The sequence below is a fragment of the Eucalyptus grandis genome, chromosome 3 (genome assembly GCF_016545825.1).
Source record: "Eucalyptus grandis isolate ANBG69807.140 chromosome 3, ASM1654582v1, whole genome shotgun sequence".
Taxonomy (NCBI): Eukaryota; Viridiplantae; Streptophyta; class Magnoliopsida; order Myrtales; family Myrtaceae; genus Eucalyptus; species Eucalyptus grandis.
In genome coordinates this window covers 57,320,117-57,392,205 of record NC_052614.1, presented here as the reverse complement: position 1 = coordinate 57,392,205, position 72,089 = coordinate 57,320,117, and the positions used below count along the sequence as shown (strand labels likewise).

Below are 72,089 nucleotides of genomic sequence, written 5' to 3'. Positions count from 1 at the left end.
CCTTGATTTTACTTGAAGAAACTGCCCTCTACTTCCCGACTCTTCTCATGGCATGCTGGTGCCGCATCTCATGAATATACAGCTATAGATCCAATTAAACCAAGACAAGAGAAAGGAATGACACCATATCAGAGAACAAGCAAAGCAAAGATATCAGTTAAGTTTATCCCCAGTCAATTAAATGCCGAGGTAACCGCAAAAGCTGTAACGAAGATGAAGTGTGCAGTTGGACTATTTCCCAAAAAATAGAATGTCCTAAAAATGGCATCTAATGACAGGATAGCACGTGGCTAAGGAAGCAAACACGAGCGGAATCTTCAAATTGGGAAAAAAGGAGAGCTTTATAATTAATTTTTATAACTGGTAAAGGCCAGAAGGAACTTCCAAAATCAACAAGTATGAAAAGGGCAATTCACCCTTCTAACTTTGATCAGCTGCTTTTCAAGCTTAGCACGTGCTTATCTTCATCCCAAAATCCCGTGGTACTGCTAAGTATTTACATAAACAGGCCCATCTGCCCCTGCCAGGTCAAGGGCAGAGGCATCCCAGCATGAGGAATACCGACAAGAGGATAAGCCTGCCCAATCCAAGCTCTCTCAGATGGCATAATCCAGGATTCAGATATGTCATCTATTGCATGACAGAGCCAAGTACCTCATACAAACATAAACAAGGGGTGAACAAGAGAGGCCTTTGGCACAAATAACAGCAATTTTCAGTGCTCTTTACTAATCGCAAAAGAAACACTCATATGTTCTCTTTTCTTCTCACCCTCTAGTAGCACCAAGCACCAAGCACCAAACATAACTTGACAAATACAAGAAACAAGCACCGTAGAGATCCTAGAAGACCTAAAGTCAAGATATATGATTGGAAGCATCACAACGCCCTATGCGTGAGAAGCAACGCTGAGCGTCAATCTTTGATTTCTTTTTCCAAATTGACATTTCAAGCTTACCTGCACAATTACCCATATACCTGAGTCCTAGGAAGTGTCTACTGTTGACATATGCATATAACGTTAAGGAGATTCGTGGAAAGACATCACTACTTCAGCAGTAGATATTATACCTACCCAACAAGCTACGTTATCTCACCAGCACCCCATCACCAATGGCGCAGCCAGCTAGTTAGCTCCATGTCATCTAGTCTTAGCATCTACGTACCTGAATGTCACGTTTATAATATTATACGATTGATGAAGCAACCTGCAATTTACGGCCGCTTCAATGGAAAAGGAGGAAGCGGTCAAAAGCTAAAAGAAAAACTATATTAAAAGAGAAAGCATAAAGGCCGGACTTACTACTACCTCACATATTTCTCCTTGCAATCTACCAGAAGGAAGGGTCCTTTCGGATTCTTTTACCCAGGTATGTACATAGATAGGAATGAAGGTGCTCTTAGCTCATCATACTTTGTTCCAACATGGCTTAGATAGTTTAATTATTAGATTAATTTACTAATTTTATTTCTTTAAAATTTATCGTCATTTGCTCTAGCTATTCCATACCATACCAAGTAAAGCAAACAAAAAAAAAAGAAAAAAAAAAGGAGTCTTACTAGTCTTATTCCATATAAAGTTCCGTTTCTCTTTCTTCTTTTTATATGTTTTTATTTTAGTGAACTTTCATTCTCCATCTTGTTTCTAATTTGATTTCATTAATCTATTCTTTTTGGATAATTTTATCATACTTCATGGACTACTATCTTTTAATGTTAGTTTTTATTATTATTATAACGTTAATATAAAATCTATTATTTTGCATTTTGGAAATGAAAAAGAGTTCTATTTTCTACTTTTCAAATAAAAAATCCATAACCATCGGACACATTGTCTATATGTGGTTGTATTTTTTTAATCTAAAGTAATATGCTTCAAAATTGATTAGTGTTTCTTTTTGTCATAAATTGCACTTTTTAGTGAAATAATAAGTTTACTCATATAAAAGTTACATCCTATATGATATATGACCATTCGTCAAGTAAAATGTGCTTTGATTTACTTTAAAAAAATCATGTACCATGAAAAGACGTGAATCCCACGTTGATATAGTACTAACATCACTTGATGGATAAGTACTGTATGACTATTTGTCCTTCACACGTTTTGGGGCCAACTCTCTTCTCAACTAGTGATATCCAGCTATACTGACATAGACACGTGATTCATACTTGTCTTCGCGCAAATAATGACGGAATGGGCCACATATATTCATTGAGTTTTGGAAAAGTTGGAGTGAATTGACAAGTCCACTATGTACGAAATGATAAAGATGAACTATAAATTCCATCCAGCACCAACATCACGCGATGGATAAAACCGACATAGACATGTGATTGGTACTTGTCTCTGTGCAAAAGTGGAGGAGATACACAAATAATGAAGGAAGGGGCCACATATATTCGTTGGGTTTTGAAAATGTTGGAGTGAATTGACAAGTCTATTATATACGAAATGATAATGATGAACTATAAATTCTATCCAGTACAAACATCACGTGATGGATAAATAATTGAATTCCAAGGACGTTAAATAAATGTAACACGACCATTCACGAGCAGGTATTTCGAGTAGCTAGCATGTTCACTAAGTTCAATTAAGCTATTAGGTCCAGTGGAGCAAAATTTAAGTGGAACTCATCACATTAATTCTGTACCAAAATTCAGTTTAGTGCATATACTACACTCATGTATCATAATTTCTCATTAAGAACTGTAATCCATGAGCCAAAGGATGCTAGAAAAAATCAGCACATATATCGCTTTTAAGTATATATATTTTTAGGGGAAAAATTATTTTTAGTGGTAGCCATGTGCTTGGAGACTAAAATGCATAGAATTTTATCCACATAGAATATACCCCACTCAAAACTACGTTCATTTGCACTAATATACAAACTAATCGCATCTTATTATTATTGTTGTTATTATTTTGGGCTTATGACTCTGGTCAACAATGTAGAAAACTTTCCAATGTCAACAGGACGATGCTTCTTGTTAAGGATGTTAATATTCGATTTAGAAGGAATTGGCTTTCGCAGCCATCTTAAAGCCTAATGCGACCTGTAAAATGCAGCTACGAAGGCCGATTCCTTCTAAGCTTAAGAAGCGAAAATGAAGAGGAGGCTGTACAAAGCAGAAATCGAAGGAGATGCGACTTCAATTACTGCAACTTGTAGTCGAACACGGAGGGAATTCTTTGGTTGACCATATCGAGGGGGCCTACATTCTCTGCGACACCATTATGAACTCCAACTCTTTTAACAGTATTGTTCTCTTCTCACGGGTTCAAAATTCACATGCAGGCCCGATACTCGGAGAGCATGGACATGTCTGTTACGCCTGTCAAGCCGCCAAGCCAATCCTTTGACCCAATAATAATCCATAATAAGTAACTTTGTTTTGGCCCACGGGCGAAGCATGCAAGTAGACGAAATAAGGTCAATTTATCTCCTTGGAAACCTTATAAAATTAGTTCACATGTTGGTATCGTTACCAATGAAGGAGCATGCTAATAAGCCAAAAGATGTATTTTATTGAATGTAGAAGCTTATCCATCCATACCAAGCCACAAGTAGTGTATGAATCTAACATATACGTAATTTTTATACTTTTATCAGTCACAATATATTTATGAACTACAGTGCATAAGCTTTTATCTATTCATGATATACACCAATCAAAACTACATTAATTTGTGCTGATATATTGGCGAATAATGTCATTGTTTCTGTGGGCTAATGAAGTGGTCAATAAATTTAAAGAATTTCCATTGCCGACAAAACGATGGTTCTAAGTGAAATAGAGAGGTGGCTTTACAAAGCAACGGCTGAAAAAGATGCAACTTCTTTGCTCGATTTGACGTCATCTTGACTACATCATGTTAGGAATGAAACTCAAAAGAATTGACTAGTCCACCAGTAAAAGCAACTTAGCAAATCAGATAATATAAATGATAGTTTTGTTCTACTTGAAGGCCATTGGATGATGCGATCCATGAAAGATAATTGGTTTTGTTCACTTTAGGTAGGCATCGAGTGCCACGTTGGACAACAAGCTAACATTTCAACAGCATTCATCAACTAACCAAGATATACAATCATCAATTATATATATGTTTATGTATATATAGCCATTATTGTGTAATTGCTAATTTGGTGATAAGGTCTACAGTTCATGTAGAGAACGTAAATTTATTACATTGCACCAATGCCAAAACAAGAACTGAGGCAACTAATAAAAAGAGGAAATGTTTCATGAGCAAAATGGTGGCAAAACCTAGCTAGCTCAATTAATTGTTCCCCAATTGAGGAATAGATGAACAAGGAACATTTCTGGGAATCAAATTAGTCTATGATCTGTTGATAAGGATTAATGAGGAATACATGTCGACAGCCCATAACTAGTAATATTCACATATTGGGAATCAAATTAGTTAATGATCTATTGATAAGCTTAATGAGGAATACACGTCAACATCGCATAATTAGTAATATATATAGACACACGCAGGTACTTACTCAAAGGTCACTTCTCAAGAATCAGTAGAGACAAATTGCCAGACATACTTATTATAAAAAGCTTTTGGGTTTTCTTCAAATCAGGAAAAAATAGCAAGCAGCTCTGATACATACGCAAGCAAGCTATATTTATGAATCCGTATCCCGTTGTCTTCACCTATTAAGGTCAAATAAACAAATAAATAAACAAGTGGATTAATTTAATCGATTACCAACAATAAAATATTTACGGCCGCTGAAGGTTGCTGCAAGTTTGTTTCTTTAGGGCAAATACGATATATACGTCGTAATTTGTTAGGGAGTATTATGATTCTTTCCACATAACCTACTCATGGACTTCGCAAGTTTTTTTTCTCCTATTTATGGTAAATTACCTCATTGATCCTAATTTCCTTTTGTACATCTTAACGTTCTTCCAATTATGGTAATTTTTTTTATAAAGTTCTAGACTCATCGTAATTATCCCCAAGTGATGGTAAATTTCCTCATTTTCTCGTAAAATTTGTGTTCCTGTCATTCTTAACTTTCCCCTAAACATAGTCAACTTCCTCCACGGTAAGTTTCCCTCCCCTGTTCGGTAGCAAATTACTTCGTTCATCGTAACTTTCCTTTAACTTTCGTTGTTGTCCTCATTATTAGTAATTTACTAGTTAAATATCCTTTCGTAACTTTTCCTTAAAGGACATAAAAAGAGATATAATTGAAAAGCGCCTTGAAATGCAACTTTGGGGAAATGTTGTTTGGTAAACACTTATATTTGTAAAGTCCTTTAGCGAAATCAATTTAAGTTTTTAATTTTATTTTTAAATTGAAAACAAAAATAATGACTTTTTTTTTTTTTTTGCATTGAGATGTATATATAAAGAGATATATTAACAAATTCAATGACTTTTTTTTTTTATATATATTTGCACTAAGATGTATATATAAAAGAGATATATTAACAAATTCAATGATTTTTTTAATATATATTTGCACTAAGATGTATATATAAAAGAGATATATATATATATATATATATGTATATATATATTTGCCTTTGAGATGTATATATAAAGAGATATATTAATAAATTCATAAGTTAAAAAATACATCAAAGTGGACTTTTCTCAATTAAAAAGAAAAGAGTAATTTCATTATAATAAACATGATTACATATGCATTGAAGAAAGAAATAGGTTTATATTGAAAATTACAAACATCCTTAAGTATTTACTAAACTCATTGCTATTTGATCACGTAAACGAGCCATATCATAAGATAAATTGTCATTTGAAGTATCGGCCCCCTCATTTGTATCATTAAGGTCAGCGAATATCCATAATTGGGATCCAAATTTGCTCTTGCAAAATGTCTATCATTGGCAAGCGTTTTTGTCGTATATAATTATGCAAAGTCATTGCTGCTATAACAATTTTTACTTGCTTCTCAAATGGAAAATTTGGCATATGCTTTAGAATTTTCCACTTCTTCTTCAAGACACCAAAGCTCGCTCAATTTCCGATCGCAGCGAGGAATGAGCATGGTTGAATACCTCTCGATAGCCTGTAGGGGCAGGACCTTGTTGAAATTCTAGCAAATGATATCTAACTTCTTTATACGGTCCCAAATAACCCGTCGGATTTGGATATCCAGCATCTACTAAATAATATTTACCTGCACAAATATAATATAAATTTAATCAACATAGACTACATTTATACATATTAATGTACAAAAATCATTAATCAACAAACCGGAGGAGGATGAAATTGCACATCACGTCTCCCTAAAGCTTCATAGAAAATACGAGTATCATGAGCTTGGCCCTCCCAACCAGCCCAAACATAGGTGAATTCCATATTAAAATTACACACCACTAAGATATTTTGAGTCGGTGTACCTTTTCGACCAATAAAACGAATCTGATTCGGTGTACCTTCTCGACCAATAAAACGAATCTGATCTTGTACAGGTATCATCGCTCGGATATGAGTGCCATCAATAGCTCCAATACAACCCTAAAACAAAAACGCAAATATTATTATATAATCAAAATTTGCTTTTAATTCCTTCTTCACATTGTATAATAAAAACATACCTTAAAATATGGAAAAAAATCTTCGATTATTTTTTATCTTCTTGAACATCCCTAAATTGCCAATCAGCTGGTTGGATCAAATCTTTCCCATTTCACATACTTGATCTAATACTAAGCCAAAATATCTGCTTATGGTTTCCCCAGAACGCTGAAAACGCTCTTGTGTTAACCTATTACCTATACCATGTCCTAAAATATGAAGAAATATTCCAAGCATTTCTGTAACATCAATATTCCTAGTTCCTTTAAGATCATAACGTGTTACTAAATCATGCATTAAATTATTAAATACAATCTTATCCATTCTAAACATTTGATAACATCTTATCGGATTAGCATCTTCGTCCATCAACTCTCCAACCCATGCATTTCCTATATATGATGATGTCCTACAAGGTTTTTCTCATTGTATATTGCTTGATAAGCGATTGCGGCTTGAGTAATTTCCACAAGTTGCCAATATTCCTCGTCCTCTTTTTCATGAAATTCTCTTTCAGGAGAGTCATCCATATCTGTTTAAAATAACAAAACAATAAGAAAAGTGATGGGTAATCATCAATCAATGAAACAATTATCATCCATAATATATATATGCAAACTCCATCCATTCAAAAGAACACAAACTAAAAACACAAGACTAAAAAACATAATTAAAAAGAGAGTTCACAAGTAGTGCAAATCACAAATCCAAAATAAGTTTCACGTTACAACATAGATTCATATAAAAAGCTCAAACAAGTAATTAGTATCCTAGCGACGACTATTATGCTCCTCCAACTTATACTTCAGCCACTCGACTTTCTCTTCATCTTCATCCAAGTTCATAAAAATTTGCCTATTGTCTTTCTTTTCAGAAAGATGAGAGAGTAAAAAGAAGAACAACTTTTTGTCTTCCTTAATCTCAGGAATGGCTTTCAATGTTTGCATAATCTCTTTGTAAGGATCAAATTCCCTTGCAACCGATGTTGCATTGCTCCTACTTTCAACTACTGAGCAAAGTCTGTCAATTTGCGATGCTAACTTAACAGGCCCGGTCAATTTTTTCTCTCTCTTTCCTTAAGCTTCCTTTGTGGAACTTTGTACCGTTCTTTTATGGCTCTTACTTTGACTTGGTTGGATATTCGTTTCACCTACATTACACTCTAAAGTATCATCAGTAGATCCTGCACAATCACCAATATCAACTTGTGTGGCCTCAGGATTCTCAGTATTGCATAAACCTTGTGCAGGATTCCAAGTAACACTTCCAGTGGCAACCGTACCCTGGAACATTCTGTCCAACATAACTTCCATATCTGGATGTATGCCTTTCGTTCGAAAGACTTTAAGCTTAGGATTTGCCTGTTATAATAAGATATTTTCATGAGTTATATCAAAAAAGAACTTATAAAAAATGTGGCAAAAAAAAAAAAGATAAACACCGAATATTTCCCTCTCACCATTCATCACTCGCATCAATCATTTTTTTCCTTGGATCCCATCCTAGCCCTGTTCCTTTTGAATCAATTGTTTCCATCTTTTCCATTCTTCCTTTAGATTATCCCACTTACTCTTCATTTGATTTTTATCATATTTTTTGCCCCTCAGCTCTTTAAACTTGGTAATTATAGCTGTCCATCCATCTCTTTTGTTGCTCGCAGGGCGATTGCCTTTTTCAATTTGTTCAATGCACAATCGACAAAATGTTTCTACATCTTCCGGACTCCAATGAGCCTTTTCTTTTGATGAACTCGCCATCTTCCAATAGAATAAACACAAACACATTTGAAAAATGAAAACAAATGAGATTAACTACGACCCAATTCCCTATAGATGAATGAAAACATATATAGATAGAACTATGCATAGCACAAAAGGTTGAGTTCAGGACGTTCATTCTCCATTTTTAGCTAATTTCCTCTTTTAGATGGAAAGGATCCTTACAACTATGGATGCATTTAGTTTATCATAAGATTTCGCAAATTCACGATCTATTGAGCACATACCTAAAAACCATATGGGTGACAGGAAAAACATTGCAAACAAGGGGCAAAATCAAGGTTGTTAATTGCATTAAACAAAAAAGAAGCAAAAAAGCTTCACAACGAGGGATAAACAACATAGATACCAAACCGAGGCGTTAACAAGAGAATTCTGATTACAATATCTAGTGCTAAGCATGCCTTGCTCTGTCCTTTGCAGCAATCTCAATGATCTCAAACACAAGTGTTCTATAAGATTCAGACTTTACAAGCAAAAACAAAGACTCCCTTAGACTAACCGAACAAACGACACATCAGTCGAACCCAAACAGCCCAAGAAAATGAACTCAGAGAGCAATTCTACAACTGAAAAAACTCTATGCTGCAATCTCACGCCAATTGCTAGACATCATCATATCATTGAATTCACGAGTTACAGCTACATATTCACATGGAACAAAAGAAAGCGAAAGAGTAAAAAGGACCGACCCGCCTCAAACAAAAGAACAGAGGAGCTGCGAAAAGATGGGAACTTTGGAGAGACCCGGAAGAAAAAAGATCCTGATTTGCCCAAAGAGCAGCACCAGAGTTTTCCTAGAGACGTTCTCGATCACGCCGTCCAATCTTTCTTCCACCTGATTTGCCCACAAGGTACCCTACAAAGAAACCAGTCCCACGACAAAAGTTCTGACTCAAAATTGTTGTTACATACTGAAAATAGAAACATGACAAGAAAGTCAATATGAAAAGCTCAACAATGTGAACAATCGAGATGGAATATCGAGATGAGGAAAATACACCAAGAGCAAGGTAACGATCGATTTCAGATTTTCTTTCCTTTACGAAGAATCATGGTAAACCCGATTCTTGGAAAATTGCTTAGTAGGAGAACCACACCCCCACCCGGGGTTGAGCACTTTCGGATAAGTCAATAACACAAGAAGAGTTTTCAAAACCACTATAATAACTATGTTCAAGTAGCATCATCATTCTATCACATTGTAAATATTACTTCCAGTCCCAAAAGACAAAAAATTGCAGCTACTGTTCGAGGAAAATCCAATTACATGTGTTCACTCCTATGTAAATACCTCCAAGCAGAGAAATGTACATTATTGAAAATGCATGTAAAAGGATTATCTTGAATAAGAAAGGTTCAAATGAGTGATTTGCACACCAAACAGATGGAAAGATGCACCAAAACAGATGCATGTAGACATCTTGTATAATGCATCAATGAGAGTTTAACAAGAAGAAACTGAAGCATGCACTCTTCTACACGACATGAATTATAGGCATATTGATATGATGTTATAAACTTCACTTCCCCAATTTGTTTTGTAGCGCTCTCTCTCTCTATCTCTCTCTCTCTCTTCTCGACGAGGCGTCTTATTGTCAACGAACTTTCAAGAGCGTGCGAGAAAGTTAGCTGCTAGGGAGATCAGAAAGTAGCCATGCACGAACAAGAAAGGCAGGTGAAATATGCAATCTTTTAATCTCATTGAGCTTTCGTTAATGGGTATTCTCTGTAAGTCAGAATATATAATGCCCGTAATATAATTCCTGCAGATGAAGTGAAGATTTAGGCATGCCATGCGTACAGCTTTAACCTAATCATTTTGTTAAATAGATTTTAACTGCACGCACAAAGTCGAATCTTAATCCCGCTCATGCGCACATTTCTCGCTCGCAAAAGACGGCAGCTGGAAAGGAAAGCGCGAGAAACTTGTTGTGGGTTCTTTTCGTCGGACCATAAATGGGAAGTGTTCACGCATGTTTGGGGGAGAATCAATAATCGCAGAGAGCAAGTCCCCAAGATGATAATCAAAGGGAGGAACAGAAACATGCAGGTGTGGAAAGAAAACGAGGGAGAGTGCTTGAATTAGACGCCCAGTTAAAAATAAAAAAAACAGAGTGGTCCAAACCCAAAATCCTTCCCTAGTTTTCTCTGCATTTTCCCACAACACCCAAACAGAGAGCTTGCAAGCGAGCTAAAAAACACATCCGAGAAAGAAACCCAAATCAATGAAAACATGAACAAGGAAAAGGGAACATGCTCGGGCACTACAAGATGAAATTCCCAACTCACCTAAAGACCAGACCTCCTGAAGTTTAGCTCCGAATGACGATTCTTGGTGCGTGCTCGTGGATTTGAGAGAGAAGAAGAAGACGTCGGTCGGGCTTGTGGATTTGAGAGAAGAAGAAAAGACTTGTGGGTGGGTAAGGAATGGAAGAGGAAAGCGTGTGCGTAGATCTAGGGTTTTGGAAGGGTTAAACTTGAAATTTCGTTTAAGTTGTGAGGGCAACCATGGCAAACGAATAAAAATTCATTAACCCTCCACCAGCTTGCGAGAAAGCTGAAATGCCAGGCAGGGTACCTGCCTTGGGCTTTCAGCCTTCGAAATGCAGGTTTTCAGTTAAAGACACTTGCGAATGTTTTTGCCAAACACCCATTTTTAGCCCAAAGGGCTTTAGGAGCCTAAAGTGCCTTACAAAGGCCAAATCCAAACGCACCTAATCTCCAGTTCGTCTTCGTGATATAGGTCCTATAGCTTGTAATATTCCATAGAAAATAGTAATCTACCTCCATTAACAGTAAATTTTCTATTTGTTTGTGATCTACCCAATCAATTATAACTTTCATCTGGCATTCCTAATTATCCTTTTGCATTTGAGATGAGTTCCTTCTTTGCAAGAATTTGGACGCCTTTCTCCCTCATATGATTGAGTCTCTTGTGCCATAGATCAGGCGTTACTGCTTCCCCCACGTCATGAATATGGTCCTTGCAGACCTTAGCTCTTGTGCGGTAAAGAGCACGACTCTTCCTCCTCATTGCTACATTGGGCAACAACTCGACAAGCTTTTAAGTCCCATTCAAAAACCGACTATCCAATTCGTCATTGTCTAATTTTCTGGTACAATTCGAGTTCACCCGAAGGTTTACAGTATGCCCTCCCATGCTCGAGCATTAGTTTCTAGCCCAAGCTAATTTGAACACAAACATCACCAATCCGCACAATTTTCGCAACATCATATTAATCCATCTTCGCAGAGAAATCAACACAAATATTATCTCAGGTAGACAAACCAAACAAGTCTTCTTGGGAACTTACCTCGGTTGTGTCATTCTCCTCATCCTTGGCATTTACTTTCACTTTCTTCTTTTTGAGGATCGATACTCTTTCTTCATGTGGCCAGGCTTACCATAGTTTCCACAATTATGCCTTTTCTTGACTTGGTTCTATCACGGTCGTAGAAGTCTCGAGATCTAATCCTTTCTCTAAGTTTTAAGACAAGAAGTTGTGGTTGTATGGAGTCCCACGCCTTTCTTCCGAGTCTCATATTCGAGCAAGCCAGGTTTCGGAGCATCCAACTTTTTCTTTTCATCTAGATGCTGATGGGATGAGAGTTGTCACCACCATCCCATAACTATCTGGAAGCAAACCAAGGAAGAACAATGCTTGTCGATCTGTGTAATCAGGCTTAGCCTCGTCACTTGCTATGGGACCGTGCATTTCCTTGCGATAAAAGCAAATCAAGCATCTTGCCTTTCCATGTTCTGTAGTGGGCAGTATTTAGGATGACCATTAAACTGGTATTCACGTCAATACTTCCCCGAAGACTTTTCAAAAACACCAAGTGTTCACCGAACCTCGTCACTCTCTCCGTAATGCAAAACTACGGAGCATTATGATTTATCCAATTCTACACCATTAGTGATATTTTGTTTTGTGCCATAACCTAAAAGTAATCTCCTGTTGTTTTAACGATATATCCCCCGTACTAATTTCGTTGCGAATTCGCAACTGTAAGTCCGTTGTACAATTGTCTGGCAAACGCTAACACAGCTAACGTCAGTCTTGCAAGGGTAGCCATCCATCAGTTGGTAAACAAATAAAATTTTGCTGAGCTCTTGGATCTCTGCTGACACATGAGATAGACAATTCTCCATTCTTTCTAAGTAAATAGACCTTTAGAAAATGACCAATTCAGAAAAGGATCGCGACATGACCAAAAAAAAGAGAGTAAAGGATCGCGTCACTAACAGTGGCGGTGCTTACTGCTTAGGGATTCGACAGTTTTTTTTTTTTGTCCTCCCTCAAGAAATGGAGTGAGGTTATTAGTATTGTTTATGCATATTTTATCAAATCAAGCAAATATAAATTGAGATGTCATCAGGTTCACTTCCAGCGATAAAAAAAGTGAGATCATCGCAATATTTAATTTTATTTTCGTCATATATCCTCATTTACAAATGAACTTAGTTAATAATTGTTTTTCCTAATTATTGATGGGAGAGGACATGTGTCGGTTAGATGGAAAGCTTGGGCGGGATTTTCTAGTTTTGGGTAATAAAAAGGAAAATTCCGTTTTAAAAGCTAATGTAATGTGAAATGGCCGAAGTGGGAAATAAATTCAAACAATCAAGCGAGAAATAAAAGCAGAAAATAAACTTGACATAAATGTTTTATGTAGTTCGGCCGACCGTGTCTAATCCATGAAGAGAAATTGACGAGTTGCTTTTTCATAATCAACAAGAGGAAATTGCAATAGCTCAGAGCAAACAATTCTCAAGTGTAAAAAAAGACTCCAATTACACTCAAAAGATCTCACAAACTTAAATGATCTCCTTTGAAACACAATCCAAGTCTATTGTCCCTAACTTGCACTTTCTATAAGTTTTAGAATTCAATTAAACTTTCATGATAAATTTTAAAACTTTCAGTGAATATATCCTATCAAACATTTACAATTGTTTAAGCTGCTAAATATTTTTTCACTTTGAACATTATAAGATCTTATAAATGTCTATATAAAGGAAAAATTGATAGCTCAATTAACTAGAACCTACTCTATAAGAATCTTCCATTGATGAGGTAATTCGGTAATTTTGAGGAAACGGTAGTTAGGCAAGTATAGAAAAGGGCAATCATACATTTGCGGGAGATAAAAGTCTCAATAGCCTATTTGCATAAAATATTACAAAAATAGCCGGCTTTCTCACTTAAAAATTGATTTCATTCTAGTTTTCAGGAATGAGAATTTATTTCCCTCTACATTCAATGTAAATATGGAAATCTATTTATTAATTCCAACTCACCAATAACAAAGGGCTAATTCAGCACGACCCGTTTGAAAGAAAACGGCATACTAAAACCACATCCGCGTCCGAGAGAATCCCGAACGCTCGTCCAATCCACGGACATGGATCAGCTGACACGTGTCCGATGAAAGCTTCGAGAGAGGGAACTTGCTGGGGCGGTGAAAAATATGCGAGCTCCGTATTTGGGCTTTAATGAATTTCGTAGGCCTTATGTGTTAACCTTTCTCTAGTGGCCCCAGTATCTTAATAGAAGCGGAAGGGTTTCGGACGTCGTCTTCTTCTCTAACCCGCCAATACTTGTACTCTGGCGAGTTTCCAATTTCGTGTTTCCTTTTGAATTTCTATTCATTTGTACGAGTATGTAGGAGCATAAATTCTTGACTCGTCTCTCATTTTTCGTTGTGCATTTTTAAAATGTGATTCAACTCGGCTTATTTTGACCATTGTTAAATTTATAGGAAATGATGTACGTATTGACAGTAGGCATGGTGTTCTAGAGTTAGCAAGATGCCCGAAACAAGTAGGGTGTGTTGGAATTTGTTCACGTGGTGCTTATCCTTTTATAGAGAATGTTATGCACAGGATTCTCTAAATGTTTCAGTTAATGAACCTTAATTTTTAGCGCAAGTTGGATCATTAACGGAAGAGATTATGCTTTAACGTAATATACTAAAATAAGAAATTAAATTTGATTCAATGTGATCAAGAAATGAAATTCAAGAGCAGGTAATGGTCCACTATTTTTCAAGACACCAGTAAATGAAAGAGATTATGCATTCACGTCAAATGCCGAAATAAGAAATTAAATTTGATTGAATTGATCGCGAAATGAAATTCAAGAGCAGGTGTGGTCCACTAGTGTTTTTCTTTTTTCTTTTTTTGATCGAATGGTCCACTATTGTTGAAATCACCGGTGCATGTCCTTTCGCTAAAAGAAATATAGGAATAGAAGGATTAAAGAAATTAGAATGAAAAGTTAGTAAAAGAATTAATGGACAAAATTTTCAGTCCAGGCCCACCGCAGAAGAGGTCACCATTTGTATTTCAAAATGAAGGAGCGCACGTCCTAAACAAGACATTAAAAGGCGGGATTCCATAGATATTAAACAAGTAAAGAGTATTACCAGGTGCAGAGTAAAAAATAAATATTATATTAATTTGGGATGCAAAGCGTACATATATCATACGTTAAAATAAGCAACACGTCCTAGCAACTCTCTCCCCTAAAATAGGTCATCACTTGTATTTCGAAATCAAGGGGCGCACATAGAAAATCTGGAGACATGTGTGAATGTCCCCTTCCCAGTAGACAGCAGATTGGCCCGCGGAAGGGAAGGAGTTTGTTTCTATATGCGCGCTTCAGCCATGTCGCGCCTTTGCACTAGTTGGAATCGCGATTTACCTATTGGGCCAAAGAGATTGTTTTTGCCCGGCCATCCCGAATTAAAATTGTCTATCAAATGGACCCGGCCCCGACGGTTCAAAATTCATGTGCAGGCCCGACCTCGGAGAGCATGCACATATATTTTGGGCCTGCCGATCCGCCAAGCCAATTCTCTTGATCCAGTATTCTATAATAAGTGCCGGTGGCTCTCTTTACCTTTTAGCCACAAACGAAGCATGCCAGTAGACGCAATAGCATCAATTCATCTACTCCAAGACCTTATCAAATCAATTGTCATGCTCATAAGCACACACAATCAGTGTCAGATCCGGAAACTGAGCTGCAAACCGTGTAGGAATTGGCATAGACATAACTTTTAAACACACTTGGTATTGTTAATGATAATGCAGCCCCGCATTAAACTAAAAGACGAGTTCCATGCATCATAGGAGCTTATACATCCCGTACCAAGAGACAAGCAAATGTACAAATCAGTATATACATTACTTTTGAAAGTATATGTTTTCTTTGGTAATAGCATGCCGGTATGCATGATGTACAACAATCAAAACCACATTCATTTGTGCCTGCGTATGAATAAATCAGGTACTGCTGTTTTTTATTGGGCTGATGACTTGGTCAACAATCTTTTTTTTTTTTTTTAATATTTGAAATGTCAACAAAAAGATGGTTTATTGATGTTCGATTCACAAGGGGTTGACTTTCGCAGCCATCAGCCAAATGCTAAAAGCAAAACGGAATTGTGAAAGCTCGGATTCGTTTCGGAGTGAAAATGGAGAGGGGGCTCTATGGAGTGGCAGCCGAAGGAAATGCGACTTCTTTGCTCGATTTGCTCAAAGACTATCCACTAATTCTTGATAGCATTTATGTTGTGGTTTTATAGTGAGACTCCATTACATACAACAGCATTGTGTTGGACACGTGAATGTTTTTTTTTTTTTTTTTGCCAGTCCTATTTTACTTCAATTCTAACTCTCATTTTTAAACTTTTGTTCCACTTCCTTGCAGAGCGTGGAAGTCAAAACCCACACTTGAAACTAAATCGTCCCCACCTTAACATTCTCTAAGAATGTGGGGATTTGAAACCCCCACCTCTCCCTTTCATATTGGAAGAGTGACCACTGGAGCAAACCTCAGTGATTTTGGACACGTGAAAGTTGTGGACAAGATTCTGGAATGAGAATTCGAGGTTGTAGGAGAGTCAAATTCTTAGAAATTATCAACCCTACATCTCGTGATAGCCAAAATTTATCACGGAGTAGTAAAGAGATTGTCAAGCGTTCATGTCGACATATATTATGCTCATGCTTCAATGAAATTTTTAGGCACTATGTTTTAACCTTTCTCTAGTGGCCCAAAATCTTGCTAACCAAGGAAGTAAGTCAATGAACAGAAGTAGATTTCCATTCATTTGTATGAGTATGATGTATGAGTAGAAGTTCTTGATTCGTCTCTCATTTTTCATTGATATATACTAGAAATGTGATTCAGTTGGGCTGATTTGATCCTTTTAAATTTCTAGGTAATGTGAAATGCGGTTGCTGTGGCTTTTAACATGAGCAAGATACCTACGACTTTTACAATAAGTATGTTGATGAAGTAGGATTCGATGAGATTTACTTATATAATGCTTGCCCTTTTACTAAGTTTCTAGTGCACTTATCATTTTGGTAATAATATTACTTAATATAACTTTTTTTTCGTTAGTTTTTTTATACTGGGTTTGGTGTTCCATTTAATAAACCTTAATTTTTGTGCATGTTGGATCGTAAATCGAAGTAATTATGTTCTTAACATTCATTTGATGAAACAAGAAACTAAATTTGATTGAGGTGACCAAGAAATGAATTCGAGAGCAGGTGACGGTCCTCTGTTTTTAAAGTAACCAGTACATGCGTTTTCATTGAAAAAAAAATAAAGTAATGGAAGAAATAATGAAATTAGAACGAACAGTTAGTAAAAGAATTCATGCTCAAATTTGTCCACAACGTTAGGTTCATCCCTTTTATTTCAGAATGAAAACACGCCATGGAAAACTCTGAAGACATGTGTCAGCTTCCCCTTTCTTGAAGACATGTATATTGGCCCATGGAAGGAGGCAACTGATCCGGGTCCTGATAACCACTTGTTATTTTCGAGTCTCCTTGAGAGAAAAAAAAATGTAAGAAACATCTAGGAAAATAGAAGTTTACCTTGACAAATTGGTCTTGAGACTCCTCTGAAAAGCAGAGTATGTAACTTTGCATTGCCTGTGGCTTGGGCACCCATAAACAATGAAGGTTAGTTGGACGCTGAAGAACGTAGCTTAGATCTTCTGCTTGCTTCAGTGCTTGTTCGAGTTTGCATTATTGTTCTCATCATGACCTTGATGGTTGTCCCTGATCTTGAACTTGCGCCCATTTTAGTTGTTCCCCTTTCCTAAAGTCGAACCTCTACCCGCCTTCCCGAACTCAAAGTTGTGCTGCTTCGTGAACTCGAAGTAATGCCCCTTCCTGAATTTGATGGCTCGCCTTTCCTGAAGTTGAAGCTGCATCCCTAAACCGACCTTGAAGCTTTGCTGTTTCTTGAACTTTAAGTTGTACCCCCTGCTCTGCCTCTTCCTGCAGGATCCCTTCTCGGATTTCAAGCACATCTGGTCTCGCTTCCTCTGCTTGTTCTTGCAAGTAATCGTCAGAGTTCTATCCTGCTTCACCTAGACCACGTTGCAATTCCACATAAAGCTTTAAGGACTGCACAATTAAGACGATGCAAATCTTCAGTACTTGCAGAAGAAAGGTCATTTTGATCCTCAACTTCACTTGTAGCTTTGCAGGATCTCTCATCATGTTCCACTCCTTAGCACCTTTGGCAACTCGACTAGACGACAACATTTTGGTTGGCAAATTCCCCAATCTCATCCCTGTCCTTCTTCTGACTTTCCATACTCGTCATTTTCCTTCCATGGACACTGCTGTAGAGCCCAATCCCCAATGGTTAAGATGGCATGAGATGGACGTACACTAAACCAAAATTGACGGATGACAACCAAGAACACGGATTGTTGTTCTTTCATATTAAATCGGTTGTCAATTTCTATTAAATAGTCAAATCAATGGTTGTGGAATTTAATATTGCACAAACTCTCTCTCTCTCTCTCTCTCTCTCTCTCTCTCTCTCTCTCTGTGTGCTGGGGCTATGCCAGCACTCGAGAGCTTCGAATTTCGACTGGCCAAAAAAGCTCGAGAGAGGGTAAACGCACAGATGGAGGAAGAAGATGAACCAAAGAGGAAGAGCAGTTGATAAGAAATTATGCAGTGGAGACGGAAAGAGATAGGAGTCGCGAATGCTATAGAAAACCATCCATACATATTATGAGCAATTTGTCGTGTACCACATTATTAGTTACGCCAGGAGGATTTGCCATAATCAAAGAATGATGATAAATCAGGCATGATATCCTCCGGGATCAGACGCAGCGGAGAGCACTAACCTGGGCTATTACTAAGCTCACTTTACCTTCAATTCCACACACAAAAGAAAAAGGGTTTCAAATGAATAAAACGGTAGGCAGAAATTTTCTGTACCTTTGCCATAGAAAACTAGGCTAGTCAGAATACAGAAAAATAAGCTCATGTCTACTAAGGTAGGCTCAAAGAGTACGATTCAATACAAGAAATTTCTCATTGAAAAGACATGGCATACACCGTGATTACTTTTATGCCCACGTCTTATCCGCCCATAGAACCCATTCCTCGACATGCTATAAGCCATAAGTCCATGCACCGAGAACCAACACCAGCTTTGAATTTTACCGAGACCGTGACAGATTCATCAGCATCACAGGAGTAAAGAAGAAGAAACGATAGGCCTTCAAAACCAGATCATTTTCTTGACGACATTATGTATGGAAGGAGAAAGTGCCAAGCAACAACTTCCTTTCAAATAGGACATATCAGTCCCATTAAAATTCTTTCAGGTCTGCCACTTCAGAAAAGCTAGATATAACTTAATTGTCTTCCTTGGAAAAGAGTTGGCAACTTTAATATCCTACACGGTCTCAAGTAGAAATCCATGAACTATGCATGAAGCAATTAAAATGACTGATCACTCTGTTTATCTGAAAATAAAACGATAGCAATCACCCAATACGGCACCAATGGAGGCCACGGACCATGAATTTGTCCAAAATTGGGAAAGGCAACTTTCCAATGAAGTAATTCACCGAAATATCACTAGTGTAACCGTTGAAAAAACTTCATAATGGTGGCGTAACTTTGGATCCATATTTTTGTACCTAATTTAAGAGAATATCACAATTAAACACTAATCCCTAGCAAAGGCACCCTAAAAAAGCAAATAAAAGATGACCACCTCTTCTAGAACTCCTGGTAAGAAGGTACAAGAAATCTTTTCTGGCCCTTACGATGGTCTTGGTAACTGAACACACGAACCTGAGGATGACCCTAAGCAAACTTTATTGCTTCCCCTTGCCTTGGGAATGTGGTCCATATATTCTTTATACGGTTGAAAGAAAAAGGAAACAGGTTATTCGACTATCAAAATGCAAACGCGGTGCAGGTGTTAAAGTGGGATCTTGAAGGTATGAGCACTTCAATTACAATAGAAGAAGAAGAAAGCAAAAGCAGGACATAAAACGTTCCACCTCAGATGCAGGTTGTCCAGGAGAATCGTAACGTTTCTAATGGAAAAGCAAGGAAGATACAAAGCCAGATATCTTTAAGGAAAAGTCACTGAAGTGGAAGCAAAGTGCATGTGCAGGGAATACGATAAAACATACGAGGACCTTAGCTTTTATGAACATTGTGCAGCGTGATCAACCCATGTCTCATTCAGCAATCGCAGCAAACTAGATGGTCTTTTGGGAGGCACCGGGAGACCCGTAGAACACCAATGGAGAAATATGCATCCCTCGCCGTTGGCTGGACTTGCGTGCTCTAATTGTTGTTGAGCCAATTTGAGAAGTTACAAATGGAAACTCAATCAGCATTCGCCAGGACAAGCACTAAATATGGAGCTTGAGTCTTATAGCAATGGAAAGCTGGTTATAACTCAATAAACTGGCCTTCCTCAACAGCAGCCTTAGTTGATTCTTTGATGATCCTGGCGTGAGAGCCCTCAATGTAGAGTCTGCCATGTACGGAGCTTCCCTCCTGCCATTTCCTTCTAAATCTCTTCCTCTCTCCCTCCCGTGGCCCATCCTGATCAAATCCACAACAAGTGTCACAAAGGGAGCACGGAATAGCCAAAACAGAATAAACCGCAGCATTAATTGCATTCCCCATAATATCCGTCAGTCGATCAATTCGCCAGCATTCCCCATTAAAGCAATATACCACCTTTGACGCAGTAACAGACATTTCAGTCCTAATCCGCCATGTGCAGTTCGAAAGTTCACTCGAATTTTCCATTGATCGGGAATGAGATTAGCAAATCTAACCGGGAAAACAAGAACAAAGGAAGCAAAGGCTCCGAGCATGCGAATGCCTTTGGGAGGAGAGACGCGCCTGAAGCACTTGAACAATCGGGGTTGGCTTGTACGTACTACAATATGCGACTTGCAGCGCATGTTAGGGACTACGACACGTTATGTGCATTCAGGCATTTATTGAATCGCGTTTGATTTTTGCCAACCCAAGTCATGTTTTTATAGAAACTAAATCTATATCCAAAATTTTTCATGAAAATCAAACTGAGGGTTAAAATCCTTTAGAGAAAGTTCATATTCCTAGATAAGTGTGGGATATGATGGGACTATTGATAACTATCTTAGAAACTTAAATTGATAGGCCAAAATATGATTTAATATTTAAATATTCTATCAACAAAAAATGACAATACATTCTGTTTCACCAAAAATGCGAATTTACTTAGAAAGTGAGATATCTTCCATCCAAAGTTTGATTTTGGTTTTTTTGTGAAATGAGTTTTGCGTTGATTTGACAAGAAATTAATAGGCTCAAAATTTGAAGTAAATGAAAGATGAATACTAGAATTTAAGGTGCTGAAAAAGCAAATGCATGAAGAACAAACGAAATTACAGTGAGCAAACGAATAACGTCATTCACTTGATATTAGGGGATTAGGTGGAGACTTTATAAAATGTACAATTGTCCAGTTTGTGATTTAATAGCTGCAGGGCCTAATTAGACCGTAACTAGGTGTTTGGTTAGCCCGAGGCAAATGAATTAGCAAGTATAAACCTCCGCACACAAATTGACGAAAGTGAATTGAAATGGGGGAAAAAAAGAAATGTCAAGAACATTGAAAAATCGCATGATTGGAGCATTAGAGTGAGAGGGGGGCGTTCACTGTAAATAAAATTTACTCATGAATAATGCTAATTTTGAATGTAATCGCCTCTCTTTTATGAGATTCTTCGGAGCATGCCAACTTTATCTTTGATTGTCCATCAGTACAATGGCTCGTAGCATTGTCCCATGTTCGCACTAGTCATCCAATTTCTCAAATAATAATTTCAGCTAAAAAGATAAAATAAATGATAAAAATAATATATATTTTTATTATCAATAATATATTTTCATGAAAGATGAAAATATTCTTGGTTCATTCATTTTATAAGTGATATAAAATTATCTTTAAAATATTTTTAAATTATTCATTTTCTCAAAATAAATAAAATCTAAAATCTAAAATTAAAAAGAAGACAAATTTCACTACCAACCCAATATGAGACGTGTCAAACACCTGCTCGAATGACCAGTGAGATTCCCTTTCGTCAGCTTCTTGGCATCGTGGGCAACCCCAAATCCAAAGCTCCATTGCTCGCATTCAAGAATTCGATGATCTCATCCAGTGACTCCAACCTGTGGCTAAGCTCACCCGCCTGGGCTCTCAGCACAGAGTTCTCAACCTAAATGCTCAAGTAATGCTGTGCCTGTGCGGTGATGTTGATGTTGGTCCCTGTTGGGAATAACGGATCCCCAAAAACCGGATTCGACACTAAATCGAACCCCTAAAATGATTGCGGAAGACATGCCTGGGAAAATCACGTATCACCGATCCTAAAGCACACCACGTATTCGAGCGTACTTTGTTAGCCACAGATTAAGCACCGACGCCGATAAGAGGAAGAGAATTTGGCCCTGTTCGATCCAATGACAGCAATTCGTCTTGAAGGGAAGAACTGCTTTTCTTTTGGGGGAGAGAGAGAGAGAGAGAGCGGAAGAGACGTACGTACACTTATTTCCAAAAGGTGCGTCCTCTCTCTCTCTCATCCCTTTTATACGTTCCCCCATCCATGGGTCCTTATCTTGTGGGCCGGGCTTTTAGGCCCAACATGGGCGGACGGGCCTTAAGCCCATCATTAATAAAACCATCATCTCCCACTCGCACATCGTGGGCTGAACAAGATTCTCTTTACCTCTCTACAACATTCATACCGGTGAATAATCCATGTGACCAGCATACTTTGAGAGCTCGTTGCTATACATCTGTTAGGAATATATAGCAGCTCATAATGGGCGTCTCACTCTGAGTAGATTTAGTATGCAATACCCTAGATCGATCGATCACATTTATATCTCTCTTGATCTCTTTTAAACAATGATACATATATTGTATTCACAATTATAATTATCACAAAAACTGTCATAATTGGTCGACCAGTGAATACAAAACTATAATGTGATTCTTCAAAATCGATCTTCCTCTTTCCTTCAAACTCTCAATTTCAGTTCAGCTTGCTTTTCTAGAAATGTCTCATTAGATCGAATCAACTCATGACCATTGGCAACATCCTAAGATAGCAAACACTAAATAGAAATCTTGAGAATAAGTAAGAGTCATGAGGGGACTAAAATTGAGGAACTCTTCTCCTCAAGAGTCTCACACGTCATAAAAGTTGAGATCAAACTTTTTGCCACTCTTATTGGTCATCTCATGCATACGTAGTATGAAATATATATTACGGTATTAACTCCTTTCCCATGAGCGTATGTCTACACTTTCAATACCGTATAGATGATAGTTCAGACATACCCAATGTCTAACTTGAGTCCACGTATCTATTCATTCACAAAATTCATCAGAACTCACATCTGGCATCTTAGACAGATAAAGTAAAATATGTGGGGTATTTTACTTTCGGACACATTAAATATTATGTCATCATCTTAATACTTAGTTAAAGCGACATACGTATTTTAAGCTTGAGCTCTCGATTATCACCTAGATAATAAGCTTAAAACAATCTCATCTCTATTTATCACACAGTAAATAGAGGCGATTACCCATGTGAGTGGGCTAATCTTTCATCTGTCCGACATACTTCCTTAACTTAAAATAATGCACTGAGCATTAGGATGCATAAAGATCACACAAAGATTCATAGGCATTAATAATGAAACAACACTAGTTCATAAATGTGAACAACTCAGGGAAATTACAATACAGTACATCAGACTCTACGCAATCCTAGAGATTTTACATGACCACAAAACACATCTCTAGGTATTGGCTTTGTCATAGGATCTTCTACCATTCTATGCATAGATATGTACTGTAAGTTCATATCCTTTCATGCAACCATATCTTTGACAAAGTTATACTTGGTATCTATATGTTTGGTCTTGCCATGATATTTTGGATCTTTGGTGTACGTTATAGCCGCTTGGCTATCACAGTTAACCAATAATGGATTTGTAGCTTTCTCAATAACACCTAAATAATCCAAAAATCTCTTAAGCCAAACTCCTTCTTGTATTGCTGCTAATAATGCCACGAACTCAGCTTCCATCGTGGATAAGGCTATACGTTTGCTTCTTGTTTGCTCACGATATGGCGCCATTGTTCAGAAGAAAGCAAATCCAGAGGTAGATTTTCTTTCATCTAAATCTCTTCCCCAATCAGCATTTGAATAGCCTTCAAGTCGCAGATCCTTTCCTTGGTAATTCAACTTGTAATCAGCAGTTCCCTTCAGATACCTCAGTATTCTCTTAACGAATTTCCAATGTGCTGGACCTGGGTTGGATTGGTATCTACTCACCATTCCAACTGCAAAACATATGTCGGGTCTTGTACACATCATAGCGTACATCAAGCTCCCAACAGCACTAACATAAGGAACATGTTTCATTTGTTCATTCTCTTGTGGAGTCCCTGGACACAGTCTATGGCTCAATCATTCACCTTTTGCAATAGGAGTGTCTATGGGTTTACAATCTTGCATACGAAATCGTTCAAGAACCTTATTTATATATGTTTCTTGTGAAAGAGACAACGATCTCTTCAAACGATCTCTTGAAATCTTAACTCCAAGAATGTATGCAGCCTCACCCATGTCCTTCATCTCAAAGTTGGAAGACAACCAACTCTTGACAGTATTAACAAACTCCATATTGCTTCCGGCAATCAGTATATCATCAACATATAATGATATGATCGCAAATTGATCCTTGGATCTTTTGATATATACACAATGATCCTCATCAATCATTGTAAAATCATATGCCATTATGGCATTATGAAAATGTATATACCATTATCTCAATGACTGCTTGAGGCCATATATCGATCTCAAAAGTTGACATACCTTTTCTTCTTGGCCTTTCACTATAAAACCAACAGGTTGTTCCATATATATTTCTTCCTCTAATCTTCATTGAGGAAAGCAGTCTTTACATCCATCTGATGTAACTCAAGATCCATACTAGCTACTATTGCCAAAATAATGCGAATTGAGGTAAATCTCACTACAGAAGAAAATGTATCTTCATAATCAATTCCTTCATGTTGATTATACCCCTTCGCCACAAGGCGAGCCTTATGCCTTTCTATCGAGCCATCAGCCTTTCGCTTTATTTTGAGAACCCACTTGTTTCCAATAGCTCTGCGTCCTTTTGGAAGATCAACCAGTTCCCAGACTTAGTTTGATTTCATTGACTCCATTTCCTCTTTCATTGCATGAATCCATTTTTCCTTACTAGGGCAATTCAGAGCCTCATTAATATTTCTGGGCTCATCCTCATCTTGTGGAGCAACCATAAAAGTTTCCTCTACAATGTCAAAACGTCGACGGGGAATACTTTGGCGACTTGTTCGTCGTATGGGAGATTGTACACTTTGCACATCATTCCCCATTATGCTCCCACTTGGATTAGATAATGATGATGTCGTCTCATCATGTGGGTGCAATTGAGAATGAGTTGAATTCAATTCATCACTTCTCATATTACTCCCACTTGGACGAACTCCACTAATATCATTATCTTGATCCAAGGTTTCAAATATGGAGTAATCTTCCCATATTTTGCCCTTCTTAGGAAATTCATCCTCTAAGAATGTGACATCTCGTGATTCAAATTCAGTTATACTCCCACTTTCCTGCTCACCCATGAACACATACCCTTTCGAGTGTTACGAGTATCTTATGAAAATACTCTTCTTTCCTCGGGACCCAATTTCCCAAACTTGTGAGAGGACTCATGTGTATAGGCAGCACAACCCCATGGCTTAAGAAAACTTAAGTCCGGTTTTCTACCTATCCATAATTCATATGGAGTGGAAGTAACTGATTTGGAATGCACCCGATTAAGTATATAGGCAGTAGTTAACAATGCATCACTCCAAAAAGTAATAGGTAAGTTAGCATGCACCATCACGGACCTAACCATTTCCAGTAGGGTTCTGTTTCTTCTCTCTACAACACCATTTTGTTGATGAGTATATGGAATGGACAACTGTCTTTCTATTCCTTTTTCATCACATAATTTTCTAAACTCATCAGATAAATATTCTTGACCTCGATCGGATCTCTATGCTTTTATTTTCTTATCTAATTGATTTTCTACTAGGTTCATAAACCTTTTGAAACAACTTATTGCTTCAGATTTATGAGAAATCAAATAGACATCCGAATCGAGTATAATCATCTATAAAAGTGATGAAATAAACAGCCCCATGCCTTCCTCTCACATTCATTGGACCACAGACATCAGAATGGATTAAATGTAAAGGAAATTCAGCTTTTTTACCTTTTCCAAATGATTTCCTTGTCGTTTTCCCTTCTAGGCAATGCTTACATATGGGCAAATCGACTTTTTCAATGTTGCCCAACAAGCCCTCTTTGGCTAGTCTATTCATACGTTGTTGGCCAATGTGACCAAGTCTAGCATGCCACACATTCACATCATTATCATATGTATTAGGAGACGTGAGAAGGGAATAACAAACATTTGCATTAACATAATCAATATCTAATACAATGAAACCATTCAGAAAATAACCACAACCATAGTAATTTGTATCCAAAAACAAATCAACACCTCCATTATGGAAGTTCATATTAAAACCTAGTATAACCAACACTAAAACAGACACTAAATTCCGACGAATCTCCGGAGCATACATTACATCATGTAGGAACAAAGTGCGTCCACCACGCATTTTCAGTTGGCAGGTGTCAATTCCTTTCACTTCAGCTCTGGAGTTGTTTCCCACATAGATCCACTTAGTTCCAGTTAGTACTCGTCGAAATTCCATGAAGGATCCTCTATCCTTCGTTACATGGTCTGTCGATCCTGAATCCACAGTCCACAAAGGATTAGACTCAGTTAAGAACACATAACTCAACACAAAAGTAAAGTTTTGATAAGTGCAAGGGGTGTTTACCTTCTTTGGCTTACGACAGTCGCGAGCATAGTGACCCTTCTGGTCACAGTTGAAACACTTCACCCTTGCAAGCTTCTTCATTCGAGGATTCTTTCCTCATCCATGTTGGTTAAGCTTGGGTTTCTTCCCTAAAGGACCTGCTTCCTTGCCTTTCCCTTTATCAAACCAGTTAGGGCATTTGCGCTTGGAGCTCGAAGCTCCATGTGAGTTAGAACTAGCATGATAGAGTTCAGCATTCGGCTTAGCCGCCAAGAGGTGGTCCTCTTGCAGCTTAAGATGGCGCACTGCATCCTCAAAGGTTTTGATATTTTCATTATAAGTCAAGTGCACCTTCATATGCTCCCAACTCTGAGGCAAGGAACGAATCACTGCTTGCACTTGCTGCTCATCAGTGAGGACATGGCCAGCATCTTTCAGCTCATTTATCATGTTTGACATCTTTCTAAGATGTTGCTTCATAGTCTAACCATGAGGCTTCTTATAAGAGTCAAACCTAATAGTGAGCTGCCTCAGTCTGGTCACCGAAGTATGACTAAATCTTGCCGCCAATGCCTCCCACATTTCTTTGGCATTGTTAAAACGCATAAACTCTCGCATGACGTCATTTTCCATGCTGCTCGGCAACGTGATGCGAGCAAAGAGAGTTTTTTCTTTTCCATGCAGCAAAAGCTTCTTTATCTCTCTTGTCTTGTGCAGTGTTTCCTTCTTCGGGTTCTACCATGGTCGGGTTAAGAGCTTCAAGTGTCTCTTGCTCTTCCAGTACATATTGGATTTTCATGTGCCATATTTCATAGTTGTCACCATTGAGCTTTTTACCTTTGTTCAGCTCGGCAACTATGCTCTTTGTGGCTGAAGCCATTGATCTGAACACATCAAACATATATGCACGAATTATTAATGCCTATCACTTATGCATCCCTTTTGCATAGACCCATCATATTAATAAATGATTTCAAGTAAGGTTTCAGAATCAAAAGGTCACTATGTTTCTAATCATCCTCTAAAAATCCTAACTTAAAACTATCATTAATATAATTGTCTTATGCAAAATAAATTCTATGAAGCTACAAAAGCTTCTATAACTACCATGACAACCAGCAATAACAGAAAGCAAATAGTAATTGACATCCAATAAAACAATAATGCTTTCAACTAATACAACCAAGATATCGGTTGTTACATCAACAACAATCAGGTAGTAAACATTACATAATATATCCACAAAACACACTTAACAAAGATCAGCCAATACAACTAACACCAAGTCAGCACACGAGGCGGGAAAGATCATCTTTTGTTCAATTTCTTGATCTTTTCCCTTGTAATAATCCAGTAATATTCATTTACAAAGTCTATCACAATATTCTTATAAGAAGCAACTCTGTTGACATCCCATATGCGATTCAACACTCATTGCCATTCAGGTGGAAGGGTGTTCATGAAAAATCGCACCATCTCTGACTGTGGCATAAGACGACCATTCCATATGACCTTTTGAATTTTCCCGTTGACTTCAAGGACGTAATCAATTAAGTCACCACTCTCCCATCGATGATCAGTCAGCTCAGCTATCAACTTAGACAGCATTTCCTTTTGTTCATTGGTAATTGCGAGAATAGGTGTGCGCAACCTCAGGGGAGGCATTGTTCCTGCAACAAATGCAGAACAAATAAGGGATCACATATAATCCATATAAAATTAATTGAAAAAGAAACACATTCATTTCCTTTTTTTTTTGGTCAACGGTCAACGGTCGTCACGGGTCGCCGGTCGTCGGACCGATCGGACCGGACGGGCCGGTCGGGCCGATCGGGTCGAACGAACCGACCGCACGTGCGCGCGCGTGCCGGGCGTCCACGAGTCGGGTCGGGTCGGGTCGCCGGTCGGGTCGCCGGCCGGTGACCGCCCGGCCAACCGTCGTCGGCGACGTCATCGATGACGTCATCCCCAGGATGCCGACCGTTGGGTGACGTCATGCTGAAGTCAGCACGCATCGGTCGCCGATCGGCGCGTGCCGGTTCGCCCGGTCGCCGCGCGCACGCGCTGGCCAATGCCAGCGCTTCGGGCGCGTCGCGCCCACGCGCAGCGTCTTCTAGCCGCGCGTGTGGGCGCGTGCGGCGTCGCCCGGCGGCGCACGACATGTCGCCGGACTCGCCTCGATGAGCGCTTTCACCTTATGCCATCAGAATTTGATTTCGACTTACAAAAACTCGAAAAAACGGACGAACAGTGCTCGGGTGTCGAGATTTTGCGCCCCGATCCGTGTCAGCCGAATACTTTCATGAAAAATCAATCAAAAAACATGAAAGGGGTCGGGAAAACATGAACTAGGGCTCTGATACCAATGTTGGGAATAACGGATCCCCAAAAACCGGATTTGACACTAAATCGAACCCCTAAAACGATTGCGGAAGACATGCCCGGAAAATCACGTATCACCGATCCTAAAGCACACCACGGATTCGAGCGTACCTTGTTAGCCACAGATTAAACACCGACATTGATAAGAGGAAGAGAATTTGGCCCTGTTCGATCCGATGACAGCAATTCGTCTTGAAGGGAAGAACTGCTTTTCTTTTTGGGAGGGAGAGAGAGAGAGAGCGGGAGAGACGTACGTACGCTTATTTCCAAAAGGTGCGTCATCTCTCTCTCTCATCCCTTTTATACGTTCCCCCATCCACGAGCCCTTATCTGTGGGCCGGGCTTTTAGGCCCAACATGGGCGGATGGGCCTTAAGCCCATCATTAATAAAACCATCAGTCCCGATCCGGTGTTTTCTCCTTGTTCAGCTGGGCGACCTGATCCTGTCAGAAAAATAGAAAACTTGAAGATTTGGAGAATTGTATACTGTTTTTCTCTATTCCTTTCAGTATGTAATTACAATCTATTTATAATACAAAGTGTCTAAATAACAAAGGAATAAAAATATACACAATATCCCAAAGATGTACATAAAATATTCCCTATAATCAAAAATCAATTAAGATCAATCGGCATCGGCAATAGTATCTTCAACACTCCCCCTCAAGCTCGGCGGTCTATACACATCGAAGACGCCTAGCTTGTTTAATAGATACGAATGTTACCTTTGACATAAGGCCTTGGTAAAGATGTCCGCAGGTTGCTCTGCCGTTCTTATCCCTCTTGTTTTGATCACCCCACTTTGGATCTTGTCTCGAATGAAGTGACAATCAACCTCTATATGCTTTGTCCTTTCATGGAATACTGGGTTCATTGCAAGCTTAAGTGCAGCATCATTATCACAAAATAGGACAATGGGCTCCTTTATTTGTACACCAAGGTCTTGAAGAAGGCCTCTTATCCAGACTATCTCACAACTAGTCTTGGCCATTGCTCGGTATTCTGCCTCAGCGGATGATAAAGACACGGTTGACTGTTTCTTTGTCTTCCATGAAATTAGAGAATCCCCTAATTTTATACAGAATCATGTGACTAATCTTCTACTCATGGGGCAAGTAGCATAATCTGTGTCACAATATGCTGTCATTTCCATATTGTTGTCTCGAGACAGCAATATTCCCAATCTAGGACACCCTTTCAAGTATTTTATGACTTTCAGTGCCGCATTCATGTGAGACTATTTCGGAGCATGCATAAACTGACTAAGAATCTGAACTGCATAAGAAATGTCTGGCTTGGTCATGGTCAATTAAATAAGCTTTCCAACAAGTCTTTGATAAGCAGAAGGATCTTTAAGCAAAGGATCCTTGTTTATAGGTGACAACCCTTTGTTATATTCAGCTGTTGTTAACTTGATATTCTGATCGATTGGAATAACAGTCGGCCTAGATCCCGATAAACCTGCTTCTGACACAATTTCTAAGACAAATTTCCGTTGGCTAAGGCAGATGTCCTTTTTTGACCGTGCAATTTCTATCCCAAGAAAGTATTTGGGAGATCCCAAATCCTTAATATAAAACGTAGAATGCAGATACTCCTTGAATCTCTCAATAGTAGACGCATCATTTCATAATGAGTATATCGTCAACATATATAAGTAAATAGATTGACGACATACCTTGTTTCCATGTGAATAAAGCATAGTCATGCTTAGATTGCTTGAATTTTGCAGTTGTAAGTGCACTGGTAAACTTGGCATACCATTGACGAGAAGCCTGTTTGAGCCTATATAGGGATTTTCAAAGACGGCACACACTCCCCTCCCCCTGTCTGCGAAATCCTGGTGGAATATCTATATAAATCTTTTCTTCAAGATCTCCATGTAAAAAAGCATTGTGGATGTCCATTTAATGAAGAGGCCAGTCACGAATGGTGGCAATGGAAAGAATGGACCATACGGTGACTTCTTTGGCAACTGGAGAGAAAGTTTCCGTATAATCAAAGCCTTCTTTCTGTGTAAATCCCTTTGCAACCAATCATGCCTTGTAACGTTCAATGGATCTGTCTGCTTTATGTTTGATCTCGTATACCCATTTGCATCCTATGGGTCGACGATGGGAAGGTAAGCAAATAATATCCCAAGTCTCATTCTCGATGAGAGCTTATAATTCATCTTTCATAGCTTGTTGCCAACGAGGATCCGTGGCAGCCTCATCATAAGAGAAAGGTTCCTACTGTGCAGAAATTCTACTAACACAGCATCTATGTTCAGGAGAGAGATTAGGAAAACTGACACAGGAGGAAATAGGATATTGTGTACCACACCTTTTTAACGACGAACAAACGTAATCCGCTATCCATGTTGGTGGTCAAACTGTGCGTCTTGATTGCCGAAGATTAGTTGGTTCAGATGAAACATCAACTTGTGAGTTTGCAGAGGTGTCATCCGCCAGAATATTGGCTTGCAAAGATTCAGGTTCTTCGGAAATATTTGATGAAGGAAGGCTAGATATTTCATTATCCCCATCCGATGCAACATGTGCATCGACTTCTGAAGATGCTATAGGATATTTGTGGAAGCATCATCATTGATCCTTGTGAAGGATCGTCTTCATGCAAAAAGGGACGAGAAGACACCAAGGGATCTTTATGCTGTAGTGATGATAGCCTATCCTTGAATGGGAAAACATCTTCACGAAAGATAACATCTCTGCTGACAAAGAATCTTCCGGTAGATGGATCTAGAACCAAATATCATTTTTGAAGGGTAGGATATCCCATAAATATGCAAGAGAGGGCACGAGGACCCAATTTGTCCCGAGGGCCTGTGGTAGATACATAGCATAAACATCCAAAAACACGAAGATGACGAATGTCGGGACGTTTTCCAAACAATGACTCGAATGGAGTTTTCCCACTCAAAACTCGAGATGGCATTCTATTGATCAGGTATGCCGCCATGACCACGCAGTCTCCCCAAAAAATTTCAAGAATTGAAGCTTGATACTTAAGAGCTCGAGCAACTTCTAACAAATGACAATGTTTCCTTTCTTCAATCCCATTTTGTTGAGGAGTATAAACACCGGAGCTTTCATGAAGAATACCATTGGAAATGAACAATGAAGAACATTCATGATTAAAGAATTCTCATGCATTGTCAGTACGAACCCGTTGAACAGATTTGTTAAACTGGTTTTTGATCTGGACAATAAAATTTTTGAGATGTGAAAGGACTTGGGCTTTAGATTGCATAAGAAAAATCCAAGTTGCTCGAGTATGATCATCTACGATAGTTAGAAAGAAGCGTGACCCATCACGATGAGGGGTGTGATATGGGCCCCAAATATCCATGTGTAATAGAGAGAAGGCTCGAGCAGCACGTGATGTGCTTTGTGGAAAAGACATTCTAGACTGTTTAGCCAATGGGCATATAGGACACTTGGGATGAGGAAAAGCGGCACTATGGCCTAGACGCTGATGGGATAAAGAGACATTTTTATTATGATTGGCATTACATAAGATGCTCTCATTGAAGGAAAAATTCTTTGGAAATGTCGTCTAGAAATAAAATCCCTCGAAATTCGTACCCGAGCCCATCGGTGTCCCAGTCAAAGGGACCTGGAAGAGACAAATGTCAGAATAAAAAATGACCTGACAGAGATTGTCTTGACAGATCTTAGATACAGAAATGAGATTGAACTGAAAATTTGGAATGAAGAGGGCATTTTTTAGTATGATGGAAGGACTCAACTCAACATCCCCAATTTTATCTACCGAAATATCATTGCCATTTGGGAGGCGAACGGAAGTATGATTCGAGGATTTTTCTAATTTAGAAAAGAACCGTTCATCACAGACTATATGGTCACTAACACCTGAATCAATAATCCATGCATTGCTTGAAATATTGCTCATCAAACAATAAGAAATACCTGCATAACTAGGCATCTTTTCCTGAGTTCCCATCTAACTTTGGGTCCTCATGATTTGTTGCAGTTGGTCATTGCTGATGGGTTGATTCACCTTAGCATTTGCTGCTATAGAAAATTCTCGTTCCTTCTTCTCCCTGGTCTTCCATGCAATTTCCAACAATTTTCTTTGGTATGATAAGGTTTTTGCAATAATCACAAAATTTACCTTTCCATTTGTTGGAATTATTTCTGTTTGAGGATGTGGCCAAATTTTGGCAGTTGGATCGCCTTAAAACGAACGCTGATGCACCGTCAGATCGGGCCGCTGCAAGGGCGAAAGGTGGGCCGTTCGATCGCGCAAGGGAGCCGTCCGATTGCGTGAAGGAACCTCCGCCGTCAGATCCAAAGATTGAATCTCGCCCGTTGATTCCTCGCGAGCTGCCCGAACCGTCCAATTTTGTGAAATAATCTGGCCGTCCATTTGAGAGGGATAAAAAGCCTCTTCTTCCTCCCGTAACCCTAGTGTCCCCATTTTTTTCGAGAAACCTCCATGGCCCGAGAAACATCCATGGCCGGATCTTCCGGAGCTGAGTCGTTGCTCCAATGAGGCCTTGGCAGCGAGAACAACGCGGTCCTCAGTCTTCACGTACTCGGATGACGCCAGCCTCTGGGATTCTTCTTGAACCGCAAGCTGCTATATGCGGCCGAGCGGGGGAACCAGATCCATGGCCAAGATCTAGCAACGAAACGGTAAGTAGCTCTCATTCAACACGAGCAGGAAGCGGGTAACCTTCTCCCGATCTTTCATGGCCCGGTATTGGGCCAAAGTCGCCTCAGGTCCCTCTAATTTCTCTTCTGTCATCTCGATTTCGTTCCATAGGGCAGAGAGTTTATTGTATATTGCCGAGATCAATAAATTTCCCTGCTTGAGATATGATAAAGTTTGTGTTAGCGTGAAAATTTTCACTCTATCTAGCTTACCATACATTTCCCGTAAATTGTCCCAAAATTTCTTTGCATCTTCGGTCGGTGGTACTCCGGCGGCAACCTCCGCCGTGAGGCAATTTCCTATCCAGGTTCGAACAAGCTGGTTGCACTTGCGTCATTGTCGTGCAAGCCACTCGTCGGACAGCATCGGGACGGTGCCGTCCAAAAATCCATCTTTGTCTTTGGTCACGAGCGCTCGCCAGAGTTCGCGAGACCATAGGAAGTAATTCTCCGGTCCCGACAGCTGCTAGGAGATCAAACGCAGCTCCGGTCCGTCGGCGATCGCGGTGTACAGCGAGTCTCCAGGTTCTGGCCGGCCGCCGAGACCTGCAAACGGAAAAAATCTGGGTCCGTAGGCCGGGTAGGGACTGCTCGCCCCGTAGCCAGGACCCAAACCACTCTGACCCGGGAAGGTCTAGTTCGCCCCGTATCCAGGACCCGCTCTGGGTATGTGCAATGGATTTTCTTCCATCCCACCAATCCTTCCGGGCTCGATTTGAGGTAAATTTCTTAGTCGAACCTCCTTGATTTGGCTAAATTGATACAGGTACCCACCGAATGTATGGTCCTGTGAAGGGATTTACAAGATTAAATCCTGTGTTGGGTTGTACATGCTGCACGAGACCTGTTTGATTTTCTGATGGATTCGTCTGTTGTTCTGCAGGGATGATGTCTCCTCTCTGATTGTTGAGGGACTCTAGATTTCCCTCAGAAACACTGGAAGTTGAATCATCAATCTTCGACATGATTCCTCCCTAAAGAAAAGAAGTGTTGCGGAAGCTAGGCCAAGGTGGGAGGCTCTGATACCATGTCAGAAAAATAGAAAACTTGAAGATTTAGAGAATTGTATACTATTTTTCTCTATTCCTTTCAGTATGTAATTACAATCTATTTATAATACAAAGTTTCTAAATAACAAAGGAATAAAAATATACACAATATCCCAAAGATGTACATAAAATATTCCCTATAATAAAAAATCAATTAAGATCAATCGGCATCGCAACGGTATCTTCAACAGATCAACACCTAATGTACGGATACTAATTCAGTTATAAATTTTTCAATTTGACTCGTGTAGTCTTGAATCTTTTAACGATTTTCTAATGTTATTTATTTAGCCCATTCAGATTGGAAAAACTTGACGTGGAGTTTTAGTCAATGCAGGCCATCTTATGTCAAGACCATCAATATGACGTGTAGGATTCTACTCAAAATGATGTAAATGTGAGAAATTTTATAAATTATCTTGATTTTTTCTTCTTTCTTTCTTTTTTTCTTTTCTCTCGGTTAATGTTCCCCACACTCGACATGCACTAGATGTTGGGGAAAAAATGATTGGGAAAGAAGAATGGAATCAAACTTTGAGGCGTGATAACACTTTTTTTATGGAATTATTTGCCCGACAACTAAGGGTGAGCATGGTCTAGGTGGGCGGTTCCTACCTTAGAACTAGGAGCCGCCTATTAAGGACCGGATTTGCAAATTTGAAATTAAGAATTGCTTGTTGGTTCCATGGATCCACCTAAAAATTGGACTGTCGATCCAGTCTAGTTTGATTCCTGAGTAGGTCCATGGAACTAGTTCACGATCCCTACAAAATTGCATTCATCAATTAATATCATGACGAAACTAGTGTTCACGTAGAGCACTAAAGTTTGTCTAGCCTTAAATTTGGGTTGAATTGCGAGGTATGGATTTTAATTCAGGATTGAAAACTATAGGGCGGAATAAATCAACAATACTCATTAGTTAGGAATTTAATTTCTTTGAAAGTCACGGTGTAGTCCACTTAAGGTTTCCCAACACTAGGAACAAATTGAGAATTAGACTCTAAGTAGAAGTACTAACTCCATAGAATTCACAACATTAATCGCTTGATCCATCTTTTTTTCACGTCAACATAATTTAATCATGGGGATAGCTACAGAGAGACCTAATTATATTTTTAAAACGAGCCATTGACTCTTAATTTTATATCATGAGGACAAAGCACCACAACATTCATGGATATTTCCAATTAGTATCATCCATAGTCTTTGTTTCTTTATTTTATTTTGACTGAGAAAGTAAGTAAATGGATCATTAGAATAAACAAAAAGTTGATAGAGAAACTACAGACACCAGTCCGGTCCGAATAGGCAACCTGGAACCGGAAACCAAATTGGTACTCATCGATTCTAGTAAATTGGAACCGAAAACCATATTAGTCCCCATGGAAAAAGTCGATTTTGGGCTAGCCTAGTCTTGTTCTAGGCAGTTCCTAGTTCTCTTACACACCTCTACCTACAATGTTGCTAATGGTTATTGGCAAAAATCTTCCAAAATACAACAAAGCCTCTAATAAGAATACTATAAAGCAATTCAGGTATTTTTCAAGGAACTCCCAAAGGGAAACAATTGAAAAAAGTGACTATATATCCTAAACGGGGAGAATCGAAAGTTATGAAAAGTATACAATAATAATGTTCAATAAATATATTTGAACGGATCCAATCTTTCAAAGATGAAGAAGTTATGTTTGAATAGACATAACCTTCCAAAGGGTAAGAAGCTATGTTGAATACACTCAACCTTTCAAAAATTGTAAGAGCACCTAATAACCATTAGGCAAAATAATAAATTTGAAATTAAATAATAATAAAATAATCACAACTATAGGCTGTTTCAATAAGACATAATGATTATTTTATAATTATATATTCGACATTAATAAACAAAAATAATAATAGCCAAGAATTAATGCCAAATCTAATCCATGCGTACACTGACATATTTTCAATATGGTACAAGTCATCTGTTAGTTTATTTTACTGACGCTGAGTGCCCTTCCCTCAGTTACCGTCCTTTTTAGTGCCTCCATGCACAGGACCAGCGATGTATCACACGAGGAACAACAGCCAGGTGGGGACACTGACGGCGGGGGGGCAGCAGGGGGATGTGGAGGGACTGAGAAGGGTGCTGTCGTCGGACAAGGTCGTAGAGCTGAGGAGGGTGCCACTCGAGGGTGAGATACACTCGAACTCAAATGTAGACACCTCTTCTTTAAATAGTATGATTGAATCGACACATGTATCTAATTTTTCAATAGCAATTTAGATTATGTTTGCTTTTGGATAGTATGTTTACCACGTGATCTGCATTTTTTCTTCTTTTAAAATTAAACATATTGCGCTACCACATTAAATTTATTGGACTCTACTCCATGTATAAGATAAAAATTCCATCAAGATTGTTTTTCTTTATATTTGAATCCTACTATTATCATTGAACAACCAACGAACTACCTCAAATATATCGTTCTACAAATCATCCAAGCCTTAATTGATCAATCAATTATGAAGATTTTGCACTTATTTCTTTGTTTTATTTATGTTGATATTCTTTTTAATTTATTTGCTATTATTACCACTCTCTAACGAGTTTTTCTTTTTTCAGGTTGAGAAAAGCCAATGATTTGACGAAGAACTTGGTAGACAACTGATTGTCGTACTTTATCCAAGCTCATTCAAGTCTCATCTATTAATTGCACCTATGTGGGCAAGGTCAACACCCCTTGACTTCTTAGAGAAATCACGGCATTGTGTTTCAAGAATCACATTAAATAAATTTAAAGTTTAAGGATCGTATTTCATATTAAGACTAAGTTTATAAACCATTTATGTAATTATCCGTAATTTTTGTAATAGCATGATAGCATTTAGTATTTTTTTAGAGAATTGATATAAAATGTTGATGCACCAGATTAGCTAAGCTTAGGTAGACTACGAGCTGCAGTCCAGTTTCACGCCAATAACAAGCTGAAAGTCCCCTCAGGGCACCCTGCCATGGCCACTTTAGTGCGAGAATCTTTCTTGAAAGAGCAATATTTTGAGTCTGATTTCATTGAAGAAACAAAGTTTCAAAGCCTCATTGAACTTTGAGAATACGATTGGAGTTTATCTCTATGCGCTTTGAGTACGTTGTACTTTTGTGCATGTTGGTGAGTTTTACTCGTTTTGTGAATTGCGATTCTCGTTATACTCATTTTTCTACGGTGCCACTCATCTTACCACTTCTATTATTGTTCCTCGTTGGATTAGGGTATGATGTCTTGACTGAGTTATTAACTGCTCCTCATATTTGTGAACACCTGTTCTTAGGCCATAATTTATGTTGTCCAGTGTCTCGTTTCACTATTGGGCCCTATGTACTAGGAACACCTAAGTCACAATTAATGGTATATGTACAAAGTAATTAGGTCATAGTTTGATACATGTTGCTTCAATTAGGATACATTCTACCTATCCTTAAAATGCTTTTGGCATTGGACTGGGTGCTATCCTTGTATCAGATGCAGCACCCTGCACGAGTGTATACAAAAAAGTTATTGTGGCCATGAACCCCAAAGGAAGAACAAATTCGTGAGGTGCCAGGGTGAATATGTACCACTAATCGGAGAACTTTGCTTTGTACCTAAAATAAGTGTCATGATAAAAGCATCAAGGCACCTAATTAAATATGGCACATAATGGAAATACTTGAATAGTAAGAGCCTATTCTCAGATCAATGATCGTCGCGTGAAGTGAACCCGAGGTAGCGAATGAACAGAGAGGTTTCTGAAATGAAAAATCTTCAAGTTCCAACTTTCGTGGCCTAATAAACTAAGAATTTTCCATAAAATAACACTCTTGCCATCCGTGAGCAATTGGAATGAATTCGCGGCCTAATGTTTTGTCTTGAATAACATGCCTCTTCTGAAGGACTACTGTCTGCTAAGCAAAAGTAATTTTCAAACCAAACATTGGAGCTCAGAGCACTTTGGTTAATAACCACATCTTCACAGCGATTACTTTCAGTCTGATGCTCTTTTTCCGATGCGATTGAATTGAAAGGATCCATGACACGCTACCCTTGTTCAAGTCTGCAAGCTGAAGAACTAAGCCGGATTGACTTTCCTCCCAAATAATTGCGACTCTAAGCTGTTCAAATGGTCGAACTCAAGCTCAGAGCTCACCCTGAGGTGTATTAATTTCTAAATCCACCCGCCAGTCCTCGTCTTCCATGGGCTGTCGAGAGATCGTAAAATATTTGCACAGATAAGTAAAGTGGATGACTTGCCTTGCCTTGTGGTCATACTCCATGGCCTGTTGGTTTTCTACGGTATGTGCGACTCTTATGGCTTCAAGCCACCAAGCATCCATAGGGGAGCAATTTGTCGTGTTTTCATCAATGTCAACTACGTTATTAGTTATATCAGGAGGATTTGCTAGAATCAAAGAATGCTGATAAATCAGGCACGGTATCCTCCAGGATCAGACGCAGCAGCGAGCGGTAACCTGGCCTATTACTAAGCTCACTTTACCTTCATTTTCACACATAAAAGAAAAAAAAAAGGATAAATGTTGGGCAGAAATTTCCTGTACCTTTGCAATCAAGATTGTGACATTTCTTATAATATACAGCCCGGATCAGGTCCGCAACTAGATAACTAGGCCAGTCAAATTGAGGAAAAAAAAAAAAAAACTGGTCTCTACTAAAGGTAGACTTAAAGAGCACGGTTCAACACAAGAAATTTCCCATTGAAAAGAAATAGCATATTCCGCAAATGCTCTATGCTCTATGCTTATCCGCACACAGAACCTGTTCTTTGACATGCTAGAAACCATGAGTTCATGCTCTGAGAACCAGTACCAGGTTTGAATTTTACCTATACTGTGATAGACTCATCAGCATTACATGAGAAAAGGAGAAGAAATAATAGGCCTTTAAAACCAAATCATTTTCTTGATGCTACTCCGCATGAAAGGGGAAAGTGCCAATCAATAGTTTCTTTCCAAATAGGACATATCAGCCCTGTTAAAATTCTTTCAGGTAAGGTTAGCAACTTTAATATCCTACACAGTCTCAGGTAGAATTCTATGAACTATGAAGCAATTGAAATGCTTCATCACTCTGTTTATCTGAAAATAAAACTATAGCGATCACCTGATACAGTTCCAATGGAGGCCACAGATTCTATGGATTTATCCAACATTGGGAAAGGCAACTTTCCAGTTAAGTAATTCACTGAACTATCACTAACGAAAGAGTTGAAATTAAGTTCTTGCAAAGCAAGATGTATCTTCCCAAATCAATATTAACCTGCGCAGGGGAGAAAAAGCCCATCACATGAGACGCCGCACAGAGTTCTAGCACACTAGTCTACCCATGCAAAGATGTTTCCAGAAATTAGCTCCACCAACTCAAGACAACTAATATTTTTGCTGATAATAACAAGTACAGCAAATCATATGAATATAGTTCATAAAGGGACCCGATACAAGAACTAATTCAAATTTGTAACTACCTCCGCATCGAACTGAAGTTTCTTTCCACAATCCAACTCCATTTGCAGACTAGGATCTTCTGACAATCAAAATCCACAATGCAGATCAAAGAAGCCATGATCATGTCTTCCTCACACTGTCAGGAGAGAGTAGGCGCATTTTGAGTGTCAATGAGCACATGAACCTTTAAAGAGCAAATGGGATAGAGTCATCACTATTTCAAGCACTATCACAATAAATTCTCTTCTCTGTGTGCACATGCACATTTTCTCATGTGTGAATCTAACTTTCTCAAATGATACAAAGGCATAAAAGAACCCTCTGCTGGTAGTTTTGAGGAACATTTTGAGTGAACTAGGAACAGTTCATCACACCCATGTTCCAAAGATGCCTCATGAGTCTCTAGACCTCAATTACAAGGAGTAACGTACCATGTCCTTGCATTTGAAATGCCCAATCGGCAGAAGGATAGAACTCTTGCCTGCCTTGGATGATAGAGCCAAAGAAAAGCATCAATTCCTTGAATAGACAGCAGATTCCACAAATATCTGACCTGTCGATGGGCTGGAATCTTTCTCGATATAAACAACTTTTCATATCTTCTGTCTGTTTCCCTTTCACTAGAAATCCATGAACATACCTGTCAATTCATCATAAGAACATCATGGTTGCATGCAATGTTATATTTCACCAAAAAACGTGTGCATGCATGAACATATCAACCAGAACACCCCCGGGAAAAATAAAAATAATAATAATAAACAAAAGAAAACGCCCACACACACAGTTCCAATAGTTCAGTAAAGTTGTAAGAATGGCTGTAAAGTGAAGTATGCAGGCATCAAAGATATATGTTAATCTTGAGGGATGGGTAAACTATCTCAAAACAGGTGGCTAACTTGGAAGGCACAATAATAATATTTACACAGAATAATTGAATTTGCAATTGTCTCTACCACACAATAACTAAAGCTTCTTGTCAAAGCAAACCTCCGAAATTAATGCACCCACATGGGAGTTGTCCTTAAAAGTAGTCTTTGGTATCAAATGACAAGAAAATTTTTCTGCATACAAGCAGTGCTGTTATTGACATCACAGTAAACTTGTCATATTCCTTGGAAAGATTTGACATATACAAGGGAAAAAAAGGTATAACACGAGATATTCCCAGTGTTTTATTGATAGGCAGATGTAGTAATCATAACACACATGCTGACTCATCAAGTCACAGATTCTTCCCTACCTGAATCTCAAATTCACTTCAAATCTGACACATGGTTCTAGTGTACTATGCATAAATCATCTTAGCTGGGACATTTACATCACTCAACCAGTACTTTCCAGTGACCTAGCACCGTGAAATTATAACCAGTCTTCAGCTGCCCCTTCTCTCTGACATTATGCCTGCAAATTGTGACTCGAGGTAGGAATTGGCTTCAAAGAGGGGAGAAAAAGAAAATCATCGCGGCAAGGAAAGCATCTGGGTAATGTTCAATGCAGCTCCAATACTTGATGGTCATTCAAAAGAAGTATCATACTGAACTAGTCCCCGAAATGGAAAAGATCAATTGAATTATGTTGCCTAAATAGCTCAATCTAAGATAAGCACAAAATGCAATATGTTCCCCGTCAATCCTATTCATGAAATCAAAATTGTCTCGACTTCCAAAAGGGGGACATCATTCAAAGTTATAACATTTTTTTATTTCCAACTTCATAACTGCTTTTAGGTGCAATATTCCTCAAAAATGAAATGTTAAGGTAAGTCACTACTCAAACAAAGATGGACCATACAAGTGTCAAAGACTCCATATAAGGCTGCTTTTCTTCAATAAACCTAACACAGTTCTCTTGCATCAAATGTGAAAGGTCTCAAGAAGAACAATGGAAATTTGTAGCTGGAAGGCACCATGAAAAAGAACAAGACGGCCTTTCACTTGATGGGGTGTCTACACAAATTTATGTAAAGATATCCAATGGCATAAAGATGAATCTCATAGTATGTGACTATGTATTGCATACACCACCCGTGACTACTGATGCAATGAAAGTTAATAGGAGTAGCGAGATACAAAGTCAGCCTACCTTCAGTTGAAGAATTGAGCTTCACTGCCCATTCTTGGTTTCCTTGGATTGAGTACTTGTCAAGCAACACCTCCAAGACAACCAATATCATAAGATCATCCATCTCATCTCCATTTTTATCAGCATTTTTCCTCTTATGGAACTCCAAATCAAAGTCTAAGTGACAAGGCAGACCCTGCCAATCTCCGGAGATAAGAAGGTAGTCATTCAAGTACCTCAAGGCAAATGGAGGCTGTGGCAGAAGATTGAACCCGTTGTTTTTGACGTTGCATGCGATTAGCGTACACATTCAACCTGGACTGCTTTAAAAAATCAAGAACTGAAGCACAAAAAAAGCAACAGGACAAAGAAGCCGAAGCATAGAAATGGCACAGCCACTGTCCATTTCAAATAAGACCCGTTCAAAATCTGTTCACCCAACTTCTATTCTACTTATTTTAGGACAGTTGACATGTGAGAATATTCTATCAAACAAATAGTAATACTCCTTACATGAAGGATCAGAACCCAAATCATTCAAAAGTGCCTCAAAGCCAAGACAAATTAGGCCAGAGCAACAGCTGGGAAATTATACCAGTGTACACGAATCACATGGCATAATGGCATACAATAAGGACTGCAGCTGAGCTTTTCCAGAAGCAGTCTGGACTCACAATATTCCCCGTATGGATAGCTAAAATAATCTCGGTAGCAGAAGAACGTATCAACCAGTGATGACATATCAGTCACCTTGATATACCTTATATACCCAGCAATATTCAGAATCTTTACATTAGGACAAACTAGCTCCAGATCCCCATAGAAATAAATGGTTAAATGTTTTATATCTGATCGGGTAAGATCAAGCTTATTCAAAACACTGCATCCCTCCAAATTTAACTCTTCAATAGATAGGGCACTACAGAATTGGGATTGCGGAGGCTGTGGCAATATTCAAGAGACAATTCTTTTAGCAATGGGCTACGAGATAGTATGTCAGCCAACTTTTTGTCAGTTAAGTGAATTTTCTTCATAAACAATTTTCCAAGTGACCTTAGTTAGACCCATCCCCCCACTGGTCCGACCTCACAGGAAGCCAGCTTCAGCTCTACTAAGCTGCTACACCCAAGAAGAATGCTGGGCAACCTGTAAAAATTATGTGTGAACTCCCTAGCACACCCTAGGAAGTCCAAACTGAGGAACTTAACCTCTCTATCCGCTGCAAAATGAATCCATGTATCGATTTGTCTGACCTTCTTGTCTCTTCGGTCATACCACCCTCATACTGAGGATGATAGGGGTCCACCTCAGCCGCATAGTTTATATTAAGACTGAACAAATCAATTGTGGGGTTCTCGTGCAGAGTTAATGCACGGTCGGTAAAATTCACGAATCTCTCATCAATTCTAAAAGCAGTCTTCCTCTCCTTGCAGTTGTGCTAAGGGCAGTGATCAAAAGATAAGTGGCAGGTAGTAGTCCAGAGGTGACAGAAACCCGGGACCATCACTGTCCTCACAGCATCTCTCGTGGGCAGGAAGGACAGAATATGGAGGAGCACCGAGTCTGGCAGATTGCTACTCGCATCATGTCTGTCATCTCTGTCCATCTTCCGAACGTTTCAACTTCATACAGCATTGACCACCCAAGCTCTTCTGTACTTGATTGCAAGATGCCACCAGCCAATCTGATGTCCACTGAAATTATTCATCGCTCCCGCGAGCAAGGCCAATTCTCTTGCAAACAGGGTTGCCAAAGCCCGCCATTGTTGGTCAGTGGAATCAAGCTTGGCCTCGTCACTCTATGGGACCGTGCACTTCCTTGCGATAAAGCAAATCAAGTATCTTGCCTTTCCATGTTCTGTAGTTGGCACCATGTAGGCTGACCACTCTGCTGATATTCACCTCCACACTTCACCAAGAAATCTTCACAAACACCTAGTGTTTGCTGAACATCGTCACTCCCTCCATAATGCAAAAACATGGAGCACCGGGACTAATCAAATTCCGCACCACAGGTCATATTTGGTTTGTGGCCTAACATAAATGAGTATTGTTGAAAGCAGAAAGAATCAGAATCTCAGACGAAGTATTCGAAGGCAACAGTGCGACCGAAGTATAAGCTTGAAGGAGAGCTACGGGCGTCATGTTCGAGCATAGAACATGAGATCACATGATTCTGCAAGCTACAGAGAGTTTGGTTAAGCTTTCGTGCTCGACTCTACTGATGGTTTTAGCTGTATATCTTCTGTACTAATTGCATTGCGAATTCGCAACTGTTAAGTCCATTGTATGATCGTCTGGCAAACGCTAGCACAACTGATATCAGTCTTGCAATGGTGGCCATCCCTCAGTCTCTTCTGCGGACTGAAGAAACAGAGGTCACTCCGGAGTGGAAGTGATGACGAACGAACGGTGGACTAAAAGAGGAGTAGGTTGTGAAAGGGATCGAGAGGTTTCTGATTGTTGACGGCCAAAACCTGATTCGAAAAGATGGTTCTGGCCAGAGACAAAAACCACGGATGGTGACGACGACGACGACGATGATGCTCTTCCTCCAACAGGCGATCGATTTCATATGAGAGTACACAGCGTGACAGACGGCAAGACTCCAGAAAACTAGAGAGTTTTTCCTTTCCCTCCCTCAAGAAATGGAATAAGTGAGGTTGTTGGTATTGTTTACACATATTATCACATCAACCAATCATGTGTTGAGATGGTATCAGGCTCAGGTCGAGCACTAAGAAAAGCGAGATTATTCCAATGTTTACTTTTTTCACCTTGTACATTGTCATTTACAAAATGAATTTTAGGTAATAATGGCATATTTGCTGGTTTAATAAGGTGCAGCTGCTAGTCCTGTGCAGGTGCAATGTTGAAGCACCGCCGATTTCCTCCGCACTTTCCTTAATCTAGGAAGTGAATAAAATTTTTCTGGTCCCATCACTTTCCTTATCAGGGCGGACGCTCAAAAGCCACGTCGTGATTTGCCTTTCAAAGCACCGGACCAAATAAATGAGGTCCGACAAATGAAAGGCAACAATTATCATACTTAATTGAGTGTTTCTTATGTAGTATGATGTGCCATTTGATTATATTTGAATCAACGGTTTTTCTTAAAATGAAAAACCCGTTTTTGAAAGCTAGTGGTATGCAAAAGGGCTGAAGCGGGGAACAAACACAAACGATGTTTGAAACAAGAAGGGGCAAAGTTATAGGAAGACAAATCCAGATTGAAGACAATATGGATCGTGTTGAGTGTCCCCAGTTATTTTAGCTCACATGTGTGGGAAGGTTAAAGGGAAGGATGTGTTGAGTCCGCCATGAACTATGTTAGTAGAGTTTGTTTTGTGTTTAGGCACGTATGAGCTGTTCTAATACTTGTTTTCTAGTCGTGGACATGTTTTGCATAAATGAAATTTAATGAGCATTTTGCACATATCACTGGACTTGCATACACGTGACTTGTTGGCTCCTCTCTGTCATAATAGATTGAGCCTAAATTTTTGAAATTGGTATAATTGAGCTAGGACTTTGTTAAAAAAAAATAAAATAGTAGTTTTGCACGAACAACTGGGCTTGCAACAACTAGTGTTCTATAGACAATCTAGTATGACATCATCTAATCAACCGATGTGTATTCAGCAATGAAATAGAGAAAGCAGATTGCAATAAGAGAGGGATCACAAAAGATGGTCATGTTAATTACTAAAAGCAGCACATTTGCAAGCAATACGTCATAACTATGTTATCAATCCAACCATACTAGTTCACTGAACCCAGAATCCACCAAAAAAAAAGAAAAATCACACTACAATGATCTCCCAATCCAGTCAAACATCTCAGGTGACTATCGATCTAGATGCACGATATCACTTGTCCCTCCAGTTGTGCCTTTCATAAGCCTGGCACTTCTTCTTATAGGATTGGCCTGCTTGCTATCATTCTTTTTCTTCTTTCTTGATGGGCCTACAGCTTCAACGGGAAGTTCTGCTACTTCAACTGGTGGTTGTTTTTTCGCTACTTGTCTAGTGGTCCTTCTTGTAACATGCTGAGGAATGCCACTCTGCTGGCCACGAGTAGAGTTCTTTGCTGTGGTGTTGGCGTGGCTTGCATGATCATCATCTCTCTGCCTCTTGCCGTGTTTAGCACTTGTACTCTTGAGCCGACATGACTAGAATTCACAATGAACCAAAAAAGCCAGTAAAAACTAAAAATTCAAACAAAACCACTACTTACAATCCCATTAACATGCGCCAATATGGTTTCACTAGCAGCAGCAGCAATAGTCTCCCAATACAAACAGATTATAAGAAAGAGAAAGGCAATACACTTAGAGAGACCGCAATGAAATATTTACCTTTAGACCCTTTTTCTCTCTTTTTCTTCTGGTTTTTATAAAAAAAATTGAAGGCTGTCAACTTCAATGTACACCTAACATGAGCGCTCTTTATCGTTTCTGTTGCAAAATCTCAAGATAGCTAATCTCTTCTCTAGACGTTGACACAGTCGAGTGGAAATTGGTGATTGTGATGGCAAACTATGGTTTGGTTTGAGGAAATTGGGGATTCCGATGGAAATCGACGTTGTCAGCGAATTAGGGGAGTTCATTTGGGGATTTTTGTGGTTTAGTCGATTTTATTTTGTTATATGTTGCACATTCTTCCAAATAAAACAACATTGTTTCGATTAATTTTTTCCACGTCAGATCGCTGATTGTGTCATATAAGACGATAATGATTGGCCGTAAGATATAGAATTATATTAGAACAATTGAAAGATTTAGGTCTATATTGGAATCTGCACAATAGGTTAGGACTGAAATTGTAATTAACCAAAATCTATATCCAATTTCATTTCTCTTTCTATTATTTATGTTATTAATGTAGTAAACTTTAATTCTTCATCTTATTTCACTTCATGTACTACCATCTTCAAATGTTAATTATCTATTTCAGTTAAAATACTAGTATAAATTCAATTGCTTTGCATTCTGTAACTAAAAAGGAGTTTTATTTTCTACTTTTTGAATGAAAAGTCCATAACCATGGGATACATTGTTTTAAATCAGTTTATGAAAGTATTAATTTTTTTGTATTCTTCCTTATTCTAAAGTGATATGCTTCGAAATTAGTTACAGTCTCTTTTCATCATAAGTCATAGTCTTTAGTGAAATAATATGTTCACTCGTATAAAAGTTACATCCTAACTCAATGTGTGACTATTTTCCCAAGTAGTATTAGCTTTAATTTACTTTTGACATAAAAATTACATCCTAACTCAATAGTCAAGTCCACTATATTTGCATGCATCGGCAAAATAGCATACAAATGTGTAACACATTTATTGCTTAATCTGCGGGTGGATGGATTAGCCCTATATTAATTTGCATAAATAGTCTAAGGAGAAATAATAAAGAAAAAGGCAAAACAAATGATCCAGTTATGTTTACTCAAGAGGAAACCAACAGATTCATAGGAGATAAATCATCATAATATCAAATATATATATATACCAACCAAATATATATACACACAACCAATTATCTACCTTCATCATTTGTTTTTCCATGTGACGACACTAGGCAGAATTTAATGAGTTCGTGTTTTTTTTACCCTATCGTACAACTACGAATTGGACATTAATTTCTCCAAAGTGCATTAATGGAATAATCAAATCAACTAGTTCATAATTAGTTTTATTATATGAACAATATTAAATTTGTGTATTAATGATGTCAATTGCAAAATTAAAAAAAAAAATAGTTGACAAAGAAATCATATATTGTTTTTGAAATCAATAATTTGTGATCTATTATCTAGCATGTTATCTGTGAAAGCAATTTTGATGAAGTAATATATAGAGATAATAGTAGTTTGCCAGGACTATCAAAGAACTAAGACTATCCCACACCAAAAAGGTAAGTAGAGATAAGTGACTAATGCAAGGAAACGAACCAGCCACCTAAGAAATTACAGTGCAACAAACAAAAAATGGCAACTTTTAAAAGGGCGGATATATGTGTGGCTAAGGAAAGGAAGAGATTTGGCCTAAAAATGAATTGAACAAAAATCCCACACACGATGAGGAAGATGTCACACCTTGTTTAATGTATTCAGAAAAATCTCCTCTCTGTAATGCTCCAAAGTTATTGTTTCCTCATCTCTAGGTTTTTCGTGAAGCTCCGTTTAACACTGTCTAAATCTTCTTCTGCAATTGACGTCGTATCCTCAAAACATTCAGCATTGTCCCACCCTAACTCGGAATCATCAACGGAGGAGTTGCCATGAGTTTCGCTTTCACCACCCACAGGTGCAAAGTTTGAGTCTTCATTAGGACATGAAACGTCCCCCTTAGCCCCATCCTCATTGGAATACACGTCAGTCTTCATTCTCCGTTTCTCCCTTAACATCTTCATCATCTCCTCATCGTATTCTCCCTCCCACTCACTGTCGACCCCTCCCTTGATGTACAAATGAATAATGAATCCTCGTCTACATGCCTGGTCCAACATTTCATTCACGTTCCCATCCCCCTTGATCTCCATTTGCATGTTGTAAGTATCCTTGGTCTCACACCACATTCTCTTGAAACGAAAGCCGGAACTTTTCATGTCAACAATCAATCCTTCATATGTCACTGAATCAGGGTCGACGCCTTCCTTTTCTTTCTCTATTCCATGAACAGACCCAAAACCACACGTCACTGGGCTTCTTTACTCCAAGGTGGTATCGGATTGTGAAGGAATCCTGTGACGTAACAATTTCAATGGGAGAGCCAAACAACATATTTATTGGATATACACTAAACTTTTTGCATATTTACCCACAATCCAACTAGCGCAAATATAAATATGTGATGTAAATTTAAATTAAACATCAAGTAAGATAATTATCTACCTAGGAGTACTATCTCATCACAGATTCCCTTTTCTACGAAGAGGGGGGGGAGAGGAAAATTGGAATGCCACTGTAAATAAAACTTTCTAGTAGTGGTTTTTACCACTATTGATTGGGAGACAGTAACTATTCACTTTCTCATTAACCATTAAATTAAGGGTAGATGAGGTCGCTTGTGAAACATTTTCTCAATACTGCTATAATTATTCAAAAATGGCATCAATGAAATATTTTTAATTTCTTTTTGAATATTATAGTGTTGACATTTAGCTTGACTAATTACTATTGATACACAAATTATTGCATCTAGGCACTTAAAATACTTAATTCACATCTTGACAAGTCTCGCTCCTAAGATTACTTTGTATCTTGCAATTGTTAACTTGCTAACAAAGTAACTTGCTAACAAAGTGTACTTATGGTGGTACAATAATTAAAATTTTATACAAGTCCCATTGTGGGATAGTCTTTTGCACTTTATTGCATAAAATTATTTGTAACTTAATAAATTGTACAGTTCATGTCAAAAGATTGTCTTTGGTACATGAATGCTAGATTTAGTGATGAGTGTATTTACTTTAAGTCCATTAATGCTAGGCTAGGTATTATTTCTTTTGTTTACACTTCCTATATGTAGATTACCTTACATGGCGGGTTGCCTTTTTAATGTCTTAATCTGCTTCCAAGTGACAGGCACCAATCATTAAAAAGTTAACTGACAATTTATTTCCAAGTCATTTCTTTTCATTAAACCTAGTGACTTGAAAGGGTTGTGATGCTTCTTTCTTACTTGTTCCTAGGGGTGATCGGTTTTCAATTCCCAATTTTGGGATTGGGGACTGGACCAGACAATCCTAGGACTGGGAACCGGCGGTCCGGTCCCATGGAACCAATCACTTAAAAAAAATTAAAAATTAAAAAAAAAAAACTAGAGTAGTTACTATTTTTAAGAAATTAAAAATATATATTTAAAAAAAAAAAAGAGTCCGTTCAGTTTGTCGGTCCGGTCAGTCCAGTTCCCCGGGCGAGAATCGAACTAACAATCACCGATTCCATAAAAATGGAACCAGGAACTAGACTGATACCTCCAAAAACCGGACCACACTGGCCGGTCCGGTCTAGTCCGAACGATTCCCATTTTAGGCAGTTCGACATGCTCACCCCTACTTGTTCCTTCTTTACCAATTGCTTTTGAAATCTATAATTGGCAATCAATTATCTAACTTCTTGTCTATGAAAGTAATTTTGATGATTAATATTAAAAGGATGATTCATTGAGTTTACTGGCACTATTACAACACTAAAAAGGCAAGTAGAGATGAATCACGGAGATAGAAAAAAAAAATATGTAGCCTAAGTAATTAAAGCACAACACATAATGGGAGCCACAAAAGAGGGGGGAAAGATTGCTTTAGGAACCGCAAATGTCCGACACCAAAAAACAGCAGAAATAAATCATCCACCTAAGAAATTAGGGTGCAACAAAAAAATGGCAACTTTAAAAGGGCGGATATTGTGTGGAGAAAGGAAGGAGGATATTTGGCCAAAAAGGAAATAAATATTGGTGAAGAAGATTCCACACCTTTGATGTATTCTGAAGAATATCCTTTCTGTAATGCTTCAAAAGCGTTGTCTCCATAGACATAGGATCTTTGATAGAATCTTTGATGAAGTATCCACACCCCTGTATAAGGACGATGCAATCATATGGTATTTTTGTGCCAGATGCATCAATCAACCTTTTCAATGACCAGCACCAGTAGACAGACAAAGCTTTCAGAGACTCTAGCCCGTTTAGGCCCTCAACATTAGTAAGTACACCGCAACTTTGAATTAAAAATCTCTCCAGGTTCTTCAAGTATGATAACCCACTTATTATTGTCAAAGATTCGCAATAACGGACAGTCAAGCCTTCCAACGATTTTGAAACGTCCACAACTTGTATCTCAACTAGGGCTTGACAAGATTCCATCGTCGCTTGCCGCAGCTTCCTTAATTCTAAAGGAATGGATAATCTCTGAAGCCATTCACATCCACAAACCCTTAAGTTCTCCAGTTGTGATAGTCCATCTAGTGAAATGTCTTCCACTTCGCAAAAATAGATCTCTAAAGTTGACAAATTTCTCCACCTCCAGTTGGAGGATGGAAGCTGCACAAGGGGTTTTGAGTCCAAGTGTCCCAAAACAATCTCTAGTGGTTGAGAAGGATAAGTCAACTGTGGATTTGCAGGGACGTTCAACACTCTTAACTCCACCCATTTCAATCTAGATAAATTCACAATCCCCCTTAAGTCGCATCCTGGGATTAGCTTTGATTTGCCTTCATAATCAGAGCCATTGCATAGTAGCAAATTAACCAAATTAGTAACTTTTGACAAGCCAAGGGTGTTGAGCAATGATGTGGCTTGAAGACGTAGATAGGTCAAACTTGTGGGAAGCTCCGGTAACTCTTGAATCTCATGACAATGGGTTACATCTAGGATGTGGAGGTCATGAAACGTGTTGATTGCCATTGGAATTCCACCACTTTCAATGAGAATTTCACATTTCATTCTAGTACGCCTAGAGAGATCCAGCTCTCTAAGATTTACCAAAGTGCTAATGCCACAAGTTAATTGCCAATCAAGATACTTTACATTCAATGGCCACAATGGAAAGCGCAAGATCTCTAATGATTTTAACTGTAAAATGAAGTTGGGAAGTTCCATTATTATCGTTCCTGTCAAAAGAAAAATCCACAAGCTTCAAACTACGAATATTTAAATTTTAACATTCCAATGGAATTTGGAAGTATGGCAATGCAAGTACCTAACAAATCTAACTTTGTCAATGAGGTCAAATTCCCAAATGAGTCTGGAAGTTCTCTCAACCTTTTACAATGCTGCAAGGAGAAACACCTGAGCTTCACTAGTGCCCCCACTTCTTTCGGTAAATCAGTTAAATTCAAGCAATCTATAATCTTTAACTCAATCAATGATTGTAGATCTCCAATGAAGCTTTCAATTCTCTTTAGACTGGAGCATCGAACAAGAGTCAAATCTCTTTAAAGCTGAGCATCTAGAGATGTTTGGGATTGTCGTTATGCCAGAACACCAAGTAATAGATAGAACTCTCAAATTTTCTGCTCTCTGTAAAAATGAATGACATGTCGAGTTAAAGAACCATTGTAGTGTACACAAGGGAACTATCATATTAGAATTTAAAACATGTAATTTACCTTGATCAAGTCCCATGCTTTTCAATCATCCTTGAAATCAAGGCCGTGAAGTTTACAAACAACAAGCTTATCCAAATACAAATTGCTTGCCCTAAAATCCAAATCGAGTTTGTTCATCCCATGATCCAAATCGAGTTTATTCATCCCATGATCCTCCCAACTCCAAGAAAACCATCTCAAATTCGAATGACACATTGCAAAGTCCCCAACATAAGTTCCCCCTTTTAAATCGAGGAATCTTAGGTTCGGCAACCTTTTAAAGTCTTCATTTCTAATCTCTATGGGGGAACCATACATAGATATCTTAAGCGCTCGAACCTTGCACTTAGTCTGCAAGTGAAATTTTGCAATGATGCCAAGAAGTTTGTCAACTTCCAACCACTATGTTTTACAACTCAAATGGGCAAGAAAAAATTGATAAATTTCCTAAACAAAAAAAAAAAAAAAAAAGAATCCCCAATCCTAGGATATACAACTTTTATTTGAGAATGAGACGTTTTTAACTTACCTTTTCGGTTCCTATGATTTGAAGGGCCTCTTTTGCAATCCACAACCTACTATGCTTTTCAGGGTCATTTGGACTGTTTTCATGGACAATTTGCCTTCCCAGTGCTATAAGTTGATCGTGCATCCAAAACTTATCATTGTCCAATATCTTTATCAAGCACCTATCCGTAAGGACTTCAATTCCTCCCTTTGGATAAAATTCACAATCAGTCCACATGTAAATTGCATCGGTCTTATCTCGTTGACAAAGAAGCACGCTATATCGAGAAAAATTTGTTTTTGAAGTTCTTCTAGATCATCATAGCTAATCCTTAACTTTTCTAAAATCTCTTTCGTAGGAACATTCCTTAACTTTTCCAATGTCTCTTCCCAAATTTCTTGGCGTTTCCCCTTGAGCAATGAACCTATCACTTGAATAGCTAAAGGAAGCTCTCCCGTAGTAGAGACAATGTCACTTGAAAGCCGTCGATAATCATCCGAAGGAAAGTCTCCACTAAAGGCATGCCAACCAAAAAGCTGAAGTGCAGAACCGGCATCCATCTTTAACATCTCATACTTGCTTAGTTTCACCCTTAAATCCCTCAACTTCTAGAACATAAGTGTTTCCTGTTGTAACGATTATCCTAGATCCTGGATATAATTTGGAATTTCCTATTAGATTATTAATGAGCTCTTTCTTATCAATGTCATCCAAAACCACCGAGACCTTCTTATTGCTGAGTGTTTCTCTAATCCTCCTCATTCCTTCTTCACTATTGTCGATATCTCCTATAGTTCCAGAACCACCAATGTCAGATAGTAATTGCTTCTGCAACAAGACTATGCACTCCTTATTCGACCTTTCACGAAGGCCGTCAAGAAAGCTACAACACTTCCCAAAGTGGGAACATAATTTATTAAAGACAACCTTGGCAATAGTTGTTTTACCGATGCCACCCATTCCATAAATTCCAATGAGCCGCACATCATTGTGACTGACATCTAAAAAATTTGTCAACTCTTTTATCCGATCATCAATTCCAACTAAATATTCAGTCACTGATTTTTGTTTTATCTTCAGCTTCTTCAAAACCTCTTTAACAACTATTTTGACAATCGATGCTTGGCTGCAAGGCATAAAAGCGCATTCTTTAGTTACTAGATTAATTTCATACCCACTCGTCATGTGGGATTGTTGAAATCTTAACTTGAACAGGTATGAAGTACATTGAAACGGTAATTAAGTACAAATGGCTAAATTGATAGAACTCACTTGATATGTTTTTCATGTATGATTATATAAATTTCTAAAGACAATAGTATTGACTTACACGATGGCAACAGTTACCAAGTGTCTACCGAATCGTGCATAAGTAAAATTTTAGCATTTAGCTAGGCCTAGACAAAATTTCAGCAATCGCAATGGGAGAATCATTAGTCGAGATAATGTAAAAAAAATGCAACGTCATCTATTGAGCATTACAGTTTGGTTGACAGAAAAAATATAGCCCCAAAAAAAAGCCCAAAATTTTTATATTGACTTAACGTGTGCATCTTACCTAGTCATAGACCTAAGCATAAGTCATAGTTTCGTAATTAACCTATCTAAGGTGGACTTCTTTGTCAATATTAAAACAAAATGGAGGCCCTGTCTGTTTGCTATCCAATAATTCCATCTTTTGGTCGAAAATCTGGAATTCTAGAGCAGCATGTTGGTAACAGACGTAACCCCAAAAGCTTACCCACTCTATGACATTATGCAAAAACAGCTCATTTACTTTGGAGAAGCTAATGGGGTGCCCGCATTCTATAAAAGCACACAGTTGGTTTGTTAATATAAAATATGTGTTAGATCTAAATCTATCAATTGAGCAGCCGAATTATGTGTTGTTATTGATGAATTATAGTAAGCATATTAAGTTGTTAATATAAAGGCCATAGGATGACCCCCCAAAACAAGATATAAATGACAGGTGGGGCCACGACACTGCGACGTTGGCCCCCAACTCATCAAATAGCTCATTGTTCGAGCCATGTGGCCCATTATTCATCTCCACCTTTTATTACTTTGGATTAGATTAGATAGGTGATTAATAGTTCAAGGCCTTATAGTTTACCTGATACAACCCTTAAGAAAGGTCAAAAGGGAAATAATAATAAATCCCTAAAACCATTTTCCACGCACTTCAACTAGCATCTCCATATTTTGACAATATGCTAATCAAATCCCCAATCTTTTGAAATTGCATATGTTGCCCTAACTTAATCTCCTCAAAAAGGGTCCTCACCACTCTCTTCCGAACTTCCAAAACACCCTACACCGCGTGTCCGTTCTCTCTCTCTCTCTTCTCAACCCTCTATTCGCGCGGCTGCACCCGGCTACACCCCTGTAAGGCCCGTGTGGCCGCTGACCTCATATCAGAGGTTGACAACAGTCGTCGCCTCCGGCCTGGTCCAGATCAAGGTTGCCCAGCCTCGATTTGGACCTCCCATGAGCTCCGCAGAGCTCGAGTCCCCAAGATGACAGCCCCGTCAACCTTTATCTCAAAATGATCTTGCTTCTATTGAATATTTAAACATGATTTTTCTTCATCGAATCTCAATTTTCTCGTATATTTGGTGTCTCTTGAGAAGCACATAAAAATGTGTAAAACAAAGTCAACACCGGAGGCCGTTTCTAATTTTTTCTGCCTTTTCCCCGTTAATGGGAAATGGAAACTGCTATGAATGCATAATCTGAACTAGATTTTAGTAATCATCCCAAATAATTAATGCAAATGGGTGCTCTTGAATATTTCCTAGTCTAACGAGACAGTGAAGTGGAAAATATAGTTAAAAGGAATATGGGGGCCCATGTCATTGAAGCTATTGACATCAGGGGGAATATTTCAGGGAAGATGTTAAAAGCAGAGGATGTAGAGTTGAATGAGTGCAGGGGTAGTTTTCACTACGTTCCCTTTAACCAAAAAAAAAAAGAATAAAAGAAATCATTTGACAGGCCAACGTTGTATACTCTAAAATAGCAGCAACAAAAGAAAAATCAACACAAGAAGAAATGTGTAGGGATCTTAAAAGAGTTTTACCTTGATGTCACATTCAATCCCTTGATTTTACCTACTGCTGCAAGAGCCACTCTCCATGCCTCAACTTTGTTGGGAAACTCCCTCTCATGTTCCAATAAAGCATTGCTATATATCCGCGTTTTAAGTTTAACATCATCTGGTTCCACGTCGAGAAAAATGGGAAAGATACACTTTTCGACCTTTGATTTAGACACGTTGTCCACTATATGCGCAAGCTCCCAAAGGCACCATTTATTGGAAGCGTAAGTCTGAGAGAAGATGGGTATGTAAATTATGGAGTTATTGATAGCACTTAGCAGGTTGTCACTAATTATTTCTCCAACGTGAAGTTCATCATCATCCCCAAATACACGGACTCCAACATTTGACAAGTCGTTACAGAGGAAGTCTGTGAATCCATGACGAGTGTCGGGCCCTCTGAAACTCAAGAACACTTTGTTCTCACTTCCTGATGCTGGTGTAGCATCATTACTGGTTCCAGCCTTTGAGATTGCCATAGGTAGGAAGTTTATTAATTTCCAGATATCTCTCTTTCCTGAAGAGAAAATGAGGTTAGTGTGGCGTGGTCTGGCTAAGAAATGAGCTGAGATATTGGATATGAATTAGGCAAATGAGTACCGATACCTTAAAACTTGGCCGGTCAGTTTAAAATCAAATTAACTTGTACATTTCCCATCTAACGTTCTGCATTAGCAAGTAGACACCAGTGAAGGAGGGAGAGAGAGAGAGCACGAGAGAGAGAGAGAGAGAGAGAGAGAGAGATTTGGAGGATAGCAAAGGGAGAGAGGGACGAGGCATGTGAGCATGAGGAGTTGGTGCATATAAAGGGTCATGCGTTCTTTTTCTTTTTCTTTTTTTTCCAAATTATGATGGATAACAAAGGTTCTATTATCAATAGCAAATCAGAGAGAGAGAGAGAGAGAGAGAGAGAGAGAGAGAGAGAGAGGGTGGTGAGCAGTCCTTAATTTTGGTTTGCTTCTTGATTTTGCCATGTGAAACACGACGTGAAATTCAAAGAGCTAAAATTATAGAATAGGGTCTATTAGGTGATAACTTTGCCAATAATATATAAATCAACACTTATTTTTATCAATAAACAAACTCTAGAAACACTAGATGCTCTCACACAGTTTTTTTTTTTTTTTTGCTCCAATATATTGAATATCAGGCCCCATGAAGACTCATTTGGCATTCCAAAGTTCTTTAAACCCAAACACAAGAAATAAATTAAAGAAAAATCACCACACAGTCTACAGAAATCAGATAATGTCTTCAGGTAGAGAACAAAAAATGAGCCAGTCACCCCTAAAAATCCCAACAAAATCACCACGCATCCCATATACAGCCAAGTCTTAAACTTAACATTGTCAAAAAAACGGGAGGATACTTTGGGTCCCTTTTGATTTCGACGTGTTGTCACTATAACATGGACAAGCTGACATTATTTGCATAAATTGGAAAAGTAAGCAATTAACATTTAGTTCAACATGAAAAAAAATTCATACATTTTACCAAAAGAGAGAAAACAATTCCAATGTTATAGAGAACTGCAATGGATTTGTCAGCCACAACCATGTGCAAGCGAGCGAGATAGAGAGAGGGGAGAGGGTGGGGATGAGTGGTCAACCCTACCCAATGATAGGGATGAGTGGTTCCAAGTTCCTTACAGATTCCATTTGGAACCTACCCTTGGGTAAGGTTCTTCATTTTTTAAGAATCTGAAACTTACCTATCGAAACTTGGAGCCTACCCTATTATAGGTTATAGGATCTAACAAGTTCTTCTGTTTTTCTTTTTCTTTTTCTTTTTTTTTGGTTTCATTATTAGTTAAGCAAAACGAAAATGAGCGCAACAATAAAAATGAAAGCTTCTTATTGATTCAGTCAACCAAATAAGGAACCTCTAGATCATTTTTGGTCTATTGAGTACTAAACAAGCTTGCCATTCATCAAAGAGAATACAAAAGACTAGTTTTCCTTGGCATTACAGTTCAAATAAATATAATTAAAATGAGAAGTCATGACATTCTTGAAAGATATTGTTCATTTTTCACCTATAAGATTATAAAACAAAAGTACTGGTTAATGATGATAAAATAACAAGATAAAGTATAACAAACAAAACATCTTCAAAGCGATAGGCAAGTCCTATCTCATCGAAAGTTAGTGTCCTCCTTAACCAAGTGCTTTGATGTTATACATTAAACTGATGCAATAGAATTCACGAGAGACTAGCATGTTGATCAAGACAATATCTAGGACCACAAACAAAATGGCATGTAGGAAAAAGGAAAGAAAGATGACAGCAAGAAGTAAGCCTGCAGAAGAATTAAAAAGCTTTTGGGGCACCTTTCAACAAGCATCCATCAAGTCAATCCTAATCCAGTGACAATAGTATGGACGCCATGAACAAGAAAGATACTTGGGATACTAGGAATGTCATCTTGATATGTCAACTTCATATATGCACAACATCATTAGAAATTTCAAAATAAAGATCAAACATTTACAAAATAGCAAAACAAATATCGAGCCAAGGCAGCATTTTCTTGCATCTAATACTTCAACTATAGCATGAAAATGATTTCATCCCACAAACTCCAGTGCAATCGGGACAAATTGTGCCTTGGGACAGAGGTGAATCCAGCCCACAAAACCAGCCAAACAACAATCAGAAGGGAAAGGGAAAATGTAAACTCATTGAGGAAATCTACTCAGTAATGCAAGACGGGCAAAACACCGAGATCCTTCCACCTTTTATCTCAGCTATTGCCCAAATCAGGGAGCTTCACTCGAATAGTCAGTTGCTCAAGATCACTAGATGTTGAGCAGATAATCTCATCGACCATACCCCAAGGTTCTACAAATCAGTTGCTTAAAATCACCAGATAGCACCCTTTAAGGAAGTACTCATTCGAGCTCAACATTGGTCATCCGTCATGAATTCAAAAATATCCAAGTACCAATAATCGTGCAGTCAATCATCTTAAAAAGCAACATATCCGATTGAGCCCATTAACGAAAGCCCTAGACCAATCGTAGCCAAGCAGCGAGCTAAAGAAGGCAACAATCGAAATAACTCCAAGATTATCAGATCAGGCCTTGATCCCCAGCACTCAGAATCAATCGAAACGCAAAATCAGCAGCAACAAACGCCGGCAACATACACAACCAGCCTCAAGCCAATTTGACAAACAAAACACACGCGTAATTGTACGCACACACGCAGATTCAGCAATCGAATTAAGCACGAAATCGAGCAGATCCAGCAACAAGCTTACCTGCTGGATGATGGTTGCTGTAGTGAGAGAGAGAGAGGGGGCGGCGCAGGTAACGCAATTTTCGTGGTTTTGTTGGTCTGAGGAGGGAGAGGAATTAATGCAGGTCGAGATCGAGGTCGATCTTAAAAGAGACAAGAAAGCGTGGAGATGCAGCGTCGCACAAGGGCTCAACGTCGTCCAAGGAGAGACAGAGGTGAAAGTAGAGAGAAATGGAATTGAGTTGGGGAACGGGAGAATGTAATCAGGGATTTAGTTCTCGGTTCGGTTCCTATAAACCGAACCGGATTGGGAACCGGCGGTTCTTAAAAAAGTGAAACCGAAAATTGAACTCTCTCACTCTAAAACCTAGAATTGGATCAGTTCCCATGGATCCGATTCCCCGATTTCCATTCAATTCCAGAATTATGCCCACCCTTACATGGTGATAAATGATGGCGGTGATCATCATGGCTTCAATAGGGGGTTGGCCTCACTAAAGGGTAACAACAAGACACTATATGTAGCCGAGGAGGATAGATATGTAAATAATATTTAGAAGGCATGTGACAACAATGACTTTATGGTCCGCACAAATTATCATCTTTTCCAAATTATATGGGATTATCTTTACTATGAGATGGTTAGCTCTCTCTTGGGCACACGCTCTATGCATGATTTTATCTCTATTTCTCTTACATATGGATATCTTCAACTTAGTAATAGTGTTGCCAGTTGTTTTTAGGGCAAAAGCCACAAAATTAAAAAAAAAAAAAGTCTAATTATGCCTATTGTGACACATATACTCTAGACATTTTCTTTTTGTAACACTTAAAATCCCAAACTATTAACTGTGTGATACATTTACCATCCATTAAATTTCCGTCAATAAGAACTATTAAAAATCTATCTACATAAACTCCGAAAAGTAAACAATTTTGACATGATGCAAACAAGGCTAATGATGTTAGTTTGATTGAAAATTCATTTAATAGAACTTTGAGAAATGGTAAATATGTCACATAGATACAAGTTTAGATTAAATGTGTCATAGGGAGATTAATTTATCTTTTTTTGTAACTTTTTTCCTTATTAATATGACAACCAAATGTAAAGACGTTAGACTTAGGATGTAAAGATTAACTTGGGGGATGGGATTTGTAATTAATTCTATAATAGGCTGCACAAATTTCTAATTCTTCTAATTTTTCACGTGTGTAGCAACATTGTGCACTTATGGTACGTAATAGTGAGAGATTGGTAAGACAAAAAAAAAGACTCCAAAGAAAAAGGTGGGTCTGTGGGGCTAGAACTGAATGAGAGGTTTTCGATATAAATTAATAACGCGTGAACCTTCATCAGTGAAAAGGTAAAGACGACCAAGACTAACTGGATCATTGTCGGTCGGCTCAATTTAAATATCAAAAGTAGCTTTATCAATCACATGATGCATGCCTCAAAATGATGAAACAATTTCATCGGGGGAAATATGATGTGAAATGCAGTAAGATAAAGAGATGGTAAAATCAGAGAAATGTAAATGATAGTTCTCAACATATTACTCTCATTGGTGCTCTTACATTTTCAATACTACCTCTTTTAGGAATTTTTACAGTAGTATTCTTTAGCTTCCGTTGGTGGTGAAAATTTATGTTCGAGATACTATAAAGTGATTCAATTATCGCTATGAGTTAGGAAAGCAGAGAGAAGTTTGAAGCGTCAAGTCACACTAAGCCTGACTTCGATTTGGAGCTTATCTAGTTTAACTTCGTCAGAAGATTGTGTGACCTCATGTCGATCTAAGGTGTTTTGCTTACCATTTCAATCAGATTAAGGAAATGGTACCTCAACTTGTTTGAGTTAAGAGCTGGAGTGGTTGCAAAATTAGATTAATTCATGAATAAAATGGCAATTTATGGCGGGACACAATTATTATCTTGGAAGTTACTAAAATAGTGGAAATATGGAGCAATTAGAGAGGGGGATCACTCATGATTTCCAATAATCGTCAAACGAAATTCCAGGAGTACAAATAAAAAGAACTCAGAAAAAGAGGGGTCCCTCAGGCTATGCCAAAACTTCGCCAAATTTCCTTTCGAAGCATTTCCTATGCTAAACTAACGTCTTTCAATTTCAGTTTTAGATTTAGAGTCTGTTATTCTTCATGTGCATTGAGAAATGACAGTGTAGCTTTCATTTCAATGTTTGCAATTTAGCATCAATGTGCTTGTAACTTTGAGGATATTTCAATTTCGGTGAAGTTTCTTAGTGATTTCTTTTTCTGTGTTTGCACTTTCATTTTAATTTTAGTGGTCATCACTCTAATTTTCTTTTGATTTCCTTTGATTCCAGAGCTTTCCTTTCGATTTCCTTCAATTTCAATTTTAGTGGTCATCGCTCTAATTTTAGTGGCCATAAGAAGAGCCGTCTTTTCGGCTTCTTTCACCACTTTTGCCCACAAAATAACCTCTAATGAGCCTATTGGCCACATAATAAGAAGCCCACCAAACTGAATTTGAAGGTGCATATGTCAAAATTGAAATCCCAAACCCTCTGTATAGGCCTCTCAGACCATCAGCACATAGTATTTTCTTGAATGCATCAAGACCATTTTTGTACCTACAAGAACCAATACCCCCTTGACCAATTAAGCTCCATTTGCTAGTGATGCCATTTTTTGGCCTTGGACCATTAATCTCTGGCTCACCACATCGACTGGTAGGGGTGTCAATTCCAACCGAAACCGAACCGAACCGAAAACAACCGAACCGAACCGAAAATTCGGTTTTTTCGGTTTTCATTCGGTTCGGTTCGGTTGATTCGGTTTTTATCGGTTAACCGAACCGAACCGAACCGACAAGTAAAAATGGAGAAATCTAAGTTTAACAGAAAGAAAAAAACAAAACCGAAAACCAAAGGCTAAAAACCGAAAACCGAAAAACCGAACCGAACCGAACCGAAATTTCGGTTCGGTTCGTATTCGGTTCGGTTCGGTTTCGGTTCGGTTCGGAAGATTTTTCTAACGGTTCGGTTCGGTTCGGTTTTTCAAAAAAACCGAACCGAACCGAACCGTTTACACCCCTAGATTCAGAGGAGTGGAGGAAGTCGGCAGCGAGAGGGGCGTGAGCGTGGGGGGTGTTGCGCAAAGCAGAAAAAGAGAAGAGAAGGGCTCAGTTTGTTGGGGGCTGGAGAGAGGAAAGAAGAAAAAACACGCAAGGGAGCCTTTCTTTCGGGGGGAGAGAAAGAGAACGAGAGAGAGGGAGGAAAGGCTGAGGCGAGAACGTTTTTGGTTTATTTCTAGAGTGACAAAAGCGAGGTCGCCGGAGCTCATTCCAAAGCCGATCAAAGGTCCATCCGGCGTTGTCCTTCATCATTTCAATTTTTCTTCTGTAGCCGTGGAGTGGCTTTAGCCAGAACTCTCTCGCCATCGCCAACCGAGGTCTCGACTCGTCTGATATACCAGGTAAGATTCCCCTTTCCCGAAGCCCCTGTCTCGTCCCGGTTTTTGGCAAAAAAAAAAAAGAAAAAAGAACCGCCTGGGTTGATTCATGCTCTCGGCGAAATCTTGTTAAACCGGAGTAATTTCATGTCGAGCTATAATGCTTTGAAAGTTAATGCGTCACGTTTATACCGATAGATGCTTCGGATTTGAACCCAGAATGCAAGTTCATTAATGAACACCAACTACTCGATGTATTGCTTAAATGAAACGGAGAATGTTTGAGAAGCCCGAACTCGAATGGAGAATTTTAAGTGATTCGTGATAGACTGAGATGGATTTAACATGAAAATGTGTTGATTACAGCCTTTATGCATCATGTTCAGTCCGTAGGTTGCAATAAATTTCGCCCCACAATGCATGCTTCAAATCGCATATCAACCGTTTGATCAAATGCCTGAGAGAATGCGAATATTGATTTATCATTGAATCCCGAGATCTGTTCGTGTTCGCTTCTGGGTTGGTTGAATCTGCTCTGATATTCTTTTTTTCTCTGTCTGGCTATGTGATTCTATGGGAACGATCGATCGCTGGCGAGCGAGCCGAGAGTCCCCCTTTGGCCGAAGCTCTCACTACACATCGGCGAATCCCGCTGTCCAGGGCTTTTCTAGTTAGGCAATTCTCTCCATATTCGTGTATTTATGTTCGCTTGTTTTTCTGGTTTGCTGATTTTAGAAGCCATGGTTCGCTTAGTTTTTGTCTCGGTGAATTTGTTTTGGGTCGCCGGAGTAGACGGCCGGTGATGGGCCGGCCGCTGTTAGGGGTGGACGGTAGGCCGGCGAGTGGTGGCCCGAGTGGACGACCATGGAGGGTAAGGGCTTGGCGGCGGCCTGAGGTTTGGTTGAGGTCCCCTGGTTCGGTGAAGAATGAATTTGCAGGCGGGGGAGGAGATGTTATCGGTCCGCGAAGAAGAATGAAGGTGCAGGAGAAGAAGACAAAATAGGGAAGAAGACAAATTAAAAAGAATTAAAAAAAGGAAAATCAATAAAAATTCCAAAAATCTAAAAATACATTAAAAAATCCTTTTGTAATCCGACGCGGGTCGGATCCGGATAGACAGGTCGGGACAATGGGTCGGATCAAGTAAACCCGGTCCGAACCCGTTGCCTAAATATAATAAAAATTGTAAAAATCATTATAAATTTCAAAAAAATAGAAAATATTAAAAATTCGGGAATTTAAAAAAATTTAAAACTCAGAAAATCCCTAAAAATTAATAAAATATTTTAAATTCGTAAAAAATATATAAATCAGAAAAATCATTAAAAAATCAGAAAAATTATAAAAATCATTGTATAAATTTACTTAATTAGAAAATTAAATATTGATAAATTTAGAAAATTCAGATAAATCATAAAAATTTAAAAATTTTAAAAATAGAAAATTCAGAAAATCATAAAAATTTCAGAAAGTTCAAAAAATCATTAAAAATATTAAAAACATTTAAAAATTCAGAAAATTCACAAAAATTCAGGAAAAATTCCAGAAAAATAAAAAAAACTATGAAAATTGGAAAACTATTAAAAAGTGAAATTCCAAAATTTGACAAGTCTTTAGGACTTTATAATAGGGTTCTTTGTTTTGAATTGTTTTCTCTTTTTTAGAGATCGTTTAGGATATTTATGTTTTTTCTTTGCGATTATACTCTTTAATACCTTGGACGTTATTTTCTTTGTTTTAAAATGGTTAGGATGAAACCTAGAATTCTCCTATATATTGTCATGACATTAGTTAGCATTCAATCAAGTTAGGCATTGGAAGGACATCAGTCTTATGATTAGTGTAATCAAGTTCTCAAATCTAGAATCTTTGGTTGCAAAAATTGTAAGATATCCTCCAATGTTTTTATTTGATTTCTAGCTGGCAAAAAAGATTAGTAGCGGCTCTGAGTCAAAATTTATATAGGATTAATTGATCAAAAAATGAACGTCCGATGTCGCGTGAAATATGAGCTTAGAAGAACCCGTGTTTATAATTGATGAATCATTTGCGATGTTAACAATCGAATGGTCCATCCGTGATCATCATTATATGGACCATTCGATTCATCTCATAAGCAAGTATCTTAAACCTAATTTTACCCTCATTGGAAGGGGTCAGTTGCAACAGCTTGAAAAAAATCATGGAATTTATACTCTGGATTTTTTCGTAGTTCAAACGATCCGGGACACTACTTTTCAACAACATATGCTCCTTGGGTTGTCTAATTCTTGTATTTTCGTCTCAAACTTCACAACTACCAAATTCTTTCAGTAAGAACTTTTCTATTAAGATGAAGGTATTGGAATATCAATTTGGAAGAGATGATGAAAGTAGTTCATTTTGGTGATTTTATTTTCACATGCGCATTAGATCTGTTCCATGAAAATCATCAAAAACTGTGGTTTTTCAAAATTTTATCTACTTTTCTATTCAATTGATTATAGATTCTATGTTCTTTTATAATCACCTTCAAAACTGCAAGTAAGAAAGAGGGATCATGACCAATATTGGCTTCTCTTTTTCCGAAGTTTTTCTTTTTTAACTCTGGCATATGTTTTTTCTTTGTGAATACTTTATTTTTTCAAAAGTTTGGTTTATAATGGAAAGTTTCATAAATGGTCTCACAACTCGTAGTATACTTCTCTGAAACCCAAATCTTCTTCCCAAAAAAGTTCAATATCCAATTTTTTTTTTTTGGACGAATCAATATCCAATTAATTGGGCCTCTTTTGCAACCAGGCCCCCCTTAAGCCCAGATCCATTCCAATGAAAAGGAATCGGCAAAGCGTGGCCGACCAACGGGCAATATTGGGAATCGAAATCTCAAATTGGAATACAAATTGTCCACGTTCATGCTTCTCTCTCTTTTTCAATCCTACTCAAGTGTGTTTGGTTCAAGATTTTAAAAAGCCAAAAAAATACAAAGCAGTTCAATCTAAAGGATTCTGAGCACATACAAAGGGCGTTTGATAAACTACACTTTAAAAAATAATTTTGAGAAAAATATTATTTGGTAGAAAATATATTTGAAAAGCCATTTGGGTGATTCGTATTAATTTTTTAATTTTTATTTGTTTAAAATTGAAGAAAAAAATAATATATGCAACTTTTAAAACATAAAAATTAACAATAATGCTAAAAAAACCAAATATATACATTTTTTTTATATAAAAATGACCAAAGCTTTCGCCAAACAATTGCCGGTGAGTTGATTTAGCAATAGCGGCCGTCGGAGGTCACCTAACCTTAGGCAACCCTTGGCAAGGGTCACGCGACCGGGCAACGTGCGACCTAGGCGACCATTGCCTAGGTCTTGCGAGGGTCACTCGACTAACGGCCTAGGTTGCACATCGCCGAGGTCATGCAACCTTCGTGCGACCCTTGCCAGGGTCACGCAATGGGCGACATTGACTGATGACAACCATAGCCAGATCTAGTACGCTGACAGCCATAGCCCTTCGTCGATTCAATGAAGGGTTTGGTCATTTTTTAATTTTTTTTTAAAAAAAGTAACGAAGGACAAAATCGAAATTTTCAAGAATTGTTGAGAGTAATTTCGGAAAGAAAATGAGTTTCAATATTTAGTCAAATGCTGGAAGCCTAATGCTAGTAGGACTAATATTGAGTTTTCAGCATTTTCAATACTGACTTTTACTTGAAAGCTCCTTAAAAATAATTGTCAAACGATTCAATATTTCTCCAAGGGCCTGGCCACCAAGAATGTTGAATCAAAAGCACTTTTTGAAAAAAGAATATTTCAAAGAGGCATCAATGGGTCTTTGTGATCTCTTGAGGAATAGAATTTTCGACCTTTCAACCCAATTTGAATTAGCGGACTTAAGATTGGGTAGCAACACCTTGCAATCATCTACAACAGGATATAGGGCCCACGGGCTTTCTACTTTTCCAGCTTAGGAGCTCCGCTAGAAATCTACCGTTGGTCTCTATCTCTGCAAAAAGATTATCTGCTTTCTCCTTCTTTAAGTAGAGGTGTACACCAAAAACCGCCAGACCACATTGGACCGGCCAGTTTTGGGCAGTTTGGATTGGCTAATTTTGGGTGGTTCCCATGGTTGGTGGTCTGATTTCCGGTTCTTATTCTTGAAACTGGTGGCCGGTTGGTCCAGTTTCCAGTTCCAAGGTCGGAAGAATGGACGAGACCGGACCAATTTTTTTATGTATTATATATTAAACTTATCGCAACCGAAATTGAAATTGAGGTAGCAACTTCTCATGAGACCAACAAAATTCTTCTTGTGACTCTTTATTTATAGAGAAACTTACTTGTTAGTTTATTCTTCTACCCAATGTAGGACTAATCCAAGAGACCTTTATTCCTCATGCTCACACACTCTCTCTCTTGCTCCCCTCACTTGCAAAAGACAAAACATCCAAGCCTCCAAAAGTCTCACATCAATAAGTACTTAAAGAATAAAAGAGAGATTGTCTATAAAATCCAAGCCAAGCACAACCTCTAGTCCTATTGCTCATGACTTTTATGGTTATGAGCAAGTGAAGTTTGAATTTTTTGCATGTAAAGACATGTGTGATTAGTATTAACAAATCTCCGGGAACTGAATTTTAAAAAATAATGCTGGTTTTTTTGGACGGACCACACCGATGGTCGGGTCTGGTTCTGGCGGTTCCCGGTTCCACAGGAACCGATCACCCCTATCTTTAAGTGAAGAGCTCGGAAGGCAGCTAGGGTTTCGTTGGTAAACGCCGTATCGAGTTGAAACGTCTAGGAAGATGGACGGAAACAACGGACGCGATGCCATTAGCAATCTGCCATACTCAGTGCTCCTCCATGTTCTGTCCTTCCTGTCCACGAGAGACGCCGTCAGGACAGTGATGGTCCTGGGGTTCCGTCACCCCTAGACTTCTACCCGCCACTTGTCTTTCAATCACTGTCCGTACCATGACTGCAAAAAGTTGGAGAGAGACTTGGACGAAAGATTCGTGAATTTTACCGACCATGTGTTGACTCTGCACGAGAGCCCCACAATCGATTTGTTCTGTCTTAATTTGAACTGTGCGTCTGAGGTGCACCCCTATGATCCTGAATATGAGGACTATGCAACTCCAGAGAGGAGAGATCATGGAACAAACTGGATACGTGGATTCGTTTTGCAGCGAGGAGAAAAGTTAAGTTCCTTGATTTGGACTTCTTACGGTGTGCTTGGGAGTTCCGACATTGTCTTTACTTCCCACTTAATCGTTACGTGCTGCCCAGCATTGTCCTTAGGTGTAGCAGCTTAGTAGAGCTGAAGCTGGCTTCCTGTGTGGTCAAACCAGCGGCGGGACGAGTCCAACTAAGGTCGCATAGAAAATTGTTTATGAAAAAAATTGACTTCACTGACTACAAAATGGCTGACATACTATCTGGTAGCCCGTTGCTGAAAGAATAGTCTCTTGAAGATTGTTATGGTTTCCACGAGCCCAAATTCTGTTGTGGCCCATCTATTGAGGAGTCAAATTTGGAGAGATGCGGTGGTCTTGAAAAGCTTGATCTTACACGATCAGATATCAAACATTTAATTGTTGATCACTATGAGGATCTGGAGCTATTTTGTCCCAATGTGAAGACTCTGGATATTGCTGGGTGTCTAGATTATGTCAAGGTGACTGATATGTTATCACTGGTCAATATATCCCTCTGCTTCGGTGATTATAAAATATATCCGCCTGGAGAATATTGTGAGTTCGGACTGCTGCTGGAAAAGCTCAGTTGTAGTCCTTATTTTATGCCATGCGATTGGTGCATACTGATATGGTTTCTCTGCTGTTGCTCTGACCTATTTTGTCTTGCTTTGAGGTACTTTAGAATGATTTGGGTGCTGATCCTTCAGGTAAGGAGTATTACTATTTGTTTGATAGGATATTCTCACATTTCAACCGTCCTAAATTTGTAGAATAGAAGTTGGGTAAACTGATTTTGGATGGGTCTTACTTGAAATGGACAGTGGCTGTGCCGTTCGTCTGCTTTGGCTTCTTTGTTCCGTTGCTTTTTTTATGCTTCAGTTCATCGGGTAATGTCCTAGATGAAGAATAAAAGAAAATATCATTTACTCAGGCTGGGTTCTTTTATTTATGCCCGCCTAAACTTGTATAAGGTGGCCTTCCTTGCATCTGCTGGCCTATGAACTTCGAGCAATTGTACACTATTATTATCCACAACCCGCTCATGTAACCGAAAACTACAGTTTATTAGGTGCCTGTCTTCCTTGTGTCCCCGATTGTTTTCAATTTTAATGTGACATCTATCACTATTTTAAATGCACATGTCCATGCTCGTGATTTGTCTTTCTAATATTCTACATAATCTGATGAAATTCCTGATAAGACTCTGAATTCAATGGTATTATACCAATTCATTTCAGTCGGTCTATACATACACGTGCTCTTGAGCATCCACAATGTATGTCCAGTACTAATTTTCATTTAATGTCGGTCCAATTATTTCTTTTAAAATTAGGTATTAACTATGTGGGAGTTGGCAAATCAGCCATGCCCATCTTTCGCCTGAAACATGTGACACTAATAAATGCATCTAAGAGAGCAATACGTCCCTAGCATTTGTAGCTTGTTGAGGAGCTCTCATTTTCTTGAGACACTCACCATCTATGTTTATCCTGGAAGAGATGACAACAAAGCCAAGGTACAAATGCTTGAACAGTAAAATTTTATTGGAATCCTCAAACTTGGAAGTGACGGAGATTAAAAAGTTGCTTTGAATTTCTAGCTTACCGAAGCAGGGTGGAAGCATGCATTTGAGTCAATGGCTATAGTTACTAGTTCAGTGGGTGGCACATTTCCCTGCCTCGAGCACCAGCTTAAGCATGTTAAGGTACATGGTTATGTACTGAAGCCTGATGTGATTGAGCTCATTGAATTTCTACTCAAGAGTGCACAGGTCCAGGAGAAAATGGAGATTTCTACCGAGAAGACTCTGCAGCGAGTAGGTAGTAAGGACATGTTCTCTAGTGACATTGGTCGTCCATCAAAGGATTATTGTACATCGGATGCGCTGCTAGAGTTTTCACAGAAGTTGTTAGTTTCCCAGGGGCCTCAACACGTGCAGCATTACACCTGGGTTAGATACTGGTATTGGAATTCTGTTCGCCCCATCCTTTTGGACAACCCTTGATATTTCTATGTCAGGCATGTCTTACATCTGGTAGACTGACCGTCAGTGATAATGAGAAGAACCCTCTTCAGGTGACCTCCTCGAGGCACTTTACAAAAGTAGTCGGCCTCTATGATGAATTCGCCCGTTTGCCTCAGGTCTACGAATTTGCCACATCCACGACTCGGTACAGGCAGCTTCATGAATAGTTTGATGGTGGATGTGCCCTTTTTTTTCAAAGAATGTTTCTCATAACAGGTTTTCTTTTCATATTCCCAGCTCTTGCAAATAGTTTGGCTAAAATTTTTGCAGTATAGATATACTTGAACAATCTATTGACACCAGTCACAAGCTGTTCATTAGTAGCCTTCGCTCTTGCGGTTGCTGTCTCTCTCTTGGTTTTTCATTTTAGTGGGTGCCAATTTTTTTGTTGTTTCACTTTTCAGTTTTATCTATAATTTCCTTATCTTTCGAGGAAGTCTATGCAGTTCAACATTCTCGAGTGCTGCCCCCGAATAATTAGTATATCAACATCAATATCAATACAATCCTAATCTACAGTGTACAATAAAATATGGAGTTGTGCAGTCCTCCAAGCACGTATCTTTTCTTAATGTCTACCCGAAAATTGCTATCATATGTGCTCCTCTCACAAATTAACAAGATCATTTTGTCCCTTATTTGATGAGTGAGAGTTCTTTTTCTTTATAAATAAAAAGAAGCGGCATTCAAAAACATATATACTAAAGCTCTAAATGTTTATTCAATTTTGAATCCAATTTCATCAAAATATTTTCATTTTTTTTATGCCAAACTAATTCTAAACTAGAATTATTAAAATCTAGTAAAACTACTCAAAATCTACTTTCTAAAATTTTCCTAAATTTTTTATTTTTCATTTTTCCAAAAAGTGAGACTCGAACCGATTCAAGAGACTGGACCTTGTGCTGATTGTGTAAAGACAAGCATTAGGTCATGTCGAGCTTTTCTAAAATGACATTATTTCTCTTTTGTTCACGGGAGTAAAAAAGTAATCTTTTTCTGCTTCTTATTTTTATTTCAAATATATGCCTGGCCACTAATTTGTTCTAAGGAATAGAAAAATTAGTTGACATTACCAAATGGAATTCTTTTTTTCTTTTTTTCTATTCTAGGAAACAAAAGAACAAAAACTTAGAGAAATAGAAACATTACTAAACAGGGTCTAATTGAAAATGGGTGGCACTTAAATGTATATTTTGGAAGTTTTAGCACCTATATGTCCCCCCATGCCAAGTTGTGGCATTTGGGGTGTTCTTTGTATAAATTGGCACAAATGTAAAAAGTTTATGACTTAATTGAAAATAAAAAAGTTTATGATTGAATTGGTATAATTACAATAGATTTAGGACTTTTTTGATAATTTTCCCCAAAGAATAATGTCCCTTCATGCTTACCACCAAGGAAAAAAAAAAAAAAAAAAAAATTAAACGCATGTACCTGAAATTCATTGGAAATTAAAGAGGTGGAGGAGAATTGTTTGTTTGTAGATGTGATGTTTCTAAGAGGAAAAATTCTGTGAAAAGATGTTTGTGGCCTCCTCTTGACCGGGGATCGCTCTTTTTCATGTGCACGCTCACAGATGAGTCCTTCTTAATGCCTTTCCGGGCTCTCGCCAACTAAAGCACCAATAACTCGACGCCGCTCCAGTGCATCCTCCGCGGAATCATGATGGAGGTGGAGGTGATGGTGATGACTCGAGGGGTTTTGCCCACAAATTGGGGCTTTCGATTCCACTGAAGGACGAACCTGGAAGGGTCTGTTCTTGACGGTTGGTGAAGGCTTTTTACCTGATTGCCCTTGCGGATATAGTTGGTGTGATTTTTCATTTTTCTTTCTTTTTTGAAATTAAAAATTAAGCATCAGGTGGAAGCAGGAAGAAGATGAATTGAAGAGATGAAGAACGAAGAAGATGAATAAAGAAAAAAGAAGAAAAAAAAACATGTGAACAAAAATGCCCCCATTATGGTGGCATGAGACGCACATGCTTTGCCAGTCTCTTAATTGGAACTAAATTGTCATTTGATGCTCTTTTTTGAAACAATAAGCTCACTTAAGGTCCCTAATTGAATTTTTTCCCAAAAAATTGGTCAAGGTTTTACATTATTATTGTTATAATCAGCATTGGCGCTGCTGCTAGGTCACTTCTTCTATAAATGTCTTAAGGATTTTTTTG

At 38.4% G+C, this 72,089-nt stretch overlaps 3 protein-coding genes and 1 long non-coding RNA gene across 6 annotated transcripts; all 4 read right to left on the bottom strand.

Moving 5' to 3' along the window:
- Positions 1-5,994: 5,994 nt before the first annotated feature.
- On the bottom strand, positions 5,995-7,893 carry LOC120291995. The gene is made up of 4 exons (XM_039309834.1): positions 7,740-7,893; positions 6,994-7,112; positions 6,439-6,520; positions 5,995-6,176 (listed from the first exon to the last, which is right to left on the bottom strand). Exons 1-4 carry the CDS (start codon positions 7,891-7,893, stop codon positions 5,995-5,997), a joined length of 537 nt encoding a protein of 178 aa, XP_039165768.1.
- Positions 7,894-40,050: 32,157 nt separating this feature from the next.
- Positions 40,051-42,585, bottom strand: LOC120291477. 2 transcript variants are annotated; one of them, XR_005549518.1, is made up of 3 exons: positions 42,353-42,585; positions 40,288-40,907; positions 40,051-40,082 (listed from the first exon to the last, which is right to left on the bottom strand). It is a non-coding gene; the product is annotated as an uncharacterized LOC120291477 (long non-coding RNA). The 2 variants fall into 2 exon arrangements; XR_005549517.1 differs by lacking the exon at positions 40,051-40,082 and having other exon boundaries at positions 40,184-40,907.
- Positions 42,586-46,360: 3,775 nt separating this feature from the next.
- On the bottom strand, positions 46,361-53,492 carry LOC104440086 (protein SUPPRESSOR OF npr1-1, CONSTITUTIVE 1-like). 2 transcript variants are annotated; one of them, XM_039308333.1, is made up of 4 exons: positions 52,443-53,492; positions 50,809-52,353; positions 48,429-49,076; positions 46,361-46,501 (listed from the first exon to the last, which is right to left on the bottom strand). In XM_039308333.1, the coding sequence occupies exons 2-3, from the start codon at positions 51,931-51,933 to the stop codon at positions 48,972-48,974; spliced, it is 1,230 nt and encodes a 409-aa protein (XP_039164267.1). In that variant the 5' UTR covers positions 51,934-52,353; positions 52,443-53,492; the 3' UTR covers positions 46,361-46,501; positions 48,429-48,971. The 2 variants fall into 2 exon arrangements, with proteins under 2 accessions (XP_039164267.1, XP_039164268.1); XM_039308334.1 differs by lacking the exon at positions 52,443-53,492 and having other exon boundaries at positions 50,809-52,422.
- Positions 53,493-53,499: 7 nt separating this feature from the next.
- On the bottom strand, positions 53,500-54,114 carry LOC120291994 (disease resistance protein RUN1-like). The gene has a single exon (XM_039309833.1). It carries the CDS (start codon positions 54,112-54,114, stop codon positions 53,500-53,502), a length of 615 nt encoding a protein of 204 aa, XP_039165767.1.
- Positions 54,115-72,089: the final 17,975 nt, after the last annotated feature.

Excerpts from the sequence above, each read along its gene's own strand:
- LOC120291995 (XM_039309834.1), bottom strand. The coding sequence starts at position 7,893 with ATGGAAGTTATGTTGGACAGAATGTTCCAGGGTACGGTTGCCACTGGA. Across the intron at positions 7,113-7,739 it reads TACTGATGATACTTTAGAGT|ATATGGATGACTCTCCTGAA; the intron begins GTAATGTAGGTG and ends TATTTTAAACAG. Across the intron at positions 6,177-6,438 it reads TCGTTTTATTGGTCGAGAAG|GTAAATATTATTTAGTAGAT; the intron begins GTACACCGAATC and ends ATATTTGTGCAG.
- LOC104440086 (XM_039308333.1), bottom strand. The coding sequence starts at position 51,933 with ATGGAACTTCCCAACTTCATTTTACAGTTAAAATCATTAGAGATCTTG. Across the intron at positions 49,077-50,808 it reads TTCTTCAGAATACATCAAAG|GATTCCTTCACAATCCGATA; the intron begins GTGTGGAATCTT and ends GTTACGTCACAG.
- LOC120291994 (XM_039309833.1), bottom strand. The coding sequence starts at position 54,114 with ATGACGAGTGGGTATGAAATTAATCTAGTAACTAAAGAATGCGCTTTT.